Genomic DNA, 72089 nt, shown 5'->3' on the forward strand with positions numbered 1-72089 from the left:
ATCATGGCCCTAGGACCATTGACATCAGTTCTGAGCCTATATAAGGGCCTTAACCCACCCCTCTCTCATTCCATACGAATTTCCTAACCCTAGGAGAGAGAAGAGAAAAGAGGAGGAAAGAGTGAGGAGAAGAGAGAGAGAGAGAAAGAGAGAGATAAAGAGAGAGAGAGAGAGATAGTTGCTGGGATTCATTCCCACCACTCCACGGGCCGAATCCTCTCTCCTGTGTCGCTACACCATCAAATCTGAATCCATTTTTGGGTAAGAAATCCTAACCCTAATCTGTTTTAGGAATCCAAATATAGGAATAGGTGAAATAACTAACTTATTTCATGATTTAGGTAGCCGTTGTGCTGGAGACAAAGGCGTAGTGTACGAATCGAGTTCGTAATCGGCGTATCGATGAAAGGTGCGGACTATAAGCGTTTAGGTTATGGTTTTCAAGGCTTTCAATGTCAGTTAATAATTTATGACTGACTTGAATGCTATTATATGTATTTAGATACGATGTTTTCCGTATATTACATATATATAGAAGTGGGCATATTAGACCCGATCCGGTGGGTCCGACCCGATCCGACCTGACTCGGTATCGTTTCGAACAGAACCGACGGCCTAGATCGGCCTGATTGAGTCTGTAAATCTATAGTAGTGCATCCAGACAGAACCGATCCGAAAATCTGGACCGAAAGGGTCCGAACCGACCCGACCCAACTCGACCCAGGATGTAAACATCTCTTTACTTTTGCAAAATTCTCTTTCTCTTTAAAGATTTACCGCCCATGCATATTTTCGAAAAACAAAAATTTTACCGCCTAGCTTTTTCATTCGGCGCCAAAAAACCCAACTCCCTCTTTATATATATTTATCTGTCTATATATACGTCTATCTCTTTTTGTTGAAGAAGAAGGCTAGCTGTATGTCTTCTGGTAGATCAAATCCGTCATTTTCTGCCGTTGGGTTCAGAGGCTTGAAATGGTGTGTAGCTGTGTGCAGGAGAGAGAGTCGCAGGAGCGTTGATTGAAGAAGGGAAGCGGACAGTGTACTGCGTAACTCAGTACCCTAAGCGCACTGAGTAAATTCTGTGGGGTCCACCATGATTTATGTATTTTATCCACACCATTCATCTATTTTATCAGATAATTTTAAGGCTTGACCAAAACAATGAAGCATATATAAACCCCAAATGGGCCACACCACAGGAAACTGTGTGAATTGAATATTTACCGTTGAAAATTTCTTGGGGGCCACGGAAGTGTTGGATCAATCTTGTATTTGTTTTTTCCCCTTCATCCGTGTCCGTGTGATCGTATGAACAGGTTTGATGAGAAATAAACATCACCGTGGCCCTAAAAAGGTTTCAACGGTGGAAATCATTATTCCAACTTTTTCCTTTGGTATGGTCCATTTGATCTTTGGGTATGATTAAATTTTGGTCTCAACTATTAAAATAAGATGGAAAAACGGATGGACGGCGTGGATAGATCATATACATTCACGGTGGGCCCGCCAGAGTTTACTCAGTATGCAATCCGAATCGTTGAAGGATGGTTGGCGGAAGGAGGTGTTTACATGCTGTCGTCTTGTCAGTCAGACCCAAACTGACGGTAGTGGATTGGGTGGTATACGAAGCAGATTAGCTGGTGTAATGTCAGTGAGATTTGTGGGTCTGATCACGAGGTATGTGTTATATCCAAACTGTCCATTCATTTGGCAATATCTTATTAATGCTTGAGGAAAAAAAGAAAGTTAGATCTAACTATTAAGTGGACCACACTACGGACGACAGTGGGGATTGAACGTCCACCATTGAAGCTCTTTTTGGGTTAACAGAAGTTTTGGATCAATATGATTTGCTTTTCCTCTTCATTCAGGTCTTTGTGACCTTATGGACAGATTGGATGGAACAGATTGGATGGAAAAGAAACGTTATGTGGATCTACAAATTGTTTAATGGTGAAAATTATTATCTCCGCTGCTTTGTAATGGTGTGGTCCAGATGATCTTTGGACATAAATTTTTTTTGGATAATACTCTAAAATGATCTCTACAAATAGATGAACGATGTAGATATAAAAATACATCACTGTGGGGCCCATAAAACTTTGATCTCCTTTGAACCGTTCGTACAACTCGGAGCTCGAGGAGCGTCAGTGCTCTTCCTCACACGCCACGTACCTAGAGCAGGTACGTATAGCTGGTTTAGCTATATAGCCTATATTAGGCTATATTTCTTGGACGCTCTCATCATTCTGAGTAAACTCAGTTGGGCCCACCGCAAATCCATGTAGTTCATCCACGCCGTCCATTCGTTTTGCCGGATCATTTTATGGGTTCAACCCAAAATTGATGCATATACAAAACTTAGGTGGACCATACCACTGAAAAAGGTGGAAGTATTGATTTCAACCGTTGAATATTTTCTAAGGCCCTCAATGATGTTTATTTGTCATCCAACCTATTCATAAGATCAGAAGACATGGATGAAGGGAAAACACAAATATCAGCTTGATCTAAACCCTCTGTTGTCACCAAGAGTTTTTCAACGGTAGATGTTCAATTCACACTGTTTCCGGTGGTGTGGTCCTTCTGAGGTTTGGATATACTCCATTTTTGGGGATAATGCTTTAAAATTATGTTTCAAAAGAGATGGACAGAGTGGATAAAATGCATGAATGCCACTTGGGCCCACGAAGTTTACTCAGTACGCTTACCATACTGACTTACTCGGTACGCAATCCGCTGCCCTTCGTACAATGCTTCTTCGAGAAGCTGATTTCGCGATGAGATATTTCATCCATTGAGTAAACTATGTGGGGCCATCTTAATTTTTTTGATTTATCCACACCGTCCATCAGTTTTTTCAGGTCATTTGAGGGATTGATGCTAAATTTTAAGTATATTTAATAATCAAGTAGATCTCACCATAAGAAACAGTGAGAATAATGATTTCCACACTGTTGGCAAAAATGAACGGTCTGAACTTTGCCCAACTCGCTCCGACTCGGTTTTCTTGACCGAGTCAAACTCGGATCGGTCCAGGTCAGCAGGATTTAGGATCGGATTGGGTCTGAGGACCTGGACTCGGTCCCGGATCTGACCGAGTTCGGGTCAGGCGATGTAGAACTCGGACCTGGTCGAGTTGGGTCCAATCCGATTCGACTCGGTCCGATGCCCAGCTCTACATATATACATGAACTATGTTGAATATAATGTATTCTATGTGTTTGTTGAAATGTTTTAATGAATATGAAATTATGATTTGTGCTTACCATGATTTCTATTTGAGAATACATGATTGTTGTATGTATGACAATTCCTTTACGAGAGGATTTTCCATAATATATGTTATAACTAAATTATTACATATATGTTGATATGTGTAGAATAAGTGTTTGATAAAATGCCTGAATGAGAAGTTGCTTGTTAAAATGTATTTAATAAGGGCATTGAAAAGGATTCTCAATTACCTTATCTATAGTTACAATTTTCTTAATGTAACCTTTCTTGTTACTATGTGAGTTATGGATGAAATGTCTATGTATGACAACATGTGTACTATGTGTTTGTTAAAATGCTAAAATGAGATTTATATCTTAATTAGTTGTCACATGTTGTATTGACTATCACATATGAATGCCTATTGTGTTTGAATACGATTGAGACTAATACGTAGTCCAGGCAATCGGTAATAGTTAACGATCCGTGGCCGAACTAGTTTCACCACAACGGATACGTTCGATGAATCTGAGTCGTACGGTGATTATCCACAGTGGTTAGGCCACAAGGAGTACGTACGCGCTCCATGTCGACTAATTTAACATGCGCTCGTACCAGTTGAGCTTGTCAAGTAACCCGATTGGCCTAATGTATGTTCACCATGTATGGACGCTACTTTTTGAATCTAAGGTACCGCTTATCATTGAAAAGTCTGTTTAACCTTGGTACCATGATCTGCTAAGACTCATGAGTCGGGCATGGTGATATGGGATACCGTGGTCGAGTTGTTGGCCTACGCTGGGGTGACGAGCATCCCCATAGTGTCCAGTGAGTAACCCAAACTCGTGAGCCAAATATGGTAGTATGAGACACTGTATTCGAGCTATCGGCTTACACTAAGGTAATTTTGATGGGGCTACAGGGATATGAATTAGATGTCATTACATTGTATCATTTGTAATTTTGAAACTATACATGTAATTATTTAGCCTGGTGACATGTTCATACTCCGGGGACTTATAACCACTTACTTTATATATTTATCACAATCTTTCGCTTGCATAATCTAATTATCTTTGGAGTATGATATGCTGATTTAGTGTAATCCCATTCATGTTTAATGCACTAATACGGACAACATTCAATCATCATTATCTATGTTGCATAAGTGATCATCGGAACTCGGGAGTTGAGCTTGTGCTCGACCCCCGATTTTTGGGGTGTTACATCGAGCTGACATGCTGAGGCCGAGCTAACCTGTCCAGGCTAAGCGGGCCTGTTGAGGCCAAGCTGAGCTGCTGAAATCGAGCTAAGCTGACCGAGGTCGAACTGACCTGTTGAGGTCGAGCTACTCTGCTAAGGCCAAGCTAGCCTGTTGAGGGTAAGCCGAGCTGACCTGCCGAGGCCGAGCTGTCATGCCGAGGCTGAGCGGGCCTGTTGAGGGTGAGCTGAGCTGCTGAGGTCAAGCTGAGCTAACTGAGGTCGAACTGACTTGTTGAGGTCGAGCTAACCTGTAAAGGCTAAGCGGGCCTGTTGAGGCCGAACTAAGCTGACCGAGGTCGAGCTGACATGCCAAGGCCGCGCTAACTTGTCAAGGCTAAGCGGGTCTGTTGAGGCCAAGCTGAGCTGCTGAGGCCGAGCTGAGCTGACCGAGGTCAAACTAACCTGTTGAGGTCGAGTTGCTCTGCTGAGGCCAAGCTAGCCTGCGGAGGCTAAGCAGAGCTGACATGTCGAGGCCGAGCTACCCTATCCAGGCTGAGCGGGCCTGTTGAGGTCAAGCTGAGTTGCTGAGGTTAAGCTGAGCTGACCGAGGTCGAACTGACTTGTTGAGGTCGAGCTGCTCTACTGAGGCCAAGCTAGCATACTGAGGGTGAGCCGAGCTGACATGTCGAGGCCAAACTGGTATGCCGAGGCCGAGCTGACATGTTGAGGCCAAACTGACATGTCGAGGCCGAGCTAACCTGTCAAGGTTGAGTGGGCCTGTTGATGCCAAGCTGAACTATCGAGGCTGAGCTGACCTAAGGCCGAGCTAACCTGTTGAGGCCGAGTGGGCTTGTCAAGGAAGAGCTTTGACTTGGCTGTAGCAAATGATTCTGGAAGAGATCTGGCTTGGCTTCAGTAGATGCTTTAGGAAGAGATCTGACATGGCTGCAGTAAAAGCTTCAAGAAATGCTCCATGAAGAAAGGAAAAGTTCTGACTTGGCCGTAGCAAATGCTCCAGGAAGAGCAGAAGAACTCTGACTTGGCTGGGCCGAGTTGTTGAGGCCGATCTGAGCTGTCGAGGCCGAGCTGACTTGCCGAGGCCAAGCTGACCTGTCGAGGATCAGCTCTAACTTGGCTGCAACAAATGATTCTGGAAGATATCTGGCTTGGCTCTAGCAGATGCTTCAGGAAGAGATCTGACGTGGCTGCAGTAAAAGCTTCAGGAAGTGCTCCATGAAGAAGGGAAGAGTTTTGACTTGGCCACAACAAATGCTTCAGGAAGAGAGAAAGAGCTCTGACTTGGCCGCAACAAATGCTCTGACTTGGCCGCAACAAATGCTCTGACTTGGCCGGGCTGAGTTGTTGAGGCCAAGCTGACCTGCCAAGGCCGAGCTGAGCTGTCGAGGAACAGCTCTGACTTGGCTACAACAAATGATTCTAGAAGAGCTCTCACTAAGCTGCAGTAATGACATCTAGAGTTTTCTTCTTTGCTTTCGTCGTTGCGGTTTTTTTGGTAGAGCAGGAACATTTTTTTATTTCGTTTCCCACAGACGACGCCAAAAATGTTGATGACTAAATCTGGATGACCCTCTACTCTAACTCGCGAACTCCAAATCACTTTAGCCTCCTGGACCTGCACACTCGCAACGAGCAAAGGAGACCTTGGTCTAAGCAGGGGACCTTCCGATGCCTAAGTCAGGTCAAGGGAATCTGGGTCTAAGTTGAAGAGTAGAGGGAGAGTGCAAGATGTTGCATCCCTTCCAATGTAGATGAGACTCTATTTATAGTGAAGATAGGACAGTGTGGTCCGTAATTTCAGGCATAATTTCAGCCATTACACGAGATGTCAGGGAGTGATGGATGCCAGCAGTTACGCAAGAATCACGTCGTGGGTGGTTACTCGTATCATGTGTTACTGGAAGAGAATCTCGTACCTAACTGATCTGGCCGAGCCGAGCTGACCAAGGCCGAGCCGAGCTGACCAGCTAAGCCGAGCTGACCTGCCGAGGTCGAGCTAACTTGCTAAGGCCGGGTAGACTTGTTGAGGCAGAGCTGAGCTGCCGAGGCGGAGCTGACCTGCTGAGGCCGAGCTGAGCTGCTGAGGCCGAGTAGAGGTGCCGAGCCGAGCTGGTTTTGGCCGACATCTCTACCTTGGCCACTGAGGAGCTCATTAGTCATGATCGGTGCTGGTCGACCTCATGTCCCGCTGAGCTGTCCGAGTCAACATCTTCTCTTTAGTCAGGCCATTTTTACCCATAACAGATACCTCATTAAAACTTATAAACACTTTATAAATGATCCTAGTGTAAATAATTATTTATTTATAAATAGCACATCGCTTAAATCCAAACAACATATGCCATAAACAATTTAAACATGAAAACATTAAAGGTCATTTAGCAATGTAGATTTGGGACTATTGGATGGTATTTGAGTAGATTCGGAATCCAAAGGTCATTTGACAAACATGAATTGAGAAGTATTAGGAATCCATGTGGATTTCAAATACCTAGTTTTGTTGAGTTTTACAATCTCTCTCATCTTCGGGGATGATATTCCTCTTCCATTTTCCTCATTTTTAAAGGTAGGAAATTTGTGCATGTAGCATAGGTGTTGCTAAGTTAGTAATTCACCGTACTTATGGCCCACCGATAATATCCCAAAACAATTAAATTATCAACTATATCACTAAAATTACATTAATAGAATGATCCGAGCAGTCCAAAGTTGGCTAACAGTTAAAATATATTAGCTAGTTGCTTGGTTGTGATTTTATGATTGTTGTCCAATTGAAGCTTGAAAATTCATCATTTTTTTTGCCAAAATATATATTTTAATGAGCTTGCTATAATCATTGTGTTAAATATTAAAGTTGATTTAGCAATCAAATTCAATATTCTCATAAATATACCAACATTGAGAAATGACATTTGGAATATAAGTTGCAAAACACAATTAAAGGATACAGAATCGCCTTGATTTGGAACATGAGGTATTTAAATCCTGAACGGTCCTTATATGCATCCAAACAGCCCCTGGGAAAAAAATTTAAGCTAATTCATGTACTTTAAATATTAAATGTCCGATGCAAAGAGGCATAGAAGCAATTGCATGGATCATGAATGTGCCATTTTTGAACCGGTGGGCCATCAAAGATTGGTTGGGGTGGTCCCGTTTCATATACCCCTGATAAGGATTCGGTGGCGACTTCGCTTACCCTAAGCACTCGGGCATCCCTGAATCAAAGTCTGCGATTCGAATCGCAGAAAGGCAGAAACAGTCTAACGAGCGCCAGGCAAGTTACGTTCGATAACCTGCGCCCATTCCGACTCGGTTGGGCTGCTGCTTCTTCAAAGAGAGAGAGAGAGAGAGAGAGAGAGAACGGTCTAACGAGCGCCAGGCGAGTGATGTTTAAGAACCTGCGCCACTCCAAGTAATTTTGAGTCTTCTTCAAGAAGAGTGAGAGAGAGAGAGAGAGAGCTCTGCCTCCATGTGGTTTCTGTGCGTTTTCTTCCACAGGCTATTGGATTACAGGCGGCCGGAAGTCGAAGCTCTCGCTGAGCTCTTCGGCGCATTCCCAGACGCACCTGAGGGCCAGTCGTCGCTCCAATGGAAGCTTCCACAGGACCACCACCCCGATTCCCCTTTCCATTTCGTCTGTCTCCCTTCTGAAGATATCGCCCGAAACATCGCCAATCGAAGTGAGTCCTTTCTTCTCTTTCTCCTTTTTGTTCCTGTTCTGTTCGTAATGCAGAATGTCAGCTTCTTTCTTAGTTTGTTGCTTCTTTGTTGAATTTCATTATGTGTTTTGATATGGGCATTTCTCATTTTGGCATAATTTGCAGGCTCGCCTTGTGTACGGATTCAATTAACGATCTTGATATTTGTACTACCTAAAATTCCAATAACCATAACTGTATTGATGTATGACTTGCTGAGGTGCAGGATTCTGTCCAATTGAGGCCCATGACCCAGTGATCCGAATCCTTGATTTGGTGGGCCCCATAACCTATTGGAAGATCCTGACAGTTCCATCTTTTGGTCTGTTTTCTGCTGAATGTGAAGGGTGTTCTCCCTCTCTCTCTCTCTAGAGGCCAATGATAGAATAATCATGATCTTCTAATCTTGGAGAATTTTGGGGCACTCCCATCTACGGCGGGGCATCAGACCAATTGTGTGGATTGATTGACTGTGGACCCCACTAATACTACATAGCAGCCAACTGTTCTTCCTCATCTATATTCTGATTTTAGGAGTAAGAATCCAAACTGGGTCAAATGCACCTGTCCATGGCCATGGCGGTGAAGGATTGTAACATAGGCACCACCTATTACATTCCTGTGTAATTGTAACACAGATGGTTTGTGTCGAAATCAAGCTGTCCTATTGTAAAATAGAAGTTCATCAGCATAACAGCAACTAGAGCTGTACACGAACTGAGTTAGCTCGTTTAACTCGCCCGACTCGACTCGGTTTGAAACTGAGTCGAGCTGATTTTTGGAGCTCGAAAAAATTTCAAGCTGAGTTCAAGCTTGGCCGAGCTCAGATCGAATCGAACTCGGATCAAACTAGTTTGGAGACTTGGTTATTTTGATATTGATGTTGATCACCAAGTGTTTGATGAAATGACTCAACAAAGTGTTTTTTCGGATGGATACATTCTCCGTGAGATCAGCTGGTGGCGATGAAGGTATGGATATGAAACAAATCACTACCAAAAAAACAAACATCACATGATAAAACCAACCCTGGATCTTGATTTTGATGTTGTCTACTGAGTGTTTGATGAAGTACCTGTCAACTGCTGCTGCTGTTTTGCAGACTGTGAGAAATTCAAGGTGCACTTCATGTGTTTGAGAAAATGCTGCACAGGCTCGAACTGGCCTGAGCTGCTGACCGAACCGAGCCGAGCTAGCCAGTCAGGCTTGAGGACTGAGCTGAGCCAAGTTCGAGCTAGGGTCAGCTAGTGGCCGAGCCGAGTCGGGCTGTGCCAAGCTCGACTCGTGTACAGCTCTAACAGCAATTGCTATTTTTTTTATTCTAGTATTTAGTAGTATGTGTCTATATATATTATGCAAGCATGAACTTGAATTTAAATGATAATACAAGTTTTAAATATCATTATATTTTTGCATGGATATGTTTGTATGTCATCCCTTCTTTCGTGCATTCGTTGGGGATGTCAATGCCAATGTCCGTGTCCAAATCATGTTGATGTAAACTAACACGCTGTTCTAATTTGTTGCTGTACACCCATATAAAGAACTGATACACAATGGATGTGGCATGCATGGGCTTTGCAACAAAGTACCAAAATTGATACAATTGTGATATGTTTCCTATTTTGAAGTGTCCAGGATCATAACTTTGAGGACGTTCTTTAATTCAGACATGGAACAAGATTTAAGGCTATATCTTTTGTAAGATTAATTCATCATCTTAATTAACCGTCTACACTCTTGCCTACATACTGTTTCTTCAGAAGTCACCTGTAATGCTCTTTAAAGAACCCTTTTTGTGTCTGATTCTATTTCTTTATTTGATTTCCCTTGCTATTCAACTGAACTTCGATGTAATTTTAAAGATTGTAAATACTCCTCCCATGCGCATGTGCTCATGCCCAGGCACAAGACCCATTCAGAGCATTCTCTGCCTACATACAAAATACTGATGCTTTCTGTAATTAAAAAATCACAGGTATACTAGTGAAGGGAATTTATGAACTTTGGGGTGAAGGGAGTAGCTATGAAGAATTGGAAGAGGCTATAATAGGTTTTGCAGATGAAAGGAAGTTACCATACTTGACATCGGAAAGCACATTCAGGATCACAGTGGACAGCTTTGGCAAGGTTCTCAGCCTTCAAGAGCAAAATGAACGCATTCAGGCCCTTGGTTACATACCATTCAAGGTTGGTCTTGTAGTTGTATGCCTCAACTCTCATAACTACTGTTTTTAAAAACCTTGTCTGATTATGACCTTCTGGCTAGAGAAAATCGTTAACTAGGATGAATGTATTTGTAGTCAAGGTCTCCCTGGATGATTTTCTTCATGCAGTTCTAGATGGAGGTCTTCTTTGTGCCGGTAGACTATTTGGTTTCGGAACTTTGATGCATGTAGTTGCCCATTGGGTGATGGGTGATGCTTTTTTCTTGTTATTTCCATGACATCATCCGGGTGACTCAGAAAAGATGCTAATTATGTAAATTTATGCTAGCCATTCAGCTTTCTTATTCAAAGTACTTGTGCTGGCTTACGCACTTGTGACTTGGGGTTTGTGGGAATACATGAGGTATGCCTGTGAGAGAAGGGGCATGAAGAATCTGCCAGCTTCTTTCTTTCGAGCTATATCTTGGGTGCTAAAATGCTCTGTGATACTGTTTGTCATCCTTTGCATGATGTGGTTTCTCACTGCTAGGATTACTAATAGGCTCAGCCGGGTTGGGTAGGAGAGGGCTGAAGTATGGCCAGGTCTGCCTCATGAGTTGAGGACCTCAGTCCAGGCGCAGCTCAGTGCATAAAATAAGGAATCAAGCTCAGGCTGGGCCTAGTCCACCAGCCAAAAACTCAACTACTGATACATGAGGTATACCTGTGAGAGAAGGGCAAGAAGAATCTGCCAGCTTCTTTCTTTTGAGCTATATCTTGAGTGTCAAAGTGCTCTGTGATACCGTTTGTCATCCTTTGCATGATGTAGTTTCTCACTGCTAGGATTACTAATGGGCTCAGCCAGGTTGGGCAGGCCAGGGCTGAAGTGTGGCCAGGTCTGCCTCATGAGTTGAGGACTTCAGTCCAGGCCCAGCTCAGTGCAGCAGATAAGGAATCAAGCTCAGGCTGGGCCTAGTCCACCAGCCAAAAAACTCAACTACTGATATTAAATAGTCACCTGGGGCTGGGGTGGGCTTATTTGTTGGGCTTTTAGGAATATTCAAGACTGGGTCCAGCCCAGATTGGTATCAGGGCCAGGCCAAGCCTGGGGGCCTTGAGGCTCAACCTAAAAACTGGCCCAGAATAGGCTGGACTCTGTTGGGGCAGGGCTGGTCCAACAGCACCAACTCAGTTCCCATCATACCTTTTTTCTTCCCTTTCCTGGGATGAATCTGCAACACATCATTTTCTTGTGGTGCTTAGTTTTGCTAACGTCCCCATCTTTACGAGTACATTAGCAACGTCCCCAAGCTTTTGACCAACACATGGGGCTTTTGATCGTCAATTTGAACCATCTATTCTTTCACACAACTAAGGACAAGTCATGGTGCAAAAATAACACCAATCAGATGATCCTAAGCATCCAATAGCATGGAAAATGGACAGTCAAAATTGAGCAGATAAACGAATAGGTCCAATCATCATCTTGAATCATCCATCCGATAGATCCCACTTTGTATCGCTTATGATTCCAAAATTGCACTTTGGTTGATGATTCTAACTATGCAATCTATAGGCCATAAAAAAACAGATGGTTGTAACAAATTGGCCTCATCCATAGGGTTTGGATCATCCAATTGGCTTGATTCTTGCCCATGGCTTGCTCCCAATGGTGCCATTAAATGCATGGTCCTGATTGATGATCAGGGATCCCGCGTGCTAGTTAAAAGCTTTGGGGACATTGCTAAAGTCTCCACCTTCATGAGGACGTTAGCAATGTCCCCAAACCTTTTAAATGCCACACGGGATGACATATTGTTGATCCAAACTGTTTATTCATTCATACACGGTACAACTAGGAGCAAGCCATGGTGCAAAAATTATGGCAATCAGGTGATCCTAAGCTTCCGATTAATAGCATGAAAATAGATAGTCAAGGTTGACTAGAGACAAAATAGGTCCAATCATCATCTTGAAACATCTAATAGATAGATCTCACTTTGTATTACTTATGATTCTAAGGTGACACTTTGATTAGATGATTTTAACCATGTGATTTATGGCTTGTAAATGAAGGCCGGATGTAATAGATTGGCCTCATTCAAAGGGTTTGGATCATCTGGTTGACATGATTCTTGCACCATGGCTTGCTCCTAGTTGTATGAATGAATGAATGGTTCAGATGGATAATGGGTCACCCCATGTGCTGTTTAAAACGTTTGGGGGCGTTGCTAACGACATCATGAAGGTGGGGATGTTAGCAAAACCATATATTTATTTATGTAATTTATTGATGCTGTAGTTGCTCCTTGAAACTTTTACTTTTTCTGGTAATTGACAACTTGAGCTCTACTGATTCAGTTCTGTGTTGCACAGTTGATATTTTGCATTGAGGCTTCTAATAAGCTTGATTTCTCTTTTGATTAATCACTCCTTGCTTCATGCATGACTGGTTGAGTAGTTTTATATGATTATGTCCCTAGTGCTGCTTCTGAAATTGGGTTTGTGTTTTTCAGGGTCGTGTAAATTTACGAAACCCAGATCACAGGTTTTGGCTTATGGAGACTGATGATTATGGGTCAAACAATGGCCTTCCACCAGTTGTTCAAAAGAGAATTTTTTTTGGACGCGAGGTTGGGGCTGCAGATAGGAAGCTTTTGCCGACTTATCAGTTAAAAAGTCGCAGGTACTTGGGCCCAACGGCAATGGATGCAGAAATGGCTTTTCTTATGGCTAACCAAGCCTTGGCTAAACCTGGAAAGTTGGTCTACGATCCTTTTGTTGGCACCGGGAGCATTCTTGTCGCTGCCGCACATTTTGGAGCAATGACAATGGTTCGTAGATGTTTGAATTTATATTATCAGTCTCTGATTTCAAACTATTATGAGGAATTCTGTCCAAATTATATTTAATCTGGATATCTTCCCTTGAGTAGGCTAATATAAAATTTTCAGGGTGCAGACATTGACATAAGAGTAGTACGTGATGGGCGTGGCCCTGATTGTAATGTTTGGAGCAATTTTAAGCAGGTAAATATCCATCTTCATTCATCCAAGGGCTTCGAATATAAATCAATTTTGGTGTGAACTATTCATCTTATTTTAGTTGAAATCAGTATCTCATATTTGTTTGTTGTAAGTTGTAACTACCGTTGGCACCTTTGATAATGTTGTAGTTAAACTTCATTCCCCAATGCACAATTTCGGACTCCTTAGAGCTTTAAATGAGATACTTGTACTGTATAAGATTCCTCTATTGCAATTGCCTTGCAAATCCAGTGAAAGCAATCCAAGTATGAAAGCTGGAACTACGGCAATCATTTGCACTCAGCACGAGCACATGAGTACATGTCATTTCGCTAGCATGTGAAGAGAAAGTTTAGGGATTCAGTTAGGAATTCAGATAAGTTGTTGCATTCAGTTTGAATAAGTCCTAGTCTTTAGGGTACTTGCTTAGTGTTTCTAGTTGCACTTATCATGTTGATTAGTTGTAAACGTGAGCAATTTTTTCTCATTCTGTTAAACTTGTAAAGGCTATTTATAAGCCTAGAATGCTCAATAAGATTATGTCATTTCCAGAACTGTTGTGTATTATTAATTTCTGTGTTTCGATTCTTAACATTCTGGTATCAAAGCCACCACTGGGGCTGACAAAATCAAAGCAGCGGTCTTTGAGGTTTTTGCAGCAGCAAAGAAGATGACAACCGAAGGGAGTTTTGTGCAGCCAGCCATCCCTCGCTTCGATGGTTACTATGACCATTGGAGCATGTTGATGGAGAATTTCCTGCACTCTAAGGAATATTGGGGGCTGGTAGAGGCTGGCTATGTTGAGCCAGAGAGTGGAGCGGTGCAGACAAAAGCACAACGCAAAAGTCTAGATGAATTGAAGCTGAAAGACTTGAAAGTAAAAAATTATCTCTTTCAGGCCATGGATCGGATGATATTGGAAACCATTCTTGTGAAGGATACTTCCAAACAAATTTGGGAGTCTATGAAGAAGAAGTTTGAAGGGAGTGCTCGGGTTAAAAGGTCACATCTACAAGCTCTCCGCAGAGAGTTTGAAACTCTAGAGATGAAGGCTGGAGAAGGAGTCTTCGAGTATTTTTCAAGAGCGTTGTCAGTGGCCAACAAGATGAGAACATATGGAGAGCAGATGCAAGAAGTCACAGTGGTGGAGAAGATTCTCAGATCATTGAGTGAGAAGTATAATTATGTTATTTGCTCGATCGAGGAATCCAAAGACATCGATCAACTCTCCATTGATGAACTGCAGAGTTTTCTGATTGTTCATGAGCAAAAATTCCAGCGACATACAGGTGAAGAACAAGCACTCAAGGTAACCTCTGAATACAGGTCTGGTGCAAGAGGACGGGGTCAAGGTGCATACAGAGGCAGAGGAAGAGGGAGAGGCCCCCAGTCCTTCAATAAAGCAATAGTGGAATGCTATAAGTGTCACAAGCTTGGACATTTTCAATCTGAGTGTCCAAGCTGGAATGAGGAAGTCAACTACGCTGAAGTAGGAGAAGAAGAAGCAATGTTGCTCATGTCATATGTGGAGATGCAAGATGCTCGAAGGGAAGGCGTCTGGTTTCTAGATTCTGGATGTAGCAACCACATGTGTGGTGACAAGAGCTTGTTCTGTGATCTAAATGAGGATTTCAGGCAGAAGGTAAAGCTGGGAAATAACACAAGGATGGCTGTGTTAGGAAAAGGCAATGTGATATTGACAGTAAGAGGCTTTACACATGTTGTTAGTGAAGTATTTTTTGTGCCTGAACTAAACAACAATCTTCTGAGCATTGGTCAACTACAAGAAAGAGGGTTGACGATTCTCATTCAATATAAAAGGCTCAAAATCTTTCATCCAGAGAAAGGGCTCATAATTCAAACTGAAATGACAACAAATCGAATGTTTGTGTCGCTCGCAAATTCACTGTCTCCAAAGCCAGCTTGTCTATACACTTCCACACAGGATTTGGCACACTTATGGCACTGTCGCTATGGACATTTGAGTTACAAAGGATTGAGGACACTTCAGTTCAAAAAGATGGTGCATGGGATACCTCAGTTCAAGAGTCCATCCATAGTGTGTGCTAACTGTATGATTGGGAAGCAACACAGGGATTCAATCCCAAAGTTGAGCAATTGGAGGGCCACAGAGAAGCTCCAACTTGTTCATGCAGACCTCTGCGGACCAATCTCTCCCATCTCCAATAGTAAGAAGAGGTATATTATATGCTTTATTGATGACTTTACTAGAAAGGCATGGACTTATTTTTTAGTCGAAAAGTCTGAAGCATTAAGCATGTTCAAACGTTTTAAGAGTTATGTTGAGAAAGAAGTAGGAGGGTATATAAAATGTTTGAGAACAGATCGAGGAGGAGAGTTCACATCATTTGAATTTAATGAGTTTTGTACAGAGCATGGCATCAAGAGACAATTGACTACAACGTATACTCCACAACAAAACGGCGTAGCTGAAAGGAAAAATCGAACAGTGATGAACATGGTTTGATGCATGCTGTTTGAAAAAAAGATTCCTAAGACTTCCTGGCTAGAGGCTGTAAACTAGACAACATATGTTATAAATCAGAGTCCTACTTTGGTTGTAAAAGATCAAACACCTGAGGAAGCTTGGAGTGGAAACAAACCCTCAGTTAAACATTTCAGGGTTTTCGGATGCGTGGCACATGTGCATATTCTTGATGTGAGAAGGACAAAGTTAGATGCAAAAAGCTTCACTTGTGTGTTATTGGGAGTAAGTGAAGAGTCTAAGGCATATAGACTCTATGATCCAGTTGCAAAGAAAGTTGTAATTAGCAGGGATGTAGTGTTTGAGGAATACAAGTCTTGGAACTGGGATAGGAGTTATGAAGAACATATCATGGCTGATTTGGAATGGGATGCTGAAAATGATAATGACGCATTGAACGCAGAGAATGATGGAGCAGTGAGTGGGGAAGAGGAAGAAGTCACTGAAGAACCAGTTGGTAGTCCTCAAACTGGTGAGAATGGAAGAGAATCATCCAGTTCTAATGAAGGAAGAGTTGGAAGACCCCCGGGGTGGATGAGAGATTATGTAAGTGGGGAAGGGATTTTGGAGGAAGAAGATACAAATGTTAATTTGGCTCTATTTGCTTCAGCAGATCCAGTGCATTTTGAGGAGGCAGTGAAGCATGACAATTGGAGGATAGCTATGACATGGAGATGAAGGCTATAGAGAGAAACAACACATGGGAACTCACTGATCTACCTTCAGGTGCAAAGAAGATTGGAGTGAAGTGGGTCTATAAAACCAAACTCAAGGAGAATGGAGAAGTGGACAAGTTCAAGGCTCGTTTGGTGGCAAAGGGGTATGTGCAACAACAAGGGATAGACTACACAGAAGTGTTTGCACCGGTTGCAAGAATGGATACAGTGAGAATGATTGTGGCTCTAGCAGCTTAGAAAGGATGGATTCTCTATCAACTTGATGTCAAATCTGCCTTCTTGCATGGGGAACTTAATGAAGAAGTGTATGTGGAACAGCCTAAGGGTTATGAGCTGAAGAACAATCCTCAGAAAGTATACAGGTTGAAGAAAGCCCTCTATGGACTCAAACAAGCTCCATGAGCTTGGTTCAGTCGTATTGAAACACATTTCATAAGTGAAGGGTTCGAGAAGTGTTATAGTGAACATACTTTGTTCATTAAAACAAATAAGGGAGGTAAGATTCTCATTGTTAGTTTATATGTAGATGACTTAATATTTACTGGCAATGATGAATTAATGTTTGCTGAGTTTAAGAATTCCATGTTGAGGGAGTTTGATATGACTGATTTGGGGAGAATGAGGTTTTTTCTTGGCATAGAAGTATTGTAGAGGTCGGATGGAATTTATATTTGCTAGAAAAAATATGCTTTGGAGGTGTTGAAGAGGTTTAAGATGGAGAATAGCAACTCGGTTCATAATCCCATTGTTCCAGGTTGTAAGCTTTTTAAAGATGAGAATGGGGTTGGTGTTGATGAGACTTTGTTTAAACAGATGGTGGGTTGTCTCATGTACTTAACAGCTACGAGGCCGGACTTGATGTTTGCAGTAAGCTTGATTAGCAGGTACATGGCTAAACCAACTGAGTTGCATTTACTGGCAGCTAAGAGGATACTAAGGTACCTGAAAGGAACCACTGGACTTGGAGTCTTTTACAAGAAGGGAGGGTGTGAAGGTCTGGCTGGTTATGCAGATAGCGACTATGTAGGAGATCTAGAAGACAGGGAAAGCACATCAGGCTATGTCTTCATGTTGGGATCTGGAGCTGTTGCCTGGTCCTCAAGAAAACAACCTATAGTTACACTTTCAACCACTGAAGCAGAGTTGGTGGGTGCAGTTGCTTGTGTTAGTCAAGCTATTTAGATGAAGAGGATACTTGAGAAACTGAGTCTGGAAGAAAGTGAGTGTATTACAATTCTTTGTGATAGTAGTTCCACAATTAAACTTTCAAAAAATCCTGTGTTACATGGTCGAAGCAAGCACATTGACGTGCGCTTTCATTTTCTTCGTGATCTCACATGAGGAGTAGTTGAGTTGGCTTATTGTGGAACACAAGATCAGCTGGCAGATGTGATGACAAAGCCCCTCATATTGGATGCGTTTTAGAGGTTTTGGAGTCAGTTGGGAGTTTGCCAAGTTCCTGAATTAAACTAGTTGCAGTGGGGAACTAGTTTAAGGGAGGGAATGAAGAGAAAGTTTAGGGATTCAGTTAGGAATTCAGATAAGTTTTTGCATTCAGTTTGAATAAGTCCTAGTCTTTAGGGTACTTGCTTAGTGTTTCTAGTTGCACTTATCACGTTGATTAGTTGTAAACGTGAGCTATTTTTTCTCATTCTGTTAAACTTGTAAAGGCTATTTATAAGCCTAGAATGCTCCATAAGATTATGTCATTTCCAGAATTGTTGTGTATTATTAATTTCTGTGTTTCGATTCTTAACATCATGTGCAGTCTGCGATAATTGTTTCAGTCAAATGCTGAAAAGTTCTACCCATAAGCAGTGTTTACCATATCAACGAAAACGCTCATAACTCCCTCGTTACATGTCGGATTGGGTCAATCTTTGGGTCATTGGAAAGGTAATTCAGTGCTCTTTCAATCTTGATTAGAACCATCGGTATCACGTTACATATTGCACCCTTAGGATATGGATACATATCGGTTGTTGCACAAGATATATCATTTGTATCGGGTAATGTATCACACTTTTTGAGAAACATGGGGAAACATTAGCAAATTAGTCAAAATTTTCAACGAAACTTCATGGTTTGTTTAAAAAGACATTAATAAACACTTTTAAATCATAATATCACAAAAAAAAAAAAAAAAAAAACACGGTCACATAATAGGTTTCCTTTGTATAGGGTCCTAAGCTATGTGTTGCCTGACTAAACTGATGCAACTATATACGAAAATATTTTTTGCCCCGAATGTATGCTTGACGTGTATGGATAATGAGGAATCGATTGATCACCTATTTATTCACCGCCCTTTTGTTGCGGAGGTTTGGGAGTTTTTCCTTGGTTTGCTTCACACGGATTTGTTTATGCTAAAGATGGATGAGCTGTTGTGGGCGTGGCACGGAGGTGGAGTTGGCAAGGTTGGAAAAGTGGTATGACGGCTGCTCATTATGGCGACCCCCTGGGTTGTTTGGAGAGCTAGAAATGGCAGATGTTTCTGGGATGAGGAGGGGGTTAGGGAGGTCATTTGCAAAGTTATTCATTTGGTGACAGAATGGGTAGTCTATGTCAAGGCAACTCCTGCTGCCCTTTCCCTTTTTTCTCTATTCTTTGTTGTTTCTTGTCCTCATTTTTGAGGTTTAATAAAATTTGTCATCTTTAAATTTTATTTTATTTTATTTTTTTGAAAATTTCAAAAACTACATGAATCAGTAGATCGGGCCTCATACATGTTTGATTTCGTGTTTGGACAATAAGATGACAACCAATTTACGAGAAATCGAGGAAATTTTGAAATTTCACCAATTTCTCCCAAATCAGACCACCTACCCTTAAATCTTGAAGTTAGAGTGTATGTGATGATGATTTCATCAAACACTCCTAGATAATCTGAAATTGGTCCTAATTGAACGCCGATAGAAGTGGAATTTCAAAAAAATAAAAATAAAAATTTTAACAAGTTTTTATTATTTTTAATTTAAAATATATTTTTTTATTCTTCTAAAAAATCACCAAAACTACATGAATCAGTAGATCACACACCTCATGCATGTTTGATTTTGTGTTTGGACAGTAAGATTGTAATGAATTTGGGAGAAATTGCAGAAATTTCGAAATTTCCCCGCAATTAGACCACTTATCTTCAAATCTCGAATTGAAGGTTCAAATCCTTGATTTTTTTTTTTTCATGTAAAGCATGAAAAATCAAGAATTTTTAACCTATTGGTATTGATTTTGTAAAATTTAGACCAAAAGAGGATGGAAATGCAAAATCACTCACCGAATGAAAACTGGCCTCAAACCCACAAAAATCTTGATTCCAATTTGAAATCTCAGTTTTTCTCCTAAGATATTGCATGGGACGGACCAAAATCCACCCAAAATGTGTTTAGATTAGAGAAGGAAAATGGTGGAAAAATGAAGTTTGGAGAATTTTTTAAAAGAAGGTTGCGGTTCCTGTTAGCATCGAAGATATTTGTCGATATCGACAGATGCCGTTGATGCCAAGTAAATTTACTAAAGGAAAAAGTGCGATGTCTCACGATACAATCAATACACTGCAATACATCGCTCGATACCAATGATTTTTTGTACTCCAAATATCGACCTATATTATCGATACTGCAATCATTGCCCATAATAAGTACAATTGTGTAGCATGAGTAGTTTTGTATTTGACTAGTTGAGGCTTATGGCATTTGTTTATCACTTTCATGTCACTATGTTAGTCTCTCTTTTTTTTTTTTTATTTTTTTAATTTTTACACACACACACACACCCAGACACTCACGCCGTTGTGGGATTTCACCACCCAGGGGTACTCGAACCCTTGACTTGGTGTTGAAACTCTTGTGGTTTCACTTTCATGTCATTATGTTACTTACATCTACTCGGTGTTAATGATATTGATGCATTTCTCAATCAAGTGATGTGCATCAAGATTTTTTTCTTCTTTTTTCTTTTGAAAGGTGATGAGAATTTTATTTTAAAAAAGTGTCAAAGGTGCCCAAAGCTACAAAAGCCCTAAAGAGGCTAAAAGAGTATGCATTAATATTCAAAGAAAATGCCTAGGTTTTAACATTCACTTTTGCTTGCTCAATCATCCTCGACATTGACCAAACTTGTCTCTGAAACACCGGTTGTTCCTTTCACCCCATATGGACCAAAGATAAACTAATAAGGAGAGTCTCCACAAAATCTCCCATTCCTTACCATGATCGCCTTCATGCAAAGCTTGCAACAACCCTTAAATCGATTTTAAATTCTGATAATAAATCTCCGAAGTGATTTTTTTAAAGCTTCAAGGGTCTAAGGCAAGGGGGATCCTCTATCCCCAATTATGTTTGTCATAGTAGCGGAAGCTTTTAGTAAGATGCTGGACAAGGGTCGAGAGGTGCGCTTGTTCAAGGGATTTTAGGTGGGGAAATGAGGGCCCCGAGTTTCCCACTAGTTTGCAGATATGATACCATCATTCTTATGACATTGAGGAAGGATGGTGGACAATGTAATGAAGACCATTAGATGCTTTGAAGCTATTTCGGGCCTCAAGGTAAGAGTGAAATGTTAGGAAATCACACATCAAAGGAGGAAATTGAGGGTTTGAATACAGTGCTTGGATGTGATGTTGGCTACTTCCCATCCATGTATGTGGGTCTTTCTCTATGTATAGGCAAGCGGCCGAAGCATCTTTTTTTTTTTGGAAAGGCAACGAAGATTCATTAATAAAAGAGAGGAGACAGACCGTTGAGGTAGCGAACTGAAAACTCCCATAACAGAGAAACAACCACAAAAAAAGAAAGTAGAAAAAAAGGAAACAAAACAGAGAAAGGAACACCATCAAACCAGCACTAAGAGCAAAACATACATCCCACAAATAGAAAAACAGAGCCCAGCCTAGCTACATCCCACTGAGCTGGTGATCGGGGGGGAGAGGGCTGTGACTAATGTTAATGGTGTTGCAGGCCCATTCATGACGAGGTGCTGGATTCTCTTGATCACATAGCTGATAGGATGGGAGTCATCTCTGAAGCAACGACAGTTTCTTTCTTCCCAGATGGCCCACCAAGCAGCTAACAAGGTGATTCTCCAAACTGCGGATTGGCTCTTACCCAGGGAAACTCCATTCCAAGCCACAAGGATGCGATTTGTGGAGTTGGGAAAAGACCAGGAGATATAAAAAATGGACAGGATGATCAACCAAACCTTGTTGAAGAAAGGGCAATGCACGAATAGGTGATCCGTTGTCTCTTCATTTGACATACAGCAGACGCAAATGTTGGTTAATATCATCCCTCTTTTCCTCAGATTATCAACAGTGATAACTTTTCTCTTCCCTACCAGCCACCCAAAAACAACAATCTTTGGAGGGACCTTATATTTCCATGCTCTCGCAGTAAACACCTCCTCTGAATTTTCTTTCTTCTTTTCGAGAGATCGGTAAAGGAGCGGCCGAAGCATCTTTGGGATATGGTCATGGAGAAAGTGGAAGAAAGATTGGCAAGATGGAAGAGTAGACACTTATCATTAGGGGAAAGATTAACTTTGATGAAAGTGGTGATGACAAGGATGCCATTATATTTTATGTCCATTTTCAAATGCCCGAAGTTGGTGCTGAATCGTTTGGAAAAGTTTAGGTACGACTTTTTATGTTAGGGTGCGGTAGAGACTCAGATTTCACTTGTTAGAGTGGGTTGAAGAGTGCAAGTTAAATAGGGAGGGTGGGTCAATGGTGAAGCGGCTGGAAGTGATTGACAAAGCATAGCTAGGGAAGTGGTTGTAGAGATTCAAGTCGGGGGATGGCTCTTTGTGTCACCGGGTGTTGATTGCAAAGTAAGAAACCTCAACAAATGGGTGGTGAGTAAATGGGTCCTCATTATATAAGCCTCCGGGATTTGGAAGCCGATTGAAGGTGTGGTGGCTAAATTCAAGGTGGGCGTCCAATTTAAAGTCAGGGACGGTAAGAGGATGCGATTTTGAGAAGATGTTTAAATAGGGGAAATATCCCTGCAATTCACATTTCCTAGGCTTGCCAGGATTGCAATAGATAGCAACATTACAATTGCGAAATGTTTCTCTTGTTCAGGAAAATAATTGGTGTCATCTACGTCATGTCGAAGAAATTCATTGGATGAGGAGATGAAGTTTGTTAGGGCTTCAGCTATGCTCCAGGGCCTTAGCCTTCTGCTTAGGGCAAGAGATACCATGAGTTAGTGACTGTCGAAGTCGGGCAAGTTTTCAGTAAGGTCCTTCTATAGCTTGATCACTCATCAGAGGTAAGGAAGGGAAGGTCCATGGGCATTCCCTGCATCGATTGAAGGGTTGTTGCAAGCTTGGCACGAGGGTGGTCATGGCAAGGAAGGGAAGCTTTTGTGGAGACTCTCCTTATTAGCTGGTCTTTGGTCCATATGTGGCGAAAAGAACAACTGTAACAGGCTTGCGTTAGAATTGAAAATCTTACTGACCAAACACAGGCTTGCATCCATTTTCTCCATTGAGCGTCGCATCCCAACCTCCGTAGCATATAGTCCGGGAAGTCCTAGTCCACATGATCATTCGCCTTTTCTATGTTTAACTTGCAGACTATCCCCTTCTTCTTGGCCCTATGGTGAGCATCGATACATTCATGAGCCACCAAAGCACGATCCAAGATCTCTCTCCTTAATAAAAGCGCTTTGAGATGAAGATGTTACACTTGCTAGAGCTGCACGCAACCTGGATGCGGGGATTTTTGTTAATATCTTGTATGGGCTTCTGATCAAATTTGTTGGCCCGAAGTCCTTCAAACTCTCTGCTCCTTCCTTCTTCAGGATAATGGCAATGGAGTTCCCCAACTTTGATGCTAACTAGTGCCCTCCTAGAACTCCTTAATGAACTACAACATATTGCCCTTCACAACTTCCAAAAATTCTTGAAAGAAGGCCAACGTGATTCTGGCTGGCCTCGACGCTTTGTCCCGCCCTAACTTATCCACTGTTGCTTTGACTTCAATCTTTGTGATCAAATTCACTAGAGATTCTGCTTCCCTTGTAGACAGCTGATTGAATTATCTATCCTATGCCTTACCCAATTTTCATTGGTTGGTAGATCCTTATAGAACTTTACCGCGGTTTCGTGCACTTGCTCCTTGTCATCTACCCAGGTGCCGTCCACCTTCATGCTTGTAATCCGGTTCATCCTCGCTCGAACATCTGTTCTGGTTTTGACCAGCTGCTATGCAAAGAATATAGATCTTTGTGGAACGCCTCCCGCTACAATGCCAAATGTTGGGCCGTATGCTATTAGAATACCCACACAAAGCTTAATGTCATCTCCCTCAGCCACATAGACAGATAACTGTGCACTCCAGTGCCCTTCCTTCCAAATGTTGTTGTCCCACATGATAAAGATGCTCCCTGCCGAGCCTTCCTCTGCCAGAGCCTCCCAATCCCTAGTCCTTTCCCTCCAAACAGAGTCCACTATATGTTGGACAACCTTTTGGAGCTTCGTCTCCTGTAACGCCATTAGGTGGATCTTGTGGTGCCTGCGAAGCCATTTGATTTGGGTCCGCTGCTAATTGCACCCTAAACCCCTCACATCCAGCTCACCATCTTCAGTGTTTCACAGACCTAGTCCCTCTTCCCCTTCTCTCTCCTCTCGAATTAATTCCCTTTCCCACTACAACTGCTGCACAGAGACTTGCCAGTTCCCTGTTGCCCTTTGGAATTTTTGGAATTCTTCCTTTTTGCCGCATCTTTTGTTTCTGTTAACCTCTCTCTTCTTCGAAATGAAATAGGGCCAAGTTATCCTCTTTGTAGTCACCGAATGTAACTTCCTAAATGCCCCATAGTTTCGTGGACCCTCCACATACCTTTTGCCATAGACATATGCTTCACCACTTTCCTTGGCACACGGAGGATCTTTGCGCCATTGCTACTTAACTTGAACCCATTGACTTCCTTAGTTAAGCATAGCTGATTGCAGTGGCAATACACCCAAGGCTTCCAAAAACCCTTCTTTCTACCTCAACTTTTCCTTTGATGGCAGTGACCGCCCTCTGCACATAGTCAATGGTTCAACCATGAGCAGTATCAACGCCTAGTCCTCCTGTCCTTCTTCAAATGACAAACAACAGCCCAACTCTTTGACCACCATTGTTCTCTTCTTGGCATTATCGTTAATCGGTGAGTGCCAAAGATCAGCCCTTTGCTAGTTTTCCCTTCCTTCTGAGCAAGGCTCCCTTTCTACCTTCTCCTCTGATGGTTTGCCACGAACATCCAGAGAGAAGATATCCTCTATCGCATCAATATAAGGGGGAGTTCATTCACACGTGAAGGTAATAAGTTCCTCCTCCCATATGCCAACCCAAATGCTAATTCTGCATGGGGGATGAGAGCCGAGAGCTGACCCATACTGAAGCCATGTGTCTCATGCTCTTTAACTCCCTGCAAACAAAAGCTTTGCAGGGGGCCCACTGATCTTGGTGTGTGTTGATGATCTTTGCTTTGAGAGCACAGGCGTCACCCTTTCTCCCTTGCACAGTCCAAGCTTGCATTCCCATCAATATTCCTTGCTTCAGTCGAGCTGTTGCCAACCTCTCTTCTATTGCCATTAACACATAGGGGTACATGTCTCTCTCTACAGCTCCCTCATCAATGATCAGGCAACACATGTCCACACCCACCTACCCCTCCCTTACATCTTTGCGGAGATTTCTGCCATGCACCCGCCTACTGCTGACCTCTCTTCCTATCGCCATAACCTTCTATCTCTCAAATACGCAACTGCTAGTTCTGCCTCCGCCTCATTGCTCATGTGGATGAATGTAAAACCTCGTTTGGTCTCCGTGCCTTTGATTCTCGATATGAAGACCTTCATTGGGCGAAACCTTCCAAAGACCCTTGAGAAATCGTGCTCTGACCATCCCTCTGGAAAATCCTTCACGAAGATGGTAGGAAACTCCATCAGCAGCACATGGAGCATGTGAGAGGAGCTCTTCTTCCTACCACTCATCTCCAACAACTCCCATTCCTCCTCTTCTATCATTGCCTCCTTCCCCTTCCAGCCCCCATCCCCCCTTTCCTTTGTCTCTCCCTACTCCCTTCCCTCACAGCCCTAGCCCCCTTTGAATCTCCTCTACCTTCCTGTACTACATCTCCTACTCTCTCTCCCTCTGCCCTTCTCTTCCCCCTTCTCTTAGGCTCGAATCCGTCTCCTCCTCTCCCGCCTGAGGTGCTGCCTCTCCTGCCAAAGTGCTGCTTGCCTCTTTCTTCCGAATGCAATCTCTGTCTCCCCCTCGATTTCTTTATTCTTTGTACTCACCCTCTCAATCGATCTCTCAAACGGTCCTGGACCCGAGTATATGACTCATTTCCCAAAAACCCGAGTGTTAACCTTAAAGGATGGTCAAATTCACGTATTTTTTTATCAGAGTAAGCAGATGAGCGTAAGAATGGACAAGTAAGCATAAAGGAAAGTTTCAATTTTCATTTAGAATATACAAGTAGTTGCCCATAATGACTTATACAAACCAATGTCCACATTCTTACGAATACAAAATGACATAATATTACATGTGAAACAAGGTAAATTGTAAAAATCTTAAGCTGTGAAATCCTGTAGCAACCCTTAGCAAAAGAATCATGCATCCTTATCAACCATAGCTTTGCTCCTCACCAATATAGGGGTCACCGCACTACTGCGGTTGTATATTTGATGGATGAGTGGCCACTCAGTGGATTTTCCTCAAGATTACACATCGCCGCCTTAGCAAACATAGTTAAAAGGAAAATAAGTAGTAATCCAAAACAGGCAATATGCGGTCTTATTAGATGCATGTATGTATGAATGCACATCGACCTAGGGATGCACATCCAGTTGGACTTGGGCTCGTCACCCATGCAATCATTCACCTGGGAATGATCATCCAGTCGGAACAGGGGAAGATAGTCGATGGACTAGGAGCTAGCGAAACGATATCCCAACATCTCTAGGGTACGTGCTACAGCATCCAGAATAGCCATCTGTCATCGCCAATATGCTATGAATGCATGATTAGCCAACCATTATTAATCCAGTTACAATCAGCCAATTTAAGTAACTCAATGGTCACTACGGGGGGCTCGTCACCCAGCGTAAGCCGACAACTCAAGCATAGTGTCCCATTACCACCATCCCCGGCTCATGAGGTCCTCCACCTTGGGATGTTTTAATAGGATACGTTGATCAACATGACACTAGTTCAAGGTCCCTATTTCCCACATGTTTTGTTTAATTACATCCCAAATGTGGCTTGCATACGATCATGGAATCCTCTATGTGTAGCACCGAATAGTTATGTACAGAGGCAAATCATGTTAACATGTGACAATATATGACTTCAAATAAGGCATGTAAGAAAACATTATGAGTTAATAACTAATGAGGATATATTACCAAGTCATGTGAATAGTGATCAAGGATTAACTAGCATGTGGGTAAGTATTACAATAATGGTGATCTAGTATAACTAGGTTTAGCTAATTTAGAAATGGAAAGCCCAAGGGGAAAGTCATCACCTGTATGGTAGTGTTCTCGAACTTGACCCGAGTCTTTTTGTGGCCTGAGGTCACCAAACGAGTCCCCTAAAATCACCATTTATACCTGGTCAAGCACTTCCATGTTTTTGTCTACTAATGTGGGGGAGAAAGAGTCTTAAGGGAAGTTAAGGCCTTCTAGGCTTTAGGCCCACCTTATTTACCCAAGTAGGGTAGCCCAATTTGGCTCACCACTGTAGGCCGAACTGGGCCCAATTTGGGTCCAAGTGTTGGGTCCGAATTTGACCCAAGTGGGACTAGCCTATACGCCATGGCGGGTGAACGGTGTGGATGAAATAAATGTTTTAAGGTGGCTCCGTCCAGACCTTGGATGGTCAGGATTCATCATAAGTATCAGGAGGGTCCCTCATGGGGCCAACCACACGTATCTAATATATAAATATTTAACGTCTCATGCATCTAAGATATATTAAAATATTATATCATGCATCTGATATTCAAATATTATATATGTACATCACATACTTTTGATATTTAAATACTATATATATTACATGCATCTGATACTCATTGAGCATGATATCAGCGTGGGTCCCACATGGGCTCACCACGTGCATATGTTATAAAAGGTCCAGCGTTGGAGCCTATGATGGACGGTCATGATACAATCCCTGTACCTCATCTTGCTTTGATGGTTCTCATATACCAGAGGTATCTTATGTAATGTAAATTAAAGTTTGTATGCATGTGCCGGTGTACATGTATGCATTCATGTCTTTATATATTATATTACATATATTTTCCAAATGTCCATCACTGGACTCCCATGGATGAATGATCCTGGGTGAAATCCACATGCACCATACCTCATGCACATGAGATATAACAGTTTAAATCTTCATGCCCGTACAGGTGCATGTATATGTACTTAAATATATATTATTATTTTATTTTCTTTTCTTTTTCTCCCTTGCAGCCACGTCCTGGAAACGTCCAATTATGGACGGTCTAGATATTTCCTGAGTAGTTCACACACACACACACACACACACGCACACACACACACACACACACACACACACACACACACATATATATATATATATATATATATATATATATATATATATATATATATATATATATTTGAAAGGTAACACTTCCAGGCATTGAACCCTGGATCACTCACACACGGCACTGTTTCTATCAGCTCATCCAACTAATTTTGTTAATACCACAGTTTCAGGAAAACCCCGTTTGGAAGTTTTATCCAAACGGCCCCTTAACCCAGCCCATGTGAGATATATAATATTAAATATATCAATTCAAACATATATATATTAAAAACGTCAGGGACTTATGTCTCCTAGCGGACGGCCCAGATGAGCCACAACACCAAGGTGGGGCCACATACACGGTTCACCAACCGTGGTAAGGTGGGGCCCACCTGCTAGTGCAACATGGGGTCCACCAGCGTTTGTTCAGGGTCCCTAACCAGGGCAACTTACCAGCTTTTTGGTGAGGCCCAGCTGAACTTTGGTGAGGCCCAAGGTTTGTTTTAATGCCTCCATTGTCAACATTCACAGCCAAGCTGTTTTTATTTTTGGAGGTCATTTCCGACCTGATTTTCGGCCCAAACGCGGCTCTTCTCCGGTCGTTTTTCGACCCACTTCAATACTTAACCAGTGGCATGGTGGCCGCCACCTTCCCTGACCAAAAATGGCCCGAGACAAGTTCGTTTCCATCCTCATTTTTGGGCTGGTAACAGTCCGCGTTGTAGTTCAACAGAGCTCTGTTTGTGAGCTGCTACTACACAGCGTTTCAGCCCCCAACTAGGGCCATTTATATGCCGCTTTTTAACCCCAAACAGGGCCCGAACTCTGGCCATGCTCGACCTTAAATTGGTTGATTATAACTGGGTTAATAACGGCTGGTTAATCATGCATTCATAGCATATTGGCGATGATGGATGGCTATTTTGGATGTTGTAGCACATGCCCTAGACTTATTGGGGTATCGTTTCGCTAGCTCCTAGACCATCGACTATCGGCCCCTGTTCCACCTGGATGATCATTCCCAGGTCAATGATTACATGGGTGACGAGCCTAAGTCCGACTAGATGTACATCCCCAGGTTGATGTGCATTCATGCATCCATGCATCTAATAAGACTGCATATTACCTGTTTTGGATTACAACTTGTTTTCCTTTTAATTATGTTTGCTAAGGCGGCGATGTGTAATCTTGAGGGGAATTCACACTGAGCTGGCCATTCATCTATTAAATATCAGGGGCCAACTAGTATGGTTTTCAGAAAATCCATTCCTTCCATCAGTTTTGTAAGGTAATGTTAGGCTAGCAGCCACAATATGGGATATATCTGAGTTTTGGATGAGCCACACCACTAGTCAATATGTGGTGCTAATTCCATAAATTCCCATTTACGTCCGCCGTTACAACATGCAGATTTCTATGTGGTTGTTTAAAATAGATGAGGTCCACCTGTGATGATCTTTCAGAAGATCTACTCCATTCACCGTCTTTGGCACGCCGTGCTAACCTATAGTTCGAAATTTGAAGTAGATCCGAACTTTAGGTGGGCTGCACGATCTGTTAACGCATTAAATGGTATTTACCGTCAAATCCCATGCACGTAGAAATTTGAATGAATTGAGATATTTTTTGAGAAGTCCACTTTACTACTTGTAGTTGTACGATCCGCTCTGTTCATTGTGTTTAACATGCCCTGCTAGGATTAAAGTCCAAAAATGGGGCAGATCTGTTGATCGGGTGGGCCGCACGGTATGTTTTAGTTTCAACGGTAATATCTAATTACATTCATGAATATTTACTATCTTTCCATTCATTTTTCAACCAACGTCCGACGTCCATGACGTCGAAGTGCGCCGTCCAAATTTCTTGAATTTTGGCAGGCATTCTTTATTTTTCGTGCTCTTTCTCTTAGTTCAATTTGGACCCCGATCTTCCAAGGATGTCCAAGATGCTCTTTTAGTGGCTTGCATACTCCGTAATTCAAAATAACATTTGTACACCTCCAATTGATAAGTTACTAGGTAGTTGGGACTTAAACCCGAAGATCTTCACAATGACTGATTCATCCTGATATTTGGATGGTCCATTTGGCGGATCTAAACCTGATGGACGGTCAGGTGACTTGTTAAAAATAAGGAAACTTTATGGTTAGCAATCTAACCATTCATATGGGTGGATGTATGGTCAGTTTTGTGAATAGATAAATACAAAGTGGGTTTCCAGAGTGATTAGGGATAAGACTTATATAACGTTAGATTCGAGTGACTTTCTTATATATGAAAGTTTCTCAGATTTTGATTTTGATAGGGGGTTAAGCATATTCATATGGTGTGAATAAGATGGGCGGATCAAAATCTTGATCTGATAAGTGCACGAACGGATGTAGAGGTCAAGTAGTTGATTTACTGTGATCTAAGGCCTGAAATTCGACGTGTACGGTTAATTTTTGGTAATTAGGCATGGTATAAAATTTTGCATTAAACGGATAGTGAAAACCACGTGATCTAGAATCAAGTGGCCTAGGCAATGGCGTTTTCGTAATTATTACTGATATGAGGGTTTTGTGAAATCTAATGGCTCCACATGGTTTTAGGCGTGCTTCTAAGCAATTCTTAGAAAAGAATGTATATCTAAATTGTTATGGATAGGGAGTTATTTGTCAATTCCTTTAAGGGAAGACACATACGTTAGATCTCATGACAGAGAGTCTTACCTTGAAGTCTACGGTCAGATGGCTTGATCTATGAAAGAAGATCATTCCCAATGGTTCAATTTTTGTTGGGGAATGGATGTAGGGTTAGGATAGCTAAGTTGGTGTCGTACACATGTACGTATCAAGTTAAACTTCATGGTAACACTCGAGGACTTTCAATACTCGGGTATTGAAAAGTTCGGGGTGTTACACAATCGATCTCTCAAACGGTCCTTTGTTCTCGAATGTGATCTCCGCTTGATCTTTTACTGGTTGTAGATGATCGGTTCAGAGGGGATCTCTGCCTCATTGCTCTTGCTCTCGAATGCGATCTCTGCCTCGAGAGTGTTACCCTATAATGATGGTATGATGGGCTTCACAGGCACAAAAAGAGACATTTGAACCTTGATAAATCAACTTTATGTATGTTAATGATGAGAAACATGCTCATGGCTTAGCTTATTGGAGCAATTGTAGGGAAGTAAGAAATTATCAAGTTATTCACTCTCTTATTTTAATTTTCTTTCTTGTTGCAGTATGGTTTACCAATGCCAGTTTCTCTCTTGAGGGCGGATAATAACCTTCCTCCTTGGCGTCCCGGACTGAAAGAGGTTGTTTTCTGTACTCAATACTTCTGTTTGATTGCTTCGATGAAAACATCTGTTACGTGTACAATGTGTAATGACTGATACATACTGGATTTTTTTACTTGGAAGAAACAGTGTATATCTTTCATTAACTGTTGGTTTCATACATAAGTTACTAAATTGCTCAAAAGTTGCACACCCATATCTGCTTCATCATGTGTATCATCTGCTATATTGGCCTTTGTACGGGTAAACCACGATCTATTATCACGAATCGTGTGAGGGCTTGACGTTGTTATTGCGGGGCCATGGTTATGTTCTTGACCTAGAAAAATCAATGGTTTAGATGGCATTGCTTGTGAGTATAGAAATATAGATGCAAGCATCTCATGATATGTACTGGTTTTCCTGTGCCATCATGTGCTCTATAGCCTCTGCTCAACGTATAGTATGTTTTTGATCAAGAAAACTGTTGGGCTGTGGGAAATTGCTAAGGGCTTGTTTGGTCCGTGTGATTAAATGGTATGGAATTGCATTAGATGGGATTAACACCATTATTGTACAATGATTGCATGTCTAGAAATACCATGGTATTTTGGCCATCCAATCCTCATGTTTGGGCATAAAATTCTTGCTATGGGAAAATCACTGGATTAAGCAAAACCCCGTTTGGTGGACCATGGAATTGTAATCAACGAACCAAATTCACAATGGATGTCAGTCACTTGTATATAACTAGAATGTCACGTGTAAGGGGTGTATATGGATGGATGGCATGGATAAAACACATGCATCAATGTGGGGCCCACATGTGTAGTGGATTTCAAAATCCACCGGAAATCCTGCATGGGACCAAATGCAAATCTATCCCACGTAATCCCAACCCTTCTGTCCTCCCCAAATGTTTGATGGAATTTGCATGGGACCAAATGCAATTCCATCCCACCTAATCCTATCTAAGCCCACGTACCAAACAGGCCATAAGGGAATTTGTTTTGGCAATGGATGTGTTCTTCTAAATAAAATTTACCAAATTCTAGTGAGGTTTATGACTGCATCAACTTTTTTTGGTAGGTGGATTTTGTTTCTTGCCAGTATAGACATGCATGGGTCTGTTCAAGTATCTGAGTTGCTTGTCTAGCAATTCAATCATCGTGCAGTATGCCCGTAATGCCTCTGGTAGCTTCGCATGCTAATCTTGCTTGCTTTTGGAAATTACCTTCTTCAAGGGCTTGTGGATTGTGTTGTCAAAGGCTTCAAGCAATACTTTTTGCAGGGTGACATAAATGTAAAAGAGGGATTGTTAGGTCCCGAGACTTGACAAGTGTACAGTTTGGTGAGCTGCAGGATTCTGTAAATGTAGGGCCCACTGATCAGTAATCTATACCATTGATCTGACGGGCACCACCATAGTTGGGGATATGCAAAAATCCTCCCAGATCAAATTTCTAATCCGTTGAATGTGTGCCTGTTCTATGCTTTTTGATACTGTATTCTTAGGCCAAGTATCCTAAAATCTCACTGAAGCTGGATGTTTCAACTTCTCAAACACTGCTATAGCATTGGACCATCATGCTTTCTTCAACATATGCTACAATTGCTACTGTTGTTCAATGTCATTGCTTATTTGATTGTGCATTTTCACCACTTAAATCAGGTATTTGATGCAATAATCTGCGACCCTCCTTATGGAGTTCGAGCTGGGGGCCGTAAATCAGGTGGCAGGAAATTACTGAAGGGTGCTGTAGACCCATACACTGTTCCCGATGACAAGAGGAGGGACCACATACCATCAACTGCACCTTACAGCTTAGCCGAGTGCATGCACGATTTGCTCGACCTTGCTGCCAGGATGCTGATTATGGGTGGGAGGCTTGTCTTCTTCTACCCAGTAGTAAGGGAAGACGGAATCACTGATGCACAGTTCCCTGAACACCCATGTTTTACAATGGTCGCATCCTGTGAACAGATCCTTAGCTTCCGTTACAGTCGTTACCTAATGACCATGGTGAAGACTGGAGCATATAGCGAGGAAGTAGCGGAATTGGCTAAGAAGAATCACATGGAGTTCAAGGAAAACCATCTTAAGTGGTTAGAAGACGGTAATCTTCACTCAGCAGTGTTTAGCCGAGCCGACGCCCAAATAGGCTGTTCTGAAAAATCGAAGTTCGACAGAGATACGAAGCCAAAATACAGAGGGAAATACGTGTAGGTATGGATACTTTGACCAACATTTCTAGATCTTCTAGTTGCTTAATTAGGGCATTTGATTAGTATCACTCATGTGCATTTTTTATTGTATTGCATGTGGGTGTGCATTTACATTATTTGAACTTCTCTCTCTCTCTCTCTCTCTCTCTCTCTCTCTCTCTCTCTTTTAAAATATGTTGTCATTGTTGTATTGTTCGAGTATGGTGCTAAATTTGGGGATATTTTGATCAAAATGCAGGGGGTTTTGATATATCACACTGGCACAGGAGGTTTGTGAATTCCACATGTGGGCACATGTGCCAATATGAAACATGTGTGAGATCTGAGCTTTCCATAAGGTTGTAACAAATGCTCACATCAGATAATTTCCCTCTTCAGGCACACCAAAACATACAAAGAAATTGATGGTTAAAACTTTTTTCTTGCCATTCATTTGAGGCGTGCAATGGGCTGATCTTTATGCTAGAAGACCTAGACTGTGATATTAAAACACGGTTATGATACAGCCATAAAAAGGGAACAATTTGGAAGTTCTTATTTTCACTTAAAAAAAAAAAAATCATTTCAACAATGAAGAAAGCTTAGAAAATAATTTTGAAGTAATTCTAGGCCTATTTTAAGGATCAAAATACAAATTTTGAGTGGGATTCAATGAACCAAAGTAGAGTGGACCATTTTAAGAAGAGGGATAAACTTTCACTTTTTTATGTTTTACATTTTCCATCCTTGATTTTTTATTTATTTTTGGTATTTATTTGTAATGGCCCTAAACCTGCTTGATTTAGGTTCAATTAGGGCATATTTGGTCGACTCTCAACAGGCCTAGCTGACATTGCTCAACAAACAACATTTTTACCAAAGAATGGCCCCTTACACTATCAAATACATCTCCAAAACCAAAAGAGAACACATTTTTGGAATTTTACATTTTGAGTTTTACCAGTAACTTTTCAGATCACCTCCCCCCAACAAAAAAAAAAGAAGGCCATGATGGGGCCATATTAGCTATTGTATTAGCCATGCCGATACCAGGGGCTGTATTAGCTATCGTATTAGTCATGCCAATACCATTACGTAGTCCCTTGATCTAAATAGTCTTAACTCACCTGATGGAAAGCTCAGATCTCTAACGCATATCACACTGCAGCACATGCGCCCGGGTGTAGAATTAGCAAACCTCACAGCAGCCGTGTGTTGTAGCTACCTAGCAAGGTTTTCTGTAACAGTAATGGTGGCCGTAATAGCCACACCGTTACCTTTACGATGTGGGCTGTAACAGTTGTTATGGCCCCCAACGGCCCAACGGCCAATACAGTCTCTCTCTCTCTCTCTCTCTCTCTCTCTCTCTCTCTCATCTTTTTCTTGACAAATAAAAATAAAAATAAAAAACCCCAAAAAATCTGTTCCCACCGTTACATGAATACCACCGAGTCTCTCCTACTGTATACCTGGCATTAACTCAAATCCATATCATCCAAAAAGTGGGCCCTACTTTAGATGGATTCCAAAAATTAACTGTCATTTAAGATTCCAACTATATCTATTGAAGGACATTAATGGCCTGTCAGGATCATCACAACGATATGTATTTGTGTACTGACCAATATACACTGCCTACTGCTATTAGGTGATTCGAATTTGAGGCACGTGCCAAGGAATGATATGGAGCCTCACCTGTATCCGATCTTTGGTGATACATCAGTCACGGGACATATTGCTATATGATATGTCGGGATTTTAAGCCTTTTTCATCTTTCAATAATCCAAGTGGTTTGTATGATGACAAGCTCTGATCAGAATATCTCAACCCTTGGGTCATTGGACTATTTTCTCGTAGATATGGGTGATCTCCCTAACCTTTGAACTGGTTAAAATATTCTGATTCTGAGTTTTCTTTTTCATGTTTTTGTTAGATATCATCCATCCACGGGAGGGCCATTATATAAAGGGACCCCAAACCAACGGTTAAAGCCCTTACATATCCTATCTCAAAAATTGATGGCGAGAGAATCCTTTCGTACTGGCTCGGGTAAGAGTAATAATTTCCACATCATGTTTGTAGAATTTCCGGTCTGTGCAAAAGGTGGGCCACACCATGATCATCTGATATGAAAATCAGGCCCATCCACTGATTGGTTAGCTCAAAATGCTAGAATTAAAGACAGTTGATGGAATGACTCAAGTGTATAGGTCTGGCTCAGCCAATCAGTGGATGCGCCTGATATTAATTCCGATTGATCATCATGGTGTGTCCCACTTTTTTTGGATGGACATGATATTTTCCACCATTGGCTGGAAAGAAATCACTGTGGCTAGTGATAAGGCCATTATTTCTACTTCTCTACTGTGTACATGATCGAAGGGGTAGAGTTTTCCAGTAATTAGTTATTGTAATTAAGGACCTGAAATGGGTTTTGGATAAAAAAGGAGTAGGCATTTAGTTTTTGTAATTCGACCCTTGATGGGTTGGTACAACTCAAGCTATTGTGGGACACCTCGCAGGCATTAATAAATGCACAATCACGCCTAAAAGCTGCGTTTGTATGATGTGGAACGTGTGTTTTTCGAAGGACTTCATTTTGGTCTTTTTATTCATCCTAGTGTGGCTCTTTTTATGAATGAATGGTCGGATGGAATATAGGCAGCGAGACGGTGGGCCTCAAATGGCCTCACCATTGCCCCTTTTTGTTTCTTTTGATGTGGCTCACTTGATTTACGGACCAAACTAGGTTTTGGAACATATGCCTAATATGGGGAGGCACATGTAGTAGATGGGTTGGATGGTACTCACACATAACAGTGGGCCAATGAAAGGAGAGAATGATGAGATCCAGCTGCTGTATCATCATGTCGAGTGTGTAGATTGCCTTATGCGTGTGAAAGGTGGGCCACACCATGATGATCACCTGATATTAAATACAGGCCGATCGGCTTACTGCATGGCCCCGGCTGGTGTAGTTGGTATTCAAACCTGGGCCCATGAATGCCTGCTTGCATCTGCACTTTTTTTTTAAGGTAAACACCGTACATCGTTGCCCTTCTCGAGGAAACCTTTGATACTCGGGCAGAATGTGACAGATGATATGCAGGCGTAAATTGAACTGGTCAAATTATGGGTCCCATTTCAAATGCATCATAAACCAAAAATTACATTTATTTGATTATATAATCATCCGATTGGTGGACGTTTATCGGACAGTCCAGCTGGAAAATAAAAATAAAAATAAATCCAATGGTCCTATTTCAGTAAACAATTGTCGGCGAATAAAAGGTTAGGATTGAGTACAGGCTGCTTCTACACACGTGCGTATACTTTTTTTAACACAACAGAGTTGCAAATGCCAAGCTATTTTTTATATGAATAAGTACACCATCCATGTCCATGTGCGACCTTTACATATTATTACAACCTTTATTTATTTTAATGTAAGATAGAGATTCGCTACGCCCACAAGCCTAAGACGCAGTCTACTTGGCATCATGTGCCATCATGGCATATGGATACAAGATCCAAGCCGTCCATCAGGTGCGTAACACCTTGTAGATGCCATAGCCTGAAAATTAGGGCTGTCCACTCGATATGCACCCCACAATTTACTAGATTTTTATGAATGATCATTGACAAGGTCAGACCTATCTGATGGACGGACGAACTAGATTTTTATGAATGATCATTGACACGGTCAAACCTATCTGATGGATGGACGAACTATCGCTACTGGTCAGTGCTCTTTGGGCTCCATCATAATATGTCTTATCCACGCCGTCCATAGCTTATTTGAAGGCATGTATCAAAAAATGAGGCAGATCACAGTCTCAAATGGACCACACCACAGGAAATATTAGTGATTGATCTAGCTTTTTATTTTTTTAATTTTTATTTTTATATTTAAAATTTTATTTTATCACATGAGCTGGCAAAATGGATGGACGGCGTGGATAAAACAAATACATCATGGTTGGGATTGAGAATCGTAGCTTGGACAATTCTACTTGAAATAAACATGCGAACTTATGATCATCGGTGTTAAATCACCGTCTGAATGCCACTGAACCATGGAACCAGATCCATAAGTGCCTGTCCACCATTTGCCAAACTCTATCAGAGTACTAATGTTTTTCTCATCAAATAGTGGAATCTTCAAAGGGAATTATTCTATGTTTTTACTTTTAAAATGTTACAAAGTGAGAGTGGATCGCACAGTGCATTTCCGTGCCACATCGTGCGGTTCACGTCAACACCAGTTTATACACACACACGTATTTACACTTTGGTCACATACGTATTTTCACATAACGATGACGCATTGCTAGAACATAGCAACCGACCTCACCTTATGAATGTGTTATGTCCACGCCATCAATTCATTTTACGGTATCATTTAAAAACCTTTCTAAGGTTTACTATATTATTTATTTGGCATCCAACCTATTAAAAAAGTTTTAAAGACTAAGATGAAGGGAAAACACAAATATCAGCTTGACCCAAAACTTCTACGGCCCGACCATGACGTACAAGCAGTACCTTATCCAATTCCAAAGACAAGAAAAGCCTAATGTTTTGACGTGTGGAACTTTTGTGGGCCCCATTATGATCCACACCATCCATTCATTTTTTTCATATCATTTTAGGGTGTCATCAAGAAAACTAGGTAGATGAAAAACCTCAAGTGGACTACACCACGGGAAACAGTAGGAACAAGTAGGATGGCAAATAAATGTCGGGCCAAAAAAGGCTTGAATCAAGTGGTCCACTTAAGCTTTGCATCTATCTTGTTTTTGGCTCATGCACTGAAATGACCAGGAAAAATGGATGGACGGTGTGGATCTAACACATACACACAGAAGCTCACACGTCAATCCGTTGTCGGAGAGAGAAAATCGGTGTACAAGGTATATTTCGAAATCCACACTTTTAGTGAAAAGGGTTCTTTGGACTGAACATCATGACGTATTGCAATAGTATACGTTGGGAATTTAGCCATTAGATTTTGGACGTTTTCAATGACACAAACCGTTCTTACATGAGTGGATGATGTTAAATAAATAAATAAATAAATCTCAGATCGAATATTTCAACCTTTCGATTGTTTTAAGGTTACAGAGACCGTTTATGTTCAAACCAAAAGAATCACATTATTAAGGCTGTAATGATCCAATTGGGAGCTTTTATATGTTGTCTATCCATCTTATAAAGTGAGACTTATCATATAAACCGTTTGGATCATAGGAAAATAGCCCAAATCCAAAGGCTCAAATCCTGATGTATCATGTTGCAACACTTGCGATTGTATTCAGCCAAACCGCGTAGGTTACACTGCATGTGGCCCGACGGCTCCCGTGAGTCGTTGTTTTATTTTTCATGATTTGTTCTCGGGAGTTGTTTGGCCATTAGTCAATGTTTTATTTTTATTTTTTAATATTTATTATTGGGGGTTGTTGGGCAATTAGCAATCATTTCCTCTTTCTTCTTAATTTTAAAGGGATAAGAGTCTAATGTTAAGGGTAACATATGTTATTATGCTATTAATCTAGGAAACACGCAACTCATCGGTGATATTCCAAAACAATCATGTTATCAAATGTATCATTAAAATTATATTAATAGAATGAATTGAGCAGTCCTAACATTCGTCTATATAAATCAATAGTAAAAATATGTTGGTCAATTGTTTGTTTGTTATCTTATGCTTATGGTTTAATGTATAGTATGACTTATTTGAGTTAGAAAATTGTGAGATTCTCCGGGCTGAATCATGTAAAATACACGCTGTCTCTAAAGGGTGATTCACCTCTTTATTAAATTGTTGATGAGTTATAGGCGAATTGCTTCCAAGATAAGACAAGCCTGTTTGGATCATGCATTCAGTAATAACAAAGGGTCCACCTAGGAATAATTTCAACGCAACAGATCTTCTGACATAATCAAAATGAGAATATGTTAACGATATTCTAAAATGGAGATGCAATCCTTAGGATTTGATGGATGAGGAGAGATGTGAGTTTGAGATGATGAAATTTTATATAAGCACTAGGGAGTGGACCGTTGCTATGTGGCCATCAATGGTTCAGAACATTTGAAAAATGTTTTTGACTGTTGATCTTTAATTTCAGTCGTTTCTGGTCGTTAGATCGGGAGATTTGACCGTTGGATCATCATGGCCCGCCCGTTTTCTGACCGTTGTGGCTTTCAAGGCAGCTAGTCATTTTCAGAAATGGCTGATCATTTCGGATTAATAATCTGACCATTCTTAGTCGCTTATAAAGTTATGGCTCATTTCAAACCCATCGCACCTAGGCTTATACTAGATCACTCACATCGCGATTGACGGTTCGCATAAGGTCGTGAAGGAGTGACCTCTCAGTGACACGATGCGCACGTGTGAAGTGCGCCAACTAGCGCCACTGTAGCCACACTGCTCTCGCCCACACTTGTGCCCTAGCTCATGCGTTACACACTAAAACACGCAACCCGAGCGTTACAATCTCCAAAGCTCCAAGTAAGAATAATACACAAATATCCTCGTATAAACCACGATTTTCTTCCTTTCTTTTCCGATATGGGACAAAAGCGCAACGCATTTTTTTATTTAAAATTCCCAAAAAGCATTTTGGCAGCAATATTCCAAAATTTTGAAATATTTTATTTTTTCAAAAAAACTACAAATCTCAACAGTTGATTATATGATGGCATTTATACAACTACTCTGGAAATTTATACCGTGGGTGTTAGCCTTCCCATTGCGGAAGCGGATTGGGTGATGACCCCAACACCACCCAAGGTGTTGAGCATTGTGAGGTCTACCCTGATGTACTTGTTTTATCTATATTTGTTTTATCCATGTTGTTCATCTATTTTACCATCTCATTTTTTAAGCGGATTGCATGTTGAATAACTCAGTATGCATACTGAGTAAACTTTGTGGGGCCCTCTGTGATGGATATTGAATATCTACACCATTCATCTATTTTACCAGCTCATTTTATATAGAGCATGAGCCCAAAATTGAAGGATACCAAAAGTTCAAGTAGACCTCACCACATGTAACAGTGGGGATAATAATGTCTATTGTTGGAGCCTTCCTAGGCCACAGGGTTGTTCAGTTGTCATTGACCATGTTTATAAGGTCACACAAACATGGATGAAAAGAAAAAGACAAGTATCAGCTTGAGCCAAAACTTCTATAGCCATCTAGAAGTCTTACAGTGGACATTCAATTCATAATAATTCCTATGGTGTCGTGCAGTTGAGCTTTGGATATGCTTCAATTCTAGGTTTGTGCCCTACAATTAGCTGGTAAAATACACACAACATGGTGGACCCTGCAGAGTTTACTCACGAAGTTACAGGGTACTAAAGTTTTTTTTTTTAAAACGCACTCACACACCCCACACATGCCCATGCACTCATTTATAGCGTACTGAGTTACTCGGCATGCAATTTATGTCGTCTGACCCAAAGTGGATCAGGTGCAGCCCTAGCCTAACCCAAGACACTGTGGACCTTAGCGTGGGGACCACCTTGATGTATGTATTCTACATCTACGCTGCTTATCTGTTTCCCTGGATCATTTTAGGGCATGAGCCTAAAAATGAAACAAATCCAAATCTAAGGTGGACCATACCACAGGAAACAATGGTAATTGATCATTAAAAACTTCTTATGAGCCACAAAAGTTTTGATCAAGCTATATTTGCCTTTTCCCATCATTTAGTTTGTGACCTTATCGATAAGTTAGAAGGCAAATAAACTTTACGGGAAACTTATAGTGGTGGGGCATTTAATCAATATTATTTCCTACAGTATAGCCTACCTGAGATTTGGATCTGCTTCATTTTTGAAACATGCCCTAAAATAATTTACAAAAACCTATGGGTAGCATGGATGTAGAATACCTGCATTAAGGTGGGGCCCACCCCACGGCAAGGGTGGCTGGCGACGCACCCGAATCCACTTTCCCTTGCATCTGTACTTTTTTACTTTTTTGGGTAACGCTTACTCAGGGGGTGTCAATGGGCTGGGTTGGATTATCAAGCCCAAGGGCTGGCTCGGCTTGTAAAATAAGCCCGATTGATTACGGGCTGGGCGTCAACGAAGATGTAAAAAAGCTAGTAAATCCTGCGGGACCGTGTGCTCTAGTCTACGTACATCAGAAGAGCACTGTCCGAAGTTACTCGTGCTGGCATCTAAGGAGATAACACGGCCCGTCTCACTCAACACGGTGAGGCCCTGAAAGTTTATGAATTATATATCCATGCCATCTATACATTTTTCTCATATAATTTTAGCGCATGAAGCCAAATCGAAGTATATCCAACTCTCAGGTGGACCACACCATAGGAAACAGTGGTGATTAAATGAACACTATTAAAAACTCCCTAAGGCCCACTGTAATGTTTGTTTTCCATCCAACCTGTTGATAAGAGGAAGAAAGGGAAAAACAAATATAAGCTTGATCCAATCTTATGTGTCTCACAGGAATTTTTAATGGTGGGAATTCAATCATCACTGTTTCCTGTGGTGTGGCCCACATGAGATTTAGATCTGCTTCATTTTTGGATAATGTGCTAAAATCAATTGGAAAAACGTATGAACGGCGTGGATATAAAATAAAGACATAAAGATGGCCCTACGGTCATTGCTGCACCATGTTTGGTGAGGCCGGGTCCGCACCTAATCCGCTATCGATAGCGTAGCCGTAGAAATCTTGAAAACTGGACTCAGGTTGCGTCGTTTTCAGAGTAAGGATTAATGGCTATCATTAAAAACTTTTTGAGAGCTAAAGAAGCTGTGGACCAAGCTGATAGTTTTGTTTTCAATTCATCCATGTCCGTTGATTAGGTAGGATGGCAAATAAATATCATGGTGAGCCCTAAGAAGGTCTCAACGGTGAGTGTTATCATGCCCTAAAATGATCCGTGATGTGTGCCTTAATTCCATGCCGTCCATTTGTTTTGACAGCTCATTTTAAGGCATGATAATAAAAATGAAGGAGATCTAACTTTCACGTGGACCACACTGCAGGAAACAATGGTGATTAACCATTAAAAACTTCATGTGGGTCACAAAAGATTTAGATAAGTTGGTATTTGTGTGTTCCATTCATTCCAGTCCTTTGTTACCCAATAATTTTATAATCTGGTTGGATCGCAAATAAGCATTCTGGTGGCCCACAAGAAGCTTTTAATGGTGGGTATTCATTCACCACTGTTTCCTGTAGACAAGTCCACCTAAGATTTGGATCTACTTTATTTTTTGGATCATGCCCTAAAAAAAACTCCAAAAATAAATGGACGACATGGATGTAATCCACATACATCATCGTGGGCCTCACAGGGCACCCTCGTCAAACGGTCTTTACTCTACTCGTCTCTACAAGTAATTCAAATTGAACTGGTCTAATTATGGTTCCCAATTCTGATACATCAAAAAAAAAAACATTTATTCCATTATATAACTATAACCATCGGATTGGTGAATGTTCATCGGACAGTCTTTAAGTTTAAAAAATATCCAATGGTCATATTTCACCAAACAATTGTCGATGGTGAATGTTTATCGGACGGTCTAAGTTTAAAAAAAAAATCCAATGGTCATATTTCAACAAACAATTGTCGATGGTGAATGTTTACCGGACGGTCTAAGTTTAATTAAAAAAATATCCAATGGCCATATTTCAGCAAACAATTGTCCAAGAGCACGCCACGTCTATTGTTTAGAGTACCTGCGTGTGAAGTACCTATGCCGCCAGAGTAAATATATCAAACAACGCCCATTTTAAACACAGCAGAGTTGACAAATGCCAACCTATTTTTTATATAAATAAGTACACCGTCCACGGCTATGTCTGACCTTTACATATTGTTACAACCTTTATTTAATGTAAGATGGATAGAGCTTTCCTAAACCCACAAGAGTGTGTACGGCACACAGTCTGCATAGCATTATGGGCCATCATGACACACGGGTAAAAGATCCAAGCCGTCCATCAGGTGTGTAACACCGTGTAGATGCCATGGTTTGAAAATTAGGGCCGTCCACTCAATATAGAGCGCACACTTTACTAGACAAATAGATGGCTGAAATACACGTGGTCGAGTTTTTCTAACCTGTCCATCCATTTCTACTCTAGCCGCCTTCCTAAGGGCAGACGAACTAGATTATTGACACGGGTCAGACCTATCTGATGGACGGTTTGGAACTTGTAGCTGTGTGCCCCACTTAGAATTTTTTGTCCAAGAAGGGGCAACCGAGAGTTGAATTTCCAGAAGCTTCGGAAGCATCTGTAGCAACAGCAGGACCATTGAGCAGACCTCCAAGCAATTCACCTGAATCATAGAAGAACTCCACCTTCTCTAGCTTCATCGCTTCATCAACCTTGAAAAGCACACGTAAACACACGTATAGAAAACGTCACAATACCTTCGATTGTGGCCCTTCTTTTCTAATGGGCCACCACTTGAATGCCTCAAAATTTTAGTATCTATGTATATTACAACAGTGTGTGACATTGGACTAAAAGCTAGTATATTATAAAAAGAAAGTTGGCTTGCTCCAATCTTCACCGTACACGTGGACCATTTACAGTGAAGTGGGCCCTACGGTCTAAAAATCTCAGCAATTGGATGATCAGAGCTGTGTAATTAGTGGTTCATAATAAGGAAAATAGACCCAAGAAGTTACCAACTGTTGGTATTCAGTGGGCAGAAGTCCATTGGCTTAAGTTGTGGTACGCACATTCCTCCGTGTGGCCCAATATTGGACGGTTCGGATCACCACAGGGTGGAAATATAATTTTCTTTGAGAATTTTGTGGAGAAGTTCTTTTTTAAGTAGTGAAATTTCCTAAATGGAGAATTATGGGGCCCACGTGATAGTCGTGTGATATTGAACCGTTGAATAGATGTAATCCATTACACCTTGTTTATGGTAGGGTGCTGGTGTTTGATAAGATGAATGTCATGTACATATCATGTGGTTCTTAGAAAATTTTCACTATAATAATTTCTTGATTTTAAAGGTGTTAGTGGCTGTGGTTTCTTTTCCAAGGCTTATGTGACAGGAAGAATCTAATGGAGGTGGATTAAAGCTTGGGTGCGTTGATATTATCAAGTTCTGTAGGCCTCACCATGATGTATGTGTTATATCCATGCCGTCCATCCATTTTGTGAGATAATGTTAGTGAGTGGGCCACAAAATGAGGGAGATTCAAATCTCAAGTGGACCACACCATAAAAAGAAGTGGGTACAATGGTGCCCACCATTGAAACCTTCCTAGGACCACCGTGATGTTTATTTTCCATCCAACCTGTTCATACGGTCACACGGACCTGGAATAAGGGGAAACACAAATATCAGTTTGATCAAAAACTTGTGACCCCAAGACGTTTTCAATGGTAGGCATTCAATACCCAATGCTTTATGTGGTGTGGTCCACTTGAGCTTTGGATTTGTTTCATTTTTGAGTCAAAGTTCTAAAATTATCTTGAAAAATAAATGGACGGCTTGGATATAAAACATACATTATGGTGGGGACCAAGGAACTTAGTGACGTCAACACACGAGCGGGGTCAAACGAAAGTCACATTTACTTTTTGAAAAAAAGCGCACGACTTCAATAAAAGAGAAAGAAGACATTGCAATACCTGAAAAATGCCCACACCATGAAATTGTATCATCTCTCCTGTAGGTGCATGACCTTTGAAAGGACCCTCCATGAAAGCCCAGTGCCTGAACTTGTAGACAATCACAGGTGGGCCTGAATACACATGAACAATCTCCAAGGCAAACCCACGGGGGAATGTCGTTGTGAATGCCTTATGAGAAGATTCCGACGTTTCAACGGTCGGATCATAGCCACGCAGGTTCTCAGGCAGTGCAGTTTGCAACAGCACATTGTAACCTCCAAGTTTAATAAGACCTTCCAGTGATAAACTAGGCCTTCCTGCAATGGTTTGTACATGCATATGAGATCACATAGGAGGATTGCTATCAATTTAAAACACAAGATTTGCACTGCTCATCGCGTAAGCCCCACTATGAATTGGCTATGGCCTAAAAGAGAGCTGATCAGACAACCCTAATGTAAGACTCTTATCAGGTGGGCCACACGTGATCATCGGTTTAAAGTTGACCATTGGATTATTCAGATTGAACGATTCAGTAGGCTCTAATACGGTTGTGATCATTGTAAATATGCTTATTAGACAATCCTAATCGATTGATTTAAGAACAATAACAACAACCTTTCCTTTTTCTTTTTTTTTTTGATTGAGCAGTTACGATAGCCCGATGGTTTTTTTTTTTTGGTGGTCCACACATGGTGGGGGTCCAAAAGAAGAGCAGTACAGATATTGTGAAACTTGGTCTATGTATTTAACCAAACATAAAATCAGAAGACTGTAATACCATTGAGGCTGAGAGTATATTTATGGGGATTGATGGTTTTGAAGTCCTCCACACGTATCTTATGGAAAATCTCCATTTCCCATGTCTTCACAAAGTTCTGCACCTTTTCTTCCAGTGACCCCTTTGGCCATTCCTACACAAAAAGAACAAAGGAGGTATCATGAGAGAGAGAGAGAGAGAGAGAGAGAGAGAGAGAGAGAGAGGTATGCCTTTGTTCTGCCTTCTTCAAACAGTTTGTTGACAACATCATAGTTAGGAGGGGCACCATATTTCCAGATGGTGTTCTTTTCTCCCTCTCCATATATATGATACCTGTACTTATCACCCACAACTGTTTCACTAGGAGTTAAGGAGGAAGCCATTTTGAGAGAGAGAGAGAGAGAGAGAGAGAGAGAGAGAGAGAGAGAGAGAGAGAGAGAGAGAGAGAGAGAGAGACAGAGACAGAGAGAGAGAGAGAGAGACAGAGACAGAGAGTGGAGGAGAATGTTATATTTATAAGAAAAAGTAGATTGAATTGGTAAAAGTTGGTGGACGGCTATCAACATCTCTAAAATGTAAAATGGCATCAAACATATATAGGATAGAAATGTTAGAAAGGCTGAAGCTCAACGCACTTGGGAGAGAGTACGTCTCAGCGGACGCGGATTTCCTGCGAAAGCCTTTCGCAGGAAGTTCCTGCGCAAGAATGCTGCGTGGGGCCCACCATCATGTTTTTGGGAAATGTACTCCGTTCATCCGTTTGATGACCTCATTTTAGGAAAATTGACCAAAAACGAAGTGGATCCAAAACCAAAGTGGGCCACACGAGAGGGAAAGAAATACCTACCGTTGAAAGCTTCCTGGGCTCCACCTTGATGTTTATATGCCATCCAAACCGTTTATAAGGTTATTAACACAAGGATGAAGTGAAAATACAAAAAAAAATAGCCTGAAACAAAGCTTTTATGGTCATAAGAATGTTTCAACGGTTCTAACTGAATCCCTACTGTTTCCTCTCGTGTGGCCCACTTGAGTCTTGGATCCACCTCGTTTTTTGTAGCTTGTCCTAAAATGAGGTCACCAAACGGATGAACGGAGTACATTTCCCAAAAACATGATGTTGGGCCCCACACAGCATTCTTGCGCAGGAACTTCCTGCGAAAGGCTTTCGCAGGAAATCCGCGTCCCGTCTCAGCTTACACTCCAACAAATGCACGCCTCTCTAATCCAATCCGAATTAGCAAAATCCAAACTGGTCGTAGTCAAAGGTGCAATTACCAAGAAGCAGAATCAAATGCAAGAGGCCAGGTGAACTAGTCTCAGTCAAATGTGCTTCTTTGAGATTAGTCCATGCACCCTCCTGTTCTGGACCCATTTTCCGGTGGGCCCCACATCGATGGGGCATCCACCCATAAATCCCATGATCCGACGGTGCAATTAAAGAGAACACAAATGAGGGAGCTATCTAGGCCATGGAACCAATTTTAGATGTGGAAAAGTAGTGCGCGTGTAGCATGCGCCGAGAGTCTGACTGGGTGCCCACTTAGGGTAAGGTCGGTGCTCTGTGGGCCACGCCATGATGTATGTGTCTTATCCACGCCGTCCATTCATTTTCGACCTCATTTTAGGATTTGAGGCCAAAAATAATGCAGATCTAAATTTCAGGTGGGCCACACCACAGGAAAACAGTGGTGATTGAATGCCCACCATTAAAAACTTCCTAATGTCCACTGTAATGCTTATTTTCCATTCAACTTATTGATTAGGTCATACAGACCTGGATAAATGGAAAACACAAATATCAGCTTATCGGAAACTTTTGCTCCCCCTGCGAATTTTTTAATGGCAGGCATTCATTCATCACTGTTTCCTGTGGTGTGGTCCACCTGAGATTTGGATCTACCTCATTTTTGGGATCGTTCCCTTAAATGATCTGGAAGAATGGATGGACGGTGTGGATAAAACAAATACATCATGGTGGGGCCCACAAAGATTTAGCAGGACCGTGGCAAGTAGCTACGGACAGGGTCAGCATGCAATCCGCGTCCGCTCTTGCACCACCTAATATATTTAGCTACTCAGACAGTCCATGACACTTGATATGCAGGCAATCAGTATCGTTTAATGTTTTAAAATGTTATAGAATAAGAGGTGTTTTGGACTACATCACTGCGTATTGCAATAGGATACGTTGGGAATCTTTAGCCATTGGATTGAGACGTTTTCAATGAGATAAACCGTTTATGTGATAGGGCTTCAGATGAATGGGGGAAGTCCGACAAAAAACTCTCAGATTGAATATTACAGCCTTCCGATTATACAAGGGTTACATAGACCATTTATGTTCAAACCAAAAGAATCAAATTATTTAGGATTGAAATGATCCAATTAAGAGCTTTTAAATGTTGTCCATCCACCATATAACATGAGACTAATCATATAAACGGTCTGGATCATTGGAAAATAACATAAATCCAAAGACTCAAATCCGATGTATCAAATTGCAACACGTATGATTGTATTCTACCAAACCACGTAGAAGAATATTCACCAATCTTAAGAGTGGTTGGTTGAAATATCAATAATAAACGGCCAACATTGCATGTGGTCCATGATTGTATTCTACCAAACCAATGTAAAATAATATTCACCAATCTTAAGAGTGGTTGGCAGAAACATCAATAATAAACGTCTCCTCACTTACATTGCTTGTGATCCCATAAATCGAAATATTGACTGCCATGTTATATTTTTGGCCATTGTGGTTTGACACTTTGAATTATTATTATTAATTTTTTTAGGGTTGTTCAAAAGACCTTTTGAAATCCAAGGTAAAAGCTTGGATTATATAAAAAATCCTTCCAAGAGTTGTGTGTGCAGCGCTTGTGTTACTATACTAGTAATTTATTAGTCACATGGCCCACTGATGATATCCCAAAACAATTAGATTATTAAATATATCACTAAAATTAGTTCAGTACAATGATGTGCACTGTCCACATACTGTCCATATAAATTTATGATTAAAAGTTGTCATGATCAGTCACTCGAATGTGATCTTGTGCTTGTGTCTCATTCAAGACTTAGAATTTCATTGTTTTTAGGAAAGTATATATTTCAATGGGCTTATTATAACCATTGTATCAAACATTACATATGTACACTACACTAATTAGAGATGCTGGGGAAAAATATGACAAGTCTGGGGACCCGGTTATGGAATGGACCAACTCTACTGACATTGTCCGGAATTCAAAGGCAACAAGCCCGACCGAGGCAAAGAAACTAAATGCCTAAAGGAGAGACTTAGCTCGGATTGCAGGGAATAAACCTCGACCGAGACTTATAAAGTCACGAGCCACAAGGCTAAGTATATAAGATGCACAAAGTTAACTCGGAAAACGAGGAAGCAACATCTAAAGAGGTCGATCAAGGCCCAAAGCTTAAAAGTCACTCGACCAATCGTAAAACCGACCCAATTTAGGTCGGTTATATGGTCGGCTATCGGATTAAGAAAGGACATCGATTATGGATCGGTTCCATTTTATCCGACAGATGGTGAGCAATTTAATCCTTAAAGCTGGTTGAGACTAACTCATCACCAAAGTCGGTCAGGATTGGGCCGAGCAAGGAAAAGACGACATAAACGCTGTCCTGAGAATCACGTAAAAGGATCCTTGATCCCGAAGATCTCGGGATCAGATGGAGACAAAAAACGGATTAAAATCAAATCTCCAAGATATCAGGAAAATGATCCCTGCATGATGGGACTCTCATATTCCTATAAATATAGGGGACCTCCAAGATGAAAGGTACGCAGAAAACTCTTCTTAAAACCCTTCCTATATAGTCCTATCACTGACTTTAGCATCGGAGGGTCCCCGGCACTAGCCAGGGTCTCCTTTGTTTCTTTTTTTTTCAGGTGGTAGGACGGGAGAGGGTGCACCCATTTTTTACATCAAAAGATTGACGCCGTCTGTGGAAAACGATACAAAAAGTTATTTTTCAGGCTTTATCAATAAGCTTCAAGCAAGTTTCAATGGCGAAAATCAGAAGAACTGCTCAAAACGAGTCTACTGAGGTCGTCGTTACTGGACCGCTTGCACTTGAAGGTCCGCCGGGTACGAACGGATCTCAAAGGGCACAGAACCAACCCAAAAACCAACAAGGTTCTGCTCCCCGCCTAGCAACCTCCATTTCAACCCAGCACAATCAAGAGGAAACGGTCGGTTAGATAAGGAAGTCCAAGAGCTCAGGACCGATCTGAACTATATGAAGCAGATGCTGGAGCAGATCCACCGCCAGCAAGTTCCGCCCCAATATGATAGTGGTTGGGCGAATGCTCCGCAACAATTCGCCGACCCTCAGCCTGTCACTCCGCGATCTGTCCCTTAGCCGAGTCAGCACCAGGATCCAGCCAAGCCTACGCTCGCTCATTTCGTGACTGCTCCACTGCTAGCCTCCGATCTATGACACGAAATAGATCGAAGGAGGCAAAGCAGGCCTCTGGTTGAGGGTACAGCCGATAGCGACGAACCTTGGAAAGCCGACGTCCAGGACTTCAGGAGAGAAGTGCGGGAAGAGATTACTGACATGAAGCAAGGCCATGATGCACATTCAACCAGGCCTGAGGCAAAAACATCTCCGTTCGTAGAAGAGATAATGCAAGCTCGGCTACCGGAACGATTTCGTCTTCCGCAAATTACGCCATTTACCGGCAAGACTGATCCTACCGGGCACATCGAATCCTTTAGAACTTATATGGAGCTGCACGATGCCTCGGATGCTGTGATGTGTCGAGCTTTCTCCCTTACTTTGACCGATGTATCTCGGCTTTGGTTCAAGCAGTTGAAACCAAAGTGCATCAGCTCGTTCACGAAACTCAGTGATGCCTTTCTCACCAATTTCATTAGCGAAAAGAAAAAGTTGAAGCCACCTGCACACCTGAACAACATAGTGCAAAAAGAGGGAGAGCTGCTGAGAGACTATATCAAACGCTTTAACTTCGAATCGCTCCAGGTTCGAAAACATTCAGACAAAACAGCACTCAATTCGATCATGCAAGGCGTTAGAGATAAACTGTTTCTAGCATCCTTGGACAAGAACCCGCCTACTACTCTGGCCAAGTTCATGGCCCGGTTAAACAAGTACGCGGATGTCGAGGAAACCCGGATGATGCGCGAAGCCGCCCAAAATGCAAAAGTCCTGGTTAAAGAGTTAGCAAAGAAAGAAGTTGACTCGACCAGTAAAAAGAAGCGTAAAGATGATCAAACACGTGATGAGTGTAAGTCAGGCAAACGGCCAGACTGCAAGTTTTCAATGTATACCCCGCTCAATAAGCCGCAAGAGCAAATTTTGATGGAAATTAAGGGCGAAGGATTCGTTAACTGGCCAGATAGGCTCTGAAGCAACCCAAACCAATGGAGCAAAAACAAGTACTATCATTACCATCGCGATCATCGGCATAATACGAGTGATTGCTATCACTTGAAGGAAGAAATCGAGCGACTCATCCGAGAAGGCCGACTTAGAGAGCACATCGAGAGAACTGGGACAACAGAAGAATGCTCAGGCGACAACCGACCCACGGAGGAAATTCGAACAATTGTTGGTGGTCCCCGAGGCGGATGCGACTCAAACAATGCTCCAAAAAATCATGCCAGGAACATCAGTCGGCCCGAGTCCAAGATCCTGATACTAGCTCGGCATTCGAAAGAAAAGAAAATGGAGAAATACTGCATATCATTCACTGATGAAGACACTCGGGTTATCTATCATCCGTTTGACGATGCATTGGTCGTCACCCTCACTATAGCAAACAGTAAGGTATTTCGCATTTTCGTTCACACAGGATCGTCCGCAAATGTACTGTTCGTTCAAGCATTCGACAAAATGGGTGTCGAACAATCGGCTTTATGGATAGTTCACACCCCATTAATCAGATTCTCTGGCGGATGGCCCTCAAATGCATCACAATGGGCCTCATCCATTACCAAAAAAAGGGGCAAAGGCTATGGATTAAATCCGTAGCCATAGACCTATGGCTACGGATTTAGTCCGTAGCTAGTCCGTAACACGACCGTCGTCGTAGGTGCCATAACGATAGGTCTGGAACCTATGGCTACAGATTAAATCCGTAGCTATAGGTCAATGGCTACGGATTAAATCCGTAGCAATTATATCTGTAGCAAAAACTTAAACAGCTATGGATATTATTTGTAGTTGAAAGTCCATAGCAATAAGCCAAAATTTAAAAGGCTACACCTATCTGATTATTGGCTACGGATTTAATCCGTAGTTATATGTTAAATAGCTACAGATATAATCCATAGCAATTATATCTGTAGCAAAAACTTCAAACAGCTACGGATATTATTTGTAGCTGAAAGTCCGTAGCAATATGCCAAAATTAAAAAAGCTACACCTGTCTGACTAGTGGCTACGGTCAGTATCCGTAGCTATTTTGTACATTGAAAAATTAAATCACCTGTTCATTCAATTACCACCTGTTCATTCAATAACCACCTGTTCATTCAAATACCACCTGTACAATCATTCATTCATTCAATTACAATCATTCATTCATTCAATTACAATTACAATCCTTCATTCAATTAATTACAATTACAATCAATTACAGTTACAAATACAATAATGCTGAAAATATAAATCTTTGGCTTCATTAGAGAAATGTGCTCGACTTCACCGAATTTCAGCAGCTTCGTATATTCCATCATCCTACAAACAGTCATGTCATTCATAAATTAGAATGCCCATTAGAGAAAAGAAAGACAGTGAAAGAAGTGCATCACGTATAACCACTTTTTTTTCTTAATGAGTTAAAAAAAAAACTCAAAGAGGAATGAAATTGACACAAAAGAAATGGTCTCACCATATGATTATAGGTTTAGGTTTGGTTTAGGTTTAGGTTATAGGTTTAGGTTAAGGTTAGGCTATAGGTTATAATTAAGTTTAGGTTATAGGTTAAGGTTTAGGTTATAGGTTTTGGTTTAGGTTTAGGTTAAGGTTTAGGTTATAGGTTATAGCTTTTGGGAACTTGATTACAGGTTAAGATTTAGGTTTAGGAAATCGGGTCCGGGTTTGGGATCGGGTTTAGGTTTGGGCTTTCAAGTTTAGGTTTAGGTTAGGGAGTTGAGATTAGGATGAGGTGTAGGTTTGGGTATAGGGATAGGTCAAGGTTTAGGTTAGGTTATAGGTTATAAGTATAGGTTTAGGTTAGGTTATAGGGATAGGTTTAGGTTATAGGTCAAGGTTTAGGGATTTGATTTTAGGCTATAGGTTTAGGATTAGGTCTAGGTTGAGGTTTAGGGAAATGAGTTTAGGTTATAGGTTTAGGTTTAGGTTTAGGTTTAGGTAATAGGTTTTGGGATTTGGGAATAGTTTTAGGTTATAAGTATAGGTTTAGGTTAGGTTATAGGTTAAGGTTTTGGGATTTGAGTTTAGGTTATAGGTTTAGGATTAGGTCTAGGTTGAGGTTTAGGGAATTGAGTTTAGGTTATAGGTTTAGGTTTAGGTTTAGGTTGAGGTTTAGGGAATTGAGTTTAGGTTATAGGTTTAGGTTTAGGTTTAGGTAATAGGTTTTGGGATTTGGGAATAGTTTTAGGTTATAAGTATAGGTTTAGGTTAGGTTATAGGTTAAGGTTTTGGGATTTGAGTTTAGGTTATATGTTTAGGATTAGGTCTAGGTTGAGGTTTAGGGAATTGAGTTTAGGTTATAGGTTTAGGTTTAGGTTTAGGTTGAGGTTTGGGTTTTGGGATTTGAGAATGGGTTCGGGTTTAGGTTATAGGTTTTGGTTTTGGTTTAGGGAATAGGTTTTGGGATTTGGGAATAGTTTTAGGTTTTAAGTATAAGTTTAGGTTAGGTTATAGGTTAAGGTTTAGGGATTTGAGTTTAGGCTATAGGCTTAGGTTTAGGTCTAGGTTGAGGTTTAGAGAATTGAGTTTAGGTTATAGGTTTAGGTTTAGGTTTAGGTTTAGGTAATAGGTTTTGGGATTTGGGAATAGTTTTAGGTTATAAGTATAGGTTTAGGTTAGGTTATAGGTCAAGGTTTAGGGATTTGAGTTTAGGCTATAGGTTTAGGATTAGGTCTAGGTTGAGGTTTAGGGAATTGAGTTTAGGTTATAGGTTTAGGTTTAGGTTTAGGTTGAGGTTTAGGGAATTGAGTTTAGGTTATAGGTTTAGGTTTAGGTAATAGGTTTTGGGATTTGGGAATAGTTTTAGGTTATAAGTATAGGTTTAGGTTAGGTTATAGGTTAAGGTTTTGGGATTTGAGTTTAGGCTATAGGTTTAGGTTTAGGTCTAGGTCTAGGTTAAGGTTTAGAGATTTGAGTTTAGGCTATAGGTTTAGGTTTAGGTCTAGGTTGAGATTAGGTTATAGGTTTAGGTTTAGGTGTCAGTTTGGGTTTAGGGGATTTGAGAATGGGTTCGGGTTTAGGTTATAGGTTTTGGTTTTGGTTTAGGTTATAGGTCTTGGGATTTGATAATGGGTTCAGGTTTAGGTTATAGATTTTGGATTTGAGAATGGGTTTAGGTAATAAGTTTTGGGATTTAGAAATAGTTTTAGGTTATAAGTATAGTTTTATGTTAGGTTATATGTCAGTGTTTAGGGATTTGAGTTTAGGCTATAGGTTTAGGATTAGGTCTAGGTTGAGGTTTAGGGAATTGAGTTTAGGTTATAGGTTTAGGTTTAGGTTTAGGTTGAGGTTTAGGGAATTGAGTTTAGGTTATAGGTTTAAGTTTAGGTTTAGGTTTAGGTAATAGGTTTTGGGATTTGGGAATAGTTTTAGGTTATAAGTATAGGTTTAGGTTAGGTTATAGGTTAAGGTTTTGGGATTTGAGTTTAGGTTATAGGTTTAGGATTAGGTCTAGGTTGAGGTTTAGGGAATTGAGTTTAAGGTTATAGGTTTAGGTTTAGGTTTAGGTTGAGGTTTTGGTTTTGGGATTTGAGAATGGGTTCGGGTTTAGGTTATAGGTTTTGGTTTTGGTTTAGGGAATAGGTTTTGGGATTTGGGAATAGTTTTAGGTTTTAAGTATAAGTTTAGGTTAGGTTATAGGTTAAGGTTTAGGGATTTGAGTTTAGGCTATAGGTTTAGGTTTAGGTCTAGGTTGAGGTTTAGGGAATTGAGTTTAGGTTATAGGTTTAGGTTTAGGTTTAGGTTTAGGTAATAGGTTTTGGGATTTGAGAATAGTTTTAGGTTATAAGTATAGGTTTAGGTTAGGTTATAGGTTAAGGTTTTGGGATTTGAGTTTAGGCTATAGGTTTAGGTTTAGGTCTAGGTCTAGGTTAAGGTTTAGGGATTTGAGTTTAGGCTATAGGTTTAGGTTTAGGTCTAGGTTGAGGTTAGGTTATAGGTTTAGGTTTAGGTGTCGGTTTGGATTTTGGGGATTTGAGAATGGGTTCGGGTTTAGGTTATAGGTTTTGGTTTTGGTTTAGGTTATAGGTCTTGGGATTTGATAATGGGTTCAGGTTTAGGTTATAGGTTATGGATTTGAGAATGGGTTCAGGTTTAGGTTATAGGTTATGGATTTGAGAATGGGTTTAGGTAATAGGTTTTGGGATTTGGGAATAGTTTTAGGTTATAAGTATAGGTTTAGGTTAGGTTATAGGTCAAGGTTTAGGAATTTGAGTTTAAGCTATAGGTTTAGGATTAGGTCTAGGTTGAGGTTTAGGGAATTGAGTTTAGGTTATAGGTTTAGGTTTAGGTTTAGGTTGAGGTTTGGGTTTTGGGATTTGAGAATGGGTTCGGGTTTAGGTTATAGGTTTTGGTTTTGGTTTAGGGAATAGGTTTTGGGATTTGGGAATAGTTTTAGGTTTTAAGTATAAGTTTAGGTTAGGTTATAGGTTAAGGTTTAGGGATTTGAGTTTAGGCTATAGGTTTAGGTTTAGGTCTAGGTTGAGGTTTAGGGAATTGAGTTTAGGTTATAGGTTTAGGTTTAGGTTTAGGTTTAGGTAATAGGTTTTGGGATTTGGGAATAGTTTTAGGTTATAAGTATAGGTTTAGGTTAGGTTATAGGTCAAGGTTTAGGGATTTGAGTTTAGGCTATAGGTTTAGGATTAGGTCTATGTTGAGGTTTAGGGAATTGAGTTTAGGTTATAGGTTTAGGTTTAAGTTTAGGTTGAGGTTTAGGGAATTGAGTTTAGGTTATAGGTTTAGGTTTAGGTTTAGGTTTAGGTAATAGGTTTTGGGATTTGGGAATAGTTTTAGGTTATAAGTATAGGTTTAGGTTAGGTTATAGGTTAAGGTTTTGGGATTTGAGTTTAGGCTATAGGTTTAGGTTTAGGTCTAGGTCTAGGTTAAGGTTTAGGGATTTGAGTTTAGGCTATAGGTTTAGGTTTACGTCTAGGTTGAGGTTAGGTTATAGGTTTAGGTTTAGGTTTAGGTTTAGGTATCGGTTTGGGTTTTGGGGATTTGAGAATGGGTTCGGGTTTAGGTTATAGGTTTTGGTTATGGTTTAGGTTATAGGTCTTGGGATTTGATAATAGGTTCAGGTTTAGGTTATAGGTTTTGGATTTGAGAATGGGTTTAGGTAATAGGTTTTGGGGTTATAAGTATAGGTTTAGGTTAGGTTATAGGTCAAGGTTTAGGGTTTTCAAGTTTAGGTATAGGTTTAGGTTAGGGAGTTAAGATTAGGATTAGGTGTAGGTTTAAGTTTAGGGAATTGAGAATACATTTAGGTTATCGGTTTAGGTTTAGGTTTTAGGTTAAGGTTATATGTTCAGGTTTAGGTTATAGGTTTAAGTTAAGGTTGAGGTTTAGGTTATAGGTTAAGGTTTTAGGTCATGGGTTTTGGTTTAGGTTATAGGTTATAGGTATAAGTTAAGGTTTAGGTTTAGGTTATAAGACATAGGTTTAGGGAATTGAGAATAGGTTAAGGTTTACGTTTAGGAAATCGGGTTTGGGTTCGGGATGGGGTTTATGTTTGGGTTTTCAAGTTTAGGTATAGGTTTAGGTTAGGGAGTTAAGATTAGGATTAGGTGTAGGTTTAAGTTTAGGGAATTGAGAATACATTTAGGTTATAGGTTTAGGTTTAGGTTTTAGGTTTTAGGTTAAGGTTATATGTTCAGGTTTAAGTTATAGGTTTAAGTTAAGGTTGAGGTTTAGGTTATAGGTTAAGGTTTTAGGTCATGGGTTTTGGTTTAGGTTATAGGTTATAGGTATAAGTTAAGGTTTAGGTTTAGGTTTAGGTTATAAGACATAGGTTTAGGGAATTGAGAATAGGTTAAGGCTTAGGTTTAGGAAATCGGGTTTGGGTTTGGGATCGGGTTTATGTTTGGGTTTTCAAGTTTAGGTATAGGTTCAAGTTTAGGTTTTGGTTTAGGTTAAGGGTATGGTCCCTGCAAAGCAAATACAGATATAAATACGGCCATCCGACATAAATGCCAGGCCCCTCCAATGCTGTCCATAAAAAATGGACAGCTTCATCATGGTCATAATAGCGGTTCCCTCTTTCCAGGGAACCCCGCTCTTCCGAATAGCTCCGACGCACATCCGGGTCTGCTCCATTAATTTTGATCAAATACATAAACACGGCCTGTCCAAATGGCCAGGCCCCTCCAATGCTGTCCATAGGAAATGGACAGCTTCATCATGGTCATAACAGCGGTTCCCACCTTCCAGGGACCCCCGCTCATCCGGATAGCTCCGACGCACATCCGGGTCTGCTCCATTAATTTTGAGCAAATTTAATGGAGCAAATACGTAACCACTTGGTCCCAAATACTTACTTTATAAAAGAAAATCTCCTCTGTTTTCTCAAATTTTTCATTTCGATCTTTTTTAGCCCAAATCCATGTTAATGCATGAGAATCATGCATAAACATGGATTTTAAGCAAAATACATGAGGGAAATTATAACATAGATATCATGCACACGATATCACATAATGTATTGTTTGATGAACTACACATGTGCATTCTTGACAAGAGACGTACCAGATGCTTGAAATATGCAGCTCCAACCCTCCCACATGCAACATTCACCTGAAAGAATGCGCATAACCGTCATGCTTGAGTAATCAACACAGGAATGTACAACATCCACCTGTACTTTAAAGCAAATAGCACCCTGCCAAATTAAATGCTAAAGACTTGGCCCTTGGGCACAAAGCACTTGATGCAGCTTTCACTTCGCACACATGCATCATCTCAAGGTGCCCTAAACTTTTCCCTAACTGGCGTGCTACACCCAAGTGGCAGTTAGATGGTCTGTAGGCTGGTGTTGGTTATGTGGTCCTGAGGATGTGTCAAGATGACTGGATTGTTGGAACGGTTGCCTGGGTGAGAAGGGGGTGCCTTGAACAATCACATGACTACTAAGAACAGGAACAATACCTATTGCAAAAGACAATAAAACCTCTACATAAGGAAGGTCCATTGAATAATGATATAACTATTCAAAATAGGCACAGGATCCATTGCACACACCAAAACCTCTGTATAAGGAGGGTCCTATGAGGGGTTTTGTACATTACAGCATTTGGCTTTTCTCTACAACTTCTCTTTCACAAAACTCTATCTAGAAGCCTTCATTGTTCTTTATTTATTTCATTGTCTTTAATTTGTTATCTTGCCACTACAAAGGTAAGAAATGGACTTACAGATACAGCTTATGTTTACATTCATTGTTAAGAGGTATTTGGGGTCTCAATCAACTAACACTATTGAGTGGGAGATCAAAGACGAGTAGCCTAAGCTTCATTGTATCCTAGGTATGGATTGCAGTAACTTAGTTGCACACTCGGATTTTGTCCATAGTGGGGTCGATACTGCGTTAAGGAAAGTGACTTTGTAACGCACCTTGAAAGCCACTTTCCTTGTCAAATTTCCAATCCCCTGCCTTATTTCACTTCAATATTCTAGAGATTTTGCAATATGGATCAGCTATGGTGCATACAACATGAGTCTTGCAACCGTGCTAGCAACTAGCTTGGTCAGGTTTACTAAAGAAATTGCCACAAGCCCAACCATGGTACATTTTTTATCCTCAAAATTTTAAAACTAAAAAAGAAAAAGAAAACAAATGGATAATTCAGAAAAAAAAATCAAATAAAATTGAATCATCAAAAACATTGAATAGATGCATTGCAATAGAGCTCTTGGCAAAGGTAAGAGAATAATGGCACACTTGGTTAAGGGTTTGAGTACCCATTGGTGGTGAAATCCCACCATGGCGTGAGTGTGTGGTGGTGTGTGTGCGTGTGTTTAAAAAAAAAAACCATCCATATGCTATTACACAGTCTACCAATGCAAGGAATGTTGAAACCTAAAGCATGCCTTTCCTTCATCAAGTAGGATAGATGCCCAATTGATTTCAATCAACCAAACACATAACTGTTGTCCTAGACCCAATCACAATCATCCATTGTAGAGATAGATTATACCCTATGTAGCCATTGGAGGAGCAGTTGACCACTCTAACCTCTCCATTCATTTCTAATTTCAAACACAAACAACACGGCTAAAATAAAAATGTTTTTTTTCAGATTAATTTACAAATAAGATTCTTCCATTTATTTAAAATTTATGAAATATTTTGTTCGGAAAAGAGGCAACATGTCCAGATTTGTCCATGAGGAGCTGCACTAGATCAAGTAACAAGAGAATGAAGTTCTTGAATACATGTCACATTGGGTTCCTACAGCTAGCCGTACCATTTAGAACTTTATAGGAATCATCCTTAGGAGAGACTCTCTGAATGATTGTACCAGGGAATTCTACCATACATGCAGCTACTACTGTCGATCCTAGAGAGCCTATCCAAAGGCTCATGCTAGATTTTACAAAGTGGGTGATGCGTTTTTGTATTTCTATGTCAAGCTCTTTGGTAACCATGATTCCTAGTAGTGATTCTCAGCATATTGCACATAAGAAATCCTTCCTATGCCAAGGAAGGTGTTATCCAAAACTAAGCTTTGTATGGCTGATTCGTTCCCTCTCTCTGGATGTACGTTTTTATTTCACAAATAAATAAAACAGCGAGTGCAGTCCCATGAGAAGAGCAAAGTAACATTAAGGACAATAAAAAAATCAACAAATATAAAGGCTTGAGATTGCGGTCTTGGCATTACTAGAACATAGACTTACTAGAAAAGAAACACTTATAAAACAAACGAGAAACCCAACTAAATCCAAACAATTTATCTGAATAAATCTAAATTACCATAGAAACCCCATACAAACTATAACTAAAACCTGGGAAATAGTTGAAACATGCACCAATTATAGCAGAAACTTCTGCCACTTGTCATTCAAACTCATACCAAATGCAAGTTGAAACCAGTTGCAAAGAAAATCCGTTTTTCATCTGATCATGTTTTCAACAATCAGTCGAAAAATGAAGAGCTGAGATGGGCAGTTGATACTTAACTGCTGCATAGGCATGTAGTAGTGAATTGAACAACCAAATTGCAGTTACCTTCCTTAGTAGTCATGTTGAATGACCAGGCTCCATGTCATAAAAACATTACTTCCATGTTGGAATTCAAACAAATACGACTACAATATGATGTCTTCACTAAAATTGCTAAGGAAGGTAATCACAATTTGTCATTTCCGCTCTACTGAACAAATTATAACAGAGTCCAATTCAATGGTGAGTCCAAACGCAGCTTAAAGAACGGAATGGATACTGGGGGACTACTTGCAGCCAACGCTCATCGAATTGTCAGTTTTAAATGATCATACAGACATATCAATCATAAAGTAACTTACTTCACTACATATTCTACTGAAAAGGATGGGAAATTAACCTTGAGGCATCCAAGTCTCTCTGACTGAATCTCGCCTTTTCCTGCTGCTAAAGGCGGTATTAATTCCAATCACAATGAATGCCTTCTTCCTCGTGGCCTCACAAGAGTCCGAGGCTACAGAAGAATTGCCAAGGCCTACCATCTCCTGAGAACTCCGAGCAGCAGCCAGCTCCATCTGAAGTGTGGAAATTGTCTTGTCCAAAGATCTAAAATTAAGCACCGAAATAAATTAATTTTTAAGAAATTGTAAGAATAAATTAATAAATATCCGAGGAAATGGATGGAAAATCCGCTACTCACTAAATTGCTTCATGGGTCTTGAAAACCTCCCCCATAATATCTTTATCTTTCCCAAGAGTCTGACTTAAATAAAAAACAAGATTAAGGGAATCTATGCAAGGCGAAAAATCATCGCCATAAATTTTATTTAAAAAAAAAAAAAAAAAAAAAAACCAATGGCATACTAACCCTCTTCGTCTCACGTGCCTCAGAGACCACCAGTAGCTTCTGCTCTTTCCTCTGCTGCGAGATGATCTGATTATTCGATTCTGGTGGGGCCCATACCCTGCAATACAATCGAAAGCATACTCAATCCAACGGTCGAAAATGTTGAAATCTTTAGGGAGTTGAGATTAGGATTAGGTGTAGGTTTAGGTTTAGGGATTTGAGAATACATTTGGGTTTTAGGTTTAGGTTTAGGTTTTAGGTTTAAGTTATAGGTTTAGGTTTAGGTTTAGGTTAATATTAGGTTATGGTGGAATCTTGTGTGGTAGGCGAAGTACTGAATGTTTACCTCTAGCACTTCGTCCAACTCAAGAAAACTTCTTTTTATTCCGAAGTACTATCTCTACATTAATTTGGAGGGCCAAAAGACGCAAAAATTTAAGTTGATAATTGTCAAGGAATTAAATACCTTGTGTAGTTTCAAAAAGAGCAAGATTTAAACAACTGGGTGATAATAGCTAAAGGCTTGAACCACACTATTTTACAATTATATCACCCTAAATGGGTACATCCACATTATTTATAATCTTTGATAATTAATTTAATAAAGAGGAACTCAAAAGTCGAACTTGAAATGAATCAGATGCAATTCTAAAAGCATCATTGCCATCTTGGAATTTAAAATCACTAGAAGAGAATTCTAAAAGTCAAAATCATAAAATAAATAACAAATAGAGATGTGTTATATACCTTGTAAAGGGGGACCTTCTTTACACTAGCCCTGCTTTGCAAATAACAACTAATGCTACTAGCATAGCATTTGGCACCAAGCTAGAAAAATTACAAACAATCATTATCACCAGAGTGCAGAAAAGGCCAAGAACATGTGGAAGACTTCATAGTTTAACTACGAAGATGCAACTAATACACGAAGGAGAGGAAAGGCAAACCAGGCCTAGTTGGTTTAGTGATACAAGAATAAGTACACCCTTGTCGCGGCTTTAGTTTTTAAGTTTGGTTTTAATTTTTATCACTTGAAAATCATACGAATACCACAATGGGGAAAAAAAAAGGACAACGCAGAAAGCACCCATCACAACAACAAAAAAATTAATTCCATCCATTTGGGATAAAATGATTCAGAAAATCATAATATTAGGGTGTCTGCACTCACGGAAGGCTGCAAGCAACACATCCCGACTCATTCTCCCACAGAAAAAACATAATTGCAGATAACTATTAAGTTAAATTTCAGCATATAGGGAAGAAACAAAGCTCAGCTTTCAATTGAAATATATAGATCAATGCTATGAATTTAATCTGTGGACTTTTATTTTATTTTATTTTTTTTTGTTCAGGCAATTTCAGTAACTAGTATCAAAGTGAGCACAAAGCAAAGTAGAGAAGATAATGGTCCAACACCAAAATTTAAAACTTCTTTAGATATTATATGTTATTAATTAGCCTGCATTTTTCAACAAGGATTTACAGGATGACTTTGGGTTGGTGGAACATACATCCAAGGGGTGTAGCCTATCACATATGTAGCCGCTCAAACCTCCACCACACAACCCTTGTCACTTGAGTTGGATCCTTCACATAGCTCCATCAGCCCCTTTCTAGTCCATGAAATGAAGACAACCGGCCCTAGAGTCCACATTACTTGCATTTAGAAAATAAGAAAAAAAAAAACTCAGGATAAAAGCCGTATCCATAGACCTATTACAAACAGGGAGCAAACAAATGCCACAAAGCAGAGCCTCAGTTAGTTACTAGCATGAATATGAGCCTGTCCAATAATGGTACTGCCACTGTGAATGAGGCAAAGGCAACTCTGTTAGACAGTGAGAATCACAAAGAGATTAATGCTAGCGGAGATCAGTTCCCTGTTGGGAGTGGCGACAACCTGATAGGCGCTTTGGTCGAAAATCCCTCTATTCCTTTTCAAGCTGACATGGGTCTTGATGGGACTGCCATTCTGAATTCAATGACTAGGGAAGAGAAGATGCCAGTTGATCATCTAGCAGGTGATTCTAGAAATGATGTTCAAGTTATAGAGGAAGATAAAGCTTGTGATTCAGGAAACCATGTTGAAACTGCAGGTGAAGAAGATACTGCAGCAAATAGTAATAGTTATGTCGAATCCAAGCTACTGGTTGAGGATCATTCCTCTGTTTCAGAAGGCCAAAACCCAGATGCTCTTCCTATCAAGCAAGTTGGTCATCCCCTGACAACTGCTGCAGGAGACGGTGGTAACTTGGCTGCAGTGGAGAAGGAAGAGAAAGCAACGGATGAGGTTAATCAGACTCAAATAGCTGCAGGGAACATAGAAAAGGTGATGACCAATGAGGTTGATCAAATTCAAATGGCCACTCATTCTACATCAGATGTGGGTGGAGACACGAAATGCAAAAATATCGATCCAGCTACTGGGATCGATGCTGTTCCAAATGAGAAGACCATGGAATCAGATGGAAAGCTGGTGGAAACCATTGCGAGTTCTGAACAGGCAAGCATAGAACTGGATAGTGAGAGAGTGCTTCGATGCGTGAGTATGCAGATGCTGGAAAAAAACTTGCTGTCAACCGTTCGATGTTCTCGGAATTCGACAAAACGATTGATTCAACATTCTCTTCATAATCTTAAAGGTCCATCAATGTTTTCTTCACAATATCCATGGCCCATGAAATGAAATCCTAAAATCCCCAAATCCCCAATTTGTAAAATCAGAAAAACCCAAATTCAGGGTCCACAATCAAATCTGTAAGCCCTAAAATCCCTAAATCCCTAAATGCGGGTCCATATTCGAATTAGAAATCCAAATTAAAAATTACTAAATCCCCAAATTCATAAATCAACATTGAGATTGAGAGAGAGAGAGAGATACCTCGTCGTCGAGGATGGGCAGGGAGAGAGAGAGAGAGAGAAGTGGAGCCGTTCGAACGAGTCCCTCATGCAGTCGAGGGTGGGCAGGGAGCGAGAGAGAGAAATGGGGAGAAGTTAGAGAGAAAGGAGCGAGTGAAGATAGAGAGAGAGGTGGGCGCGCGAGAATGAAAAACGCAATGGGCGGGCTCTTTGTTTTTGGTGCGCGCGGCCGCGAAATTGAGATGAATGGTTATGTTAGGGGCTCCGTGTGGCCCACCATGATGTATGTCATTTATCTATGCCTTCCATTCAATTCAAAGAATTATTTAGGGATTTATCCCAAAAAATGAGGCAAATAGAAGACTCAAATGGACCACACCACAAATCAACAAAAGGCACTTAATCTCCATTGTTTCTTATGGTGTGGTCCACTTGAGCTTTAACTTTATCTAATTGTTGAGCTAACACATTAAAATGATCTGTCAAAATGGATGAACGGCTTAGATTGAACACAAAAATTATGGTGGGCCCCCCATAGAACTTCTAAGAGATCATCAATAGGAGTAAATGCTACGAATGATTAGAGCATTCAGCTACGGATTTAATCCGTAGTAAAATAGCTATGGTTTATATCCGTAGCTAAAGACTCCAATCATCCGTAGCCTTTGCTCATTTTTTTGGTAGTGAAACCTAAAATCGAACCCGATTTTTAAACCTAAACATTAACCTATTATCAATTCCCTAAACCTATACTCGGCCGACCCTCCTTGTGCCTTCTCCAAGCTATGGTATCAACATACCATCTCTCCATGAAATTTTCGACTGCGTCGGGAGTAGGAATCGTAAAAAGTGACCTGCAGGAATCACGACGCTGTTATGCGACGTCCGTAAAAGCTCCAGCCGAGGTAACTACGATTGAATCGTTGGACCCTCAGACCGAGACATACGAGCGAGGACAACCGGTAGAGGACCTTATCCCTATACCCTTGGTCGAAACAAATGAGTCCAAAACAGTACAGATTGGCTCGTCTCTGCAGTCACCTCTGAAAGACAAGCTGATATCACTACTCTGACAATACGCTGATGTATTTGCATGGAGTCATGAAGATATGCCTGGGATCGATCCCTTAGTGATAACTCATCGCCTTAACATCGATCCGACTTACCGACCGATCTGATAGAAGCGACGACCGCTCAGCCCTGAAAGGTACGCCATCATTGAAGAAGAGGAAGGCAAGCTCCTCAAGGCTAAATTTCTCGAGGAGATATACTATTCAGAATGGGTAGCTAATGTCGTACTCGTTAAGAAGGCCAATAGAAAGTGGCGAGTCTATATTGACTATACCAACTTAAACAAAGCATGCCCAATGGACAGCTTCCCTCTTCCAAGAATCGATCAGCTGGTGGATAGCACAGCCGAATATGAACTTCTTAGTTTTATGGATGCATATTCTGGATACAATCAAATTGTAATGCATCAATCAGATAAATCTATGACTACTTTTGTCACCGATAAATGACTTTATTGTTACCTTGTGATGCCATTTGGTTTAAAGAATGCAGGAGTGACGTACCAACGGTTGGTAAATAAAATGTTCGCTCGGCAAATCGGCCGAACTATGGAAGTATACATTGATGACATGCTTATTAAAAGTGTACACGCGGCCGATCATATTGTCGACCTAGAAGAGATGTTTCTCACCCTTTGAAAATACCAGATGAAGTTGAACCTGAGCAAGTGCACCTTTGGGGTAAGGTCAGGTAAATGTCTTGACTTTCTGGTCAGTCAGTAGGGGATTAAAGCAAATCTGAAAAAAATTAAAGCATTTATCGACATGGAATCTCCAAAAACAATCAAGGATATACAAAGGCTGACTGGACAAGTAGCCGCACTCAACCGCTTCCTCTCCCAAGCTACCGATAAGTGCCTCCCGTTCTTCAAACAACTCAAGGGTCGGCAAATGGTAGAGTGGACGGAAGAGTATGAAGCAGCATTCCAGCAATTAAAGTCATACCTCAGATATTCACCTGTCTTATTGAAACCTAAGCCCGGGGAAGCTTTGCTATTGTACTTGGTGATTTCCGAAGCAGCCGTAAGTTCGGCTTTGATATGTGAATATGAAGGAAAGTAATTGTCGGTTTATTACGTCAGTAAAGCGTTATTATCGGCAGAAATAAGATATCCTTACCTGGAGAAAGCAGCCCTAGTCCTAGTTGTCTCCTCACAATGATTTCGACTATACTTTCAAGCTCACACTATCGTCGTCATGACCGACCTTTCTCTGCATCAGATTCTTTAAAAACCAGAAGCTTCCTGCCGACTGACGAAGTAGGCGATAGAGCTCAGTGAATTCGACATTCATAGCTAAAGTTACACCACAAGTCGATCCACTTACTAGGCTTAGAACCGAACAATCGACGACTGTTTCTCCCAAGTCATCGCCCGACCCCGTCCCTTGGAAGCTTTATGTCGATGGTTCATCCAACTCTAAGGCAAGCGGGGCAGGAGTCATCTTGAAAACTTTCGATCAAACCTACATGCAATATGCCTTAAGACTTGGATTTTAAGCCTCAAACAATACAGCAGAATACGAATCCTTGTTGCTCAGCCTTCGACTAGTAGCCAGTCTAGGTGTTACTCATCTTAACGTATTCTGCGATTCACAGTTGGTCGTCAACCAAGTCACTAACGTGTATCAAACACGCAAAGAGCAGCTGAAAGCTACATGAAAAAAGCTAAAGAAATGATCGATAGTTTTCAATTATGTATTGTGACTCGGATCCCTCAAACAGAAAATGTTAAGGCCAATCTACTAACAAAACTTGCCTCTGCTGATGAAGACGATATTCTCAGGTCCATTCCAATCAAGTACGTTGCTAAGCCGAGTATCGATGACCCGGTTAGTTCGGTTGTACATTCAATTGATTCGGAACCTACTTGGCTCAACCCGATTGTCCAATATCTCGACAGTGGCAAGTTGCCTGAGGATCGACCCGAGGCCCGACGATTAAAGATTCGAGTCTCTTGTTACACCATACTAAACGGAGTGTTGTATAAGAAAGGATTCTTTACTCCTCTGCTATGACGCCTAAATCCCAAGGAAGCCGATTATGTGTTACGAGAAATCCATAAAGGGATTTGCGGAAATCACTCGGGAGGACGATCACTCGCCCATAAGGTCTTACGACAAGGATATTACTGGCTGACCATTCAGCATAATGCTCGCAAGCTTGTCCAAAGTTGCAACAAATGCCAAAAGTTTGCAACCGTTCCGAGACAGCCACCCGAGGAGCTGACCCCTACGGTTGGCCCTTGGCCCTTTTCGTAATGGGAAATCGACATCATCACCACTCCCTTTAGGGAAGGGACAGACCAAGTTCGCCATCGTTGCAGTGGATTATTTCACAAAGTGGGCTGAAGCCAAGCCATTAGCTAAGATAACCGAACAAAAGATCACAAACTTTGTTTGAAAAAATATTATTTGTCTATTTGGGATATCTCGGACCATTATCACCGACAATGAGAAGCAGTTCGATAATAGGCAATACCGAGAGATGTGTGACAATCTCGGAATAAGGAATGTCTACTCATCCCCCCATCATCCTCAGACGAATGGACAAGTCGAGGCAGTTAATAAGATTATCAAACAGCATCTCCGAACCAAACTCGATCGAGCTAAGAGAGCATGGGCTGAGGAACTTCCTAAAATTCTATGGGCATACCAAACCACCGTTCGCACCGCCACATGAGAAACTCCCTTCTCCCTTGCATATGGATCGGAAGATGTTACTCCGGTCGAGATCGGACTGCCTTCGACTTGGGTCAGTTCGTTCAATGAGCAAGATAATGAAGAACTGATGTCCCTCGGACTCAACCTTTTGGAAAAACAAAGGGAAAGAGCTCAGCTGCGTATAATGGCTCGACAACAACAAGTAGCTTGATTCTACAATGCTCGAGTCAAGGTTAGATTCTTCCTAGTGGAAAACATGGTCTTCCGAAAAACATTCCTGAACACTAAGGAAGATGGTGTAAGCACATTAAGACCCAATTGGGAGGGACCCTATATAGTCTCAAGCACCATCCGACCCGGAATGTATCGATTGGAAGATCTAACCGGGCAATTACTCTCCCATCTATGGAATGTCGAGCATCTAAAAATTTACTATCCCTAGGTCGGATGTTGAGCAAATGAAATGACTCGACTAAGTAAAGAATGTAAAGCATGTAAGCTGAGTCAAATGAATAAGAAAACCAGTATATTCATTCATCAGTATAAGTTTTACATCGGATTACATTAATCTCTACTTCGGAACTACATTAATGGAAAAACAAAAACAGAGGCAAAAAGAGTCGGCCACAACGTGCAACGTCCTCTCTCGGTTGCAGATGCTCTCGAGCCCGCTCTGAAGCTTGGTGTGCTTAAAGTTTGGTGTGCTTAAAGTGCTTGACATCTTCAAACCAACTCCAAGGCTCATCAGGCGCTAACACAGGAGGTAGCTCAGACTCAGCTACTGCCGCCACTCGGAGCAACCTCGGGAGCCCCCTTAGGAGCGGCCTCAGAAGCGACTTCGGGATCAGTTGCAACAGCGATAGACCTAGCAGCTTCTACTCCGGACCTTCAGACCCAGAAGCACCTTCATCAAATCCCAAAAGATCAAGATTGGGGAAGGATTCCTTCATCAGTTCGACACACTTGGTGTAACCGTCCTGATACAAGCGATCCCGCTCCTCTAAATACTCTCGAGACTCAAGGAAGTCCTTTAAGGCTTGGGCTTTGACCTCCTCAATGGCAGTCTTAGTCTCGATCTTAAACCGAGATAACTTCACCTCGGAGGTATTTAGGGCGTGGCGACTCAGCCGACTCTTCTCCCAGGCCTCTTGCAATTGCGAGGCCAAACGAGCATTCTCTGCCTTGGAATTGTCGACGGCCTTCCTAGCGAGCCCTAAGTCGCAGACCATTACGTTGAGCTGAGTCACGGCAGCTTCAAGTTGTGCTTCCACCTCCGCTGCCCGTTTCCGAGCTGCTTCAACCTCCACTGCCCGACTCTAAGCTTCGGCCAGATCCACGCTAGCCCTGAGCAAACATGGAGCGAACTGCAAAAGAAAAATGCAACGTCAGATTAAAATCAAAGAGATCAACAAGATAAGTGAGAAGTTCAAGTCTTACCTCGAGGAGAATCTTTGCAGCATGAGAGAGAGTCCGCTTCTGGGGAGCTTCGAAGAGGGTAGCGAACTCTTTGTCACTCCCATGAGAAATGGCCCAAGGGACCATGTCCAACACGGCCCGTTGGAAGGTCGATGTCTTCTGTTAAGCCATCTCCCCTCCCGAGAACTCCCTCCTCTGCTCGTCACTCTGCCCTAGGACCTGCTCTGCAACGGGTCCTGACTTAGGAGTCGCCTGGGACTAGGCAGCCACCGCGTCTGCCATTTCTGCCCTTTCTTCTGGGTCGAAGATTACAACCAAGGTCGGGATGGGGCGGGGCGACGTGCCCCTTGGCCTTTGAGACTGTCTTCGGCTTCTTCGAAGGTCGAGTCTCCGACTGAGTCCCTGATCTCGGAGGGGCCTTCATTTTGGAAGACGGACGTAAAATGGGCCTTGCCTTAGCCATCTCTGCATCATAAGCAGGACGAGTTAAACAAAACTCAAAGGGAGTACGACAAGAATACCAAAAAGTATCTGTTACGGCTGAGTCCAAACCCGATTCAAAGAAACATTCTGGCTGGAGAAGTATCTTCCAAGATCGCTGCTCTGGACTCAGCGCTTTCAGATCCTTGATCCAATCTAAAGCGCCCGCTCCGAACTTCGCTTGGGAATATCTGTAAAATGTATCCTGTCAGACTCAAAGACACAACAGTGCGAGGAGATAAATGAAAAAGTGCATGCCGAGTCACCTGCTTGAGAGAACACCTAAGGAACATGAGATTCGATGGGCCCTAGCTCAGCAGTATCCTAGTGGCCACATGCCCAGAACCATCTATCTCTCCAATGCTTGTTGGAGGTAGGAGGGTTGGTTATCAAAGAACCGCCTTTATTTTGCCAAGCATACAAAAAGTACTAGCCAGGCTGCTACAGGTTCGGCCGCACTTGAAATAAATAGAGAAATTCGTCGATAGTCAGTGGGGGCTGCTCCATCTCAGCCCACAATACCGCTCTCCAAGATATCAGGAAAAGGATCCCTGCACGACGGGACCTTTCCATTCTTATAAATATAGGGGACCTCCAAGATGAAAGGTACGTAGAAAACTCTTCTTAAAACCCTTCCTATACAGTACTATCACTGACTTCAGCATCGGAGGGTCCCCGGCTCTAGCCAGGGTCTCCTTTGTTTCTTCTTTTTGCAAGTGGTAGGACGGGAGAGGGTGCACTCGTTTTTTGCATCAACAAGAGATATTAAAGTTGATTTAGTAATTAAATTCAAACCTTTTAAATATACAATATATAGCTACATTTAGATTGTAGGGATTCTGAATAGGGCGCCAAGCACAACGAGAGTATTTCAAATCCACGCTCTCAAACTGATCCCAAGGAGTTTCAAAACCCCTTAAAGAGGGGTTTTCAAATTTACGGTGAAAACTGGGATTACTAATGATATCCCAAAACAATTATATTATCAATTGCATCACTATAATTACTTTAATACAATGCTTTGTGCCGACCAACTATTGTCCAGGTAAATCTATGGCTAAAATTTGTTGATCGGTCACTTGAATATGATCTTGTGCTTGTGGCCAATCTGAGATTTAGAATTTCATCATTTTCAAGCAAAGTATATCTTTCAAAGGGATTATTATAACCATTATGTCAAACATTACATTTTTTAATTTTTTTAAAATCTTTTTTGTTAGCTTGTTAGTACACCCACTGTCAGATCACACTTCAGTGTTAGCTACCCCCACTAGGGAATCGATGCCAAGACCTCTATGTTGAAACGAGTTATCTTTTACTCAATCTACCGCTTGAGCTATCTAATTGGGTGTTATGTCAAACATTTACATAGGTACACCAATTAGAGATATTAAAAATGATTTAGTAATTAAATTAACACTCCAATAAATATATTATGGATGGTTACTTTTAGAACAGAGGAGATTCTGAATCTAAGGTGCCAAACCCAACAGGAAGATTTCAAATAAGAGGTTTCAAAGCGAGCTATACAAGTACAATGATACATTATAATAGAGAAATGCCAGCTTACTCACCTGACCTCCCCTGGAAAGTATTCACTTCACTGGAGTAGACCAAGCACGTGCGAGATAAGAGCCACTTATCAGGTGATCCCCACTGGGAATGTGCCAACTTTCAAAACCCAGTTTTATCTGATCACAAAATAGGCCACTCCTTCACAAAGAATTTGAACCGTTGGTCAATTTCTACTCACCTATCATTTTGTCCATACACGATTTGGCCCACCTAATGATCATCTCAGACTGATTTTTAATACATTGTATCTACCCATTGGGGATAGTCCCATGAGTGGCTCTGATCTTGCACTGTACCTTATTTCCACATCCGAGACCCATACCCTCTCAAAGTGCACCCTAAGCGAGTACACTTGCATGACCAAGTGATGAACGAGGTTCTTCCTATACTATTCTAGATCATGGACCGTTTATCATTAGATGCTGACCAGTGGGCCATCTTATTTTCATCTTGACCGTTGATCACGATTCGATGGTGCTGTTTTTAACTTCTTATGGGCATAGATCACATTGACACTGGGACTTAGTTGATCAAATGGACAGGGCAAGCTCTACGTTAAGGTATGGCAGCAAGCTGCATACTAACACTCCAGAGTTTATATGGAAGGCGCCAGGTAAAAGTGGGGTCCACGTTCTGTATCGGACCGTTTGTCTAAAATGACCAGAACTCTGAATAGACTACGATCACCCATTGGGATTTGGACCTTCCTTGGGCTGAAATAGTGGGCTCCGACGTAGAACAGAGCCCAGTTACTAATCACTGCATGCTTGGGCAACGTCTAAAAATCCTTCAACCAGGACAGAGCCCAACTGGCCTGACCCATTTAGGGTTCCAAGGGCATTTTTGTCATATATAATGCATCATGGGGCATAT

General features: G+C 41.1%; 3 protein-coding genes across 5 annotated transcripts; 2 read left to right on the forward strand and 1 right to left on the reverse strand.

Moving 5' to 3' along the window:
* The first annotated feature begins 7648 nt into the window (after positions 1 to 7648).
* Positions 7649 to 36088, forward strand: LOC131242580 (uncharacterized). Of its 3 annotated transcripts, none has more exons than XM_058241315.1 (7): positions 7649 to 8123; positions 10120 to 10331; positions 12805 to 13122; positions 13243 to 13317; positions 31286 to 31360; positions 32994 to 33548; positions 35461 to 36088. In XM_058241315.1, exons 1-6 carry the CDS (start codon positions 7913 to 7915, stop codon positions 33546 to 33548), a joined length of 1446 nt encoding a protein of 481 aa, XP_058097298.1. In that variant the 5' UTR covers positions 7649 to 7912; the 3' UTR covers positions 35461 to 36088. The 3 variants fall into 3 exon arrangements, with proteins under 3 accessions (XP_058097298.1, XP_058097299.1, XP_058097297.1); XM_058241316.1 differs by lacking the exon at positions 35461 to 36088 and adding an exon at positions 35175 to 35243; XM_058241314.1 differs by lacking the exon at positions 35461 to 36088 and having other exon boundaries at positions 32994 to 33684.
* A 7235-nt stretch (positions 36089 to 43323) lies between these two features.
* On the reverse strand, positions 43324 to 46355 carry LOC131242581 (pathogen-related protein-like). Its single transcript, XM_058241317.1, has 4 exons — positions 46165 to 46355; positions 45956 to 46088; positions 45193 to 45491; positions 43324 to 43925 (listed from the first exon to the last, which is right to left on the reverse strand). Exons 1-4 carry the CDS (start codon positions 46315 to 46317, stop codon positions 43770 to 43772), a joined length of 741 nt encoding a protein of 246 aa, XP_058097300.1. The 5' UTR covers positions 46318 to 46355; the 3' UTR covers positions 43324 to 43769.
* Positions 46356 to 49973: 3618 nt separating this feature from the next.
* Positions 49974 to 51340, forward strand: LOC131244048 (uncharacterized). Its single transcript, XM_058243714.1, has 2 exons — positions 49974 to 50103; positions 50418 to 51340. Exons 1-2 carry the CDS (start codon positions 49974 to 49976, stop codon positions 51338 to 51340), a joined length of 1053 nt encoding a protein of 350 aa, XP_058099697.1.
* The last annotated feature ends 20749 nt before the right edge of the window (positions 51341 to 72089 follow it).

Source organism: Magnolia sinica, chromosome 4, assembly GCF_029962835.1.
Source record: "Magnolia sinica isolate HGM2019 chromosome 4, MsV1, whole genome shotgun sequence".
Lineage (NCBI taxonomy): Eukaryota > Viridiplantae > Streptophyta > Magnoliopsida > Magnoliales > Magnoliaceae > Magnolia > Magnolia sinica.

Coding starts and splice junctions, on each gene's coding strand:
- LOC131244048 (XM_058243714.1), top strand. CDS start 49,974: ATGGCGAAAATCAGAAGAACTGCTCAAAACGAGTCTACTGAGGTCGTC. Junction 50,104..50,417: donor CCAACCCAAAAACCAACAAG/GTTCTGCTCCCC, acceptor GACACGAAATAG/ATCGAAGGAGGCAAAGCAGG.
- LOC131242581 (XM_058241317.1), bottom strand. CDS start 46,317: ATGGCTTCCTCCTTAACTCCTAGTGAAACAGTTGTGGGTGATAAGTAC. Junction 46,089..46,164: donor TTGAAGAAGGCAGAACAAAG/GCATACCTCTCT, acceptor CTTTTTGTGTAG/GAATGGCCAAAGGGGTCACT. Junction 43,926..45,192: donor ATGGTGTGGGCATTTTTCAG/GTATTGCAATGT, acceptor GTGCTTTTCAAG/GTTGATGAAGCGATGAAGCT.
- LOC131242580 (XM_058241315.1), top strand. CDS start 7,913: ATGTGGTTTCTGTGCGTTTTCTTCCACAGGCTATTGGATTACAGGCGG. Junction 8,124..10,119: donor CCGAAACATCGCCAATCGAA/GTGAGTCCTTTC, acceptor AAAAAATCACAG/GTATACTAGTGAAGGGAATT. Junction 31,361..32,993: donor GGCGTCCCGGACTGAAAGAG/GTTGTTTTCTGT, acceptor CACTTAAATCAG/GTATTTGATGCAATAATCTG.